This window comes from Phalangium opilio, unplaced genomic scaffold, assembly GCF_054372755.1.
Source record: "Phalangium opilio isolate 3A_F unplaced genomic scaffold, DU_Popi_V2 ptg000086l_1, whole genome shotgun sequence".
Lineage (NCBI taxonomy): Eukaryota > Metazoa > Arthropoda > Arachnida > Opiliones > Phalangiidae > Phalangium > Phalangium opilio.
Genome location: NW_028324191.1, coordinates 825,696 through 895,006, shown reverse-complemented (window position 1 = coordinate 895,006; position 69,311 = coordinate 825,696). Strand labels below are relative to the sequence as shown.

Sequence of the window (69,311 nt, the reverse complement as noted above, 5' to 3'; positions counted from 1 at the left end):
GTTTGGAATGCTAATGGCCAAGTCAGAAAAACATTCTTGAGAAGTTTTAAGTCGAATAAAATGTTGGTTCACCTGGAGATAATAACTTGGCCGTATTTTAGATCTCACTTCTTTTTACGGCCAAACAACTTGGCATATTTTTACAGAGATGTTTTTGGTGAGATTTCACTCCTTTTTGTACGTGCATGTTCTTGTAGATTTATAGAAGTAGGATTATGAAGTGAAATAAACATTTGTACTTTTAGATTTTTATTTGTTCTTTCCAAGAGTTTTACTTGGCTTTGCCTTTTTCAACTTTTTGCATTCAACTTTCTTTTTTTTTCTCAGGCTGTGATAATTGTTAACCGTATTTCTATTCGAAGAACACAATATTGTGGCAAGTAACACTTTTAATCAACAGAATAGATTTAAGAAAAACTAAATGAGTCAAAACACGCTTAGAACCATTTCAGACGAAATGAAAAGGAAATGAGTAAAAAATTTAATTACTAAAACATTATGTAAAAAACATAAATTTTGCATTAATACGAAAGAATCATATTAGTAAAAAATATTAATATTAAAAGACGAAAAAATTAAATTATAATGTCCTATTACGAGGGGATATAAATTATATATTTCAGGGGCTAACAGGGGAAAATTCCCGCTTTTGGGACTTTTTCCTTTCTTTGTATGCTAAGTCCTACTTGTATGCCAAATTTTATCATTCCCGCAACACCGGAAGTGCCCTAGAGGTTTAGATGATGACTCTAACTCTAAACCCCCATTTCAGGGGCTAAAAGGGGAAAATTCCCGCTTTTGGGACTTTTTCCTTTCTTTGTATGCTATTTCCTACTTGTATGCCAAATTTTATCATTCCCGCAACACCGGAAATGCCCTAGAGGTTTAGATGATAACTCTAAACCCCCATTTCAGGGGCTAAAAGGGGAAAACTCCCGCTTTTGGGACTTTTCCCTTTCTTTGTAGCTAAGTCCTACTTGTATGCCAAATTTTATCATTCCCGCAACACCGGAAGTGCCCTAGAGGTTTAGATGATGACTCTAATTTTAAACCCCCATTTCAGGGGCTAAAAGGGGGAAACTCCCGCTTTTGGGACTTTTCGCTTTGCTTGTATGCTTAGTGGTACAAGTATGCCAAATTTCATCATTCTAGCACCACCGGAAATGCCCTAGAGGTTTAGATGATGACTCTAATTTTAAACCCCCATTTCTGGGGCTAAAAGGGGGAAACTTCCGCTTTTGGGACTTTTCCCTTTGCTTGTATGCTAAGTCCTACTTGTATGCCAAATTTCATCATTCTAGCACCACCGGAAATGCCCTAGAGGTTTGGATGATGACTCTAATTTTAAACCCCCATTTCAGGGGCTAAATGGGGGAAACTCCCGCTTTTGGGACTTTTCCCTTTGCTTGTATGCTAAGTCCTACTTGTATGCCAAATTTTATCATTCCCGCAACACCGGAAGTGCCCTAGAGGTTTAGATGATGACTCTAATTTTAAACCCCCATTTCAGGGGCTAAAAGGGGGAAACTCCCGCTTTTGGGACTTTTCGCTTTGCTTGTATGCTTAGTGGTACAAGTATGCCAAATTTCATCATTCTAGCACTACCGGAAATGCCCTAGAGGTTTAGATGATGACTCTAATTTTAAACCCCCATTTCAGGGGCTAAATGGGGGAAACTCCCGCTTTTGGGACTTTTCCCTTTGCTTGTATGCTTAGTGGTACAAGTATGCCAAATTTCATCATTCTAGCACCACCGGAAATGCCCTAGAGGTTTAGATGATGACTCTAATTTTAAACCCCCATTTCAGGGGCTAAATGGGGGAAACTCCCGCTTTTGGGACTTTTCCCTTTGCTTGTATGCTTAGTGGTACAAGTATGCCAAATTTCATCATTCTAGCACCACCGGAAATGCCCTAGAGGTTTAGATGATGACTCTAATTTTAAACCCCCATTTCAGGGGCTAAATGGGGGAAACTCCCGCTTTTGGGACTTTTCCCTTTGCTTGTATGCTAAGTCCTACTTGTATGCCAAATTTTATCATTCCCGCAACACCGGAAGTGCCCTAGAGGTTTAGATGATGACTCTAATTTTAAACCCCCATTTCAGGGGCTAAAAGGGGGAAACTCCCGCTTTTGGGACTTTTTGCTTTGCTTGTATGCTTAGTGGTACAAGTATGCCAAATTTCATCATTCTAGCACCACCGGAAATGCCCTAGAGGTTTAGATGATGACTCTAATTTTAAACCCCCATTTCAGGGGCTAAATGGGGGAAACTCCCGCTTTTGGGACTTTTCCCTTTGCTTGTATGCTTAGTGGTACAAGTATGCCAAATTTCATCATTCTAGCACCACCGGAAATGCCCTAGAGGTTTAGATGATGACTCTAATTTTAAACCCCCATTTCAGGGGCTAAATGGGGGAAACTCCCGCTTTTGGGACTTTTCCCTTTGCTTGTATGCTTAGTGGTACAAGTATGCCAAATTTCATCATTCTAGCACCACCGGAAATGCCCTAGAGGTTTAGATGATGACTCTAATTTTAAACCCCCATTTCAGGGGCTAAATGGGGGAAACTCCCGCTTTTGGGACTTTTCCCTTTGCTTGTATGCTTAGTGGTACAAGTATGCCAAATTTCATCATTCTAGCACCACCGGAAATGCCCTAGAGGTTTAGATGATGACTCTAATTTTAAACCCCCATTTCAGGGGCTAAATGGGGGAAACTCCCGCTTTTGGGACTTTTCCCTTTGCTTGTATGCTAAGTCCTACTTGTATGCCAAATTTTATCATTCCCAAAACACCGGAAGTGCCCTAGAGGTTTAGATGATGACTCTAATTTTAAACCCCCATTTCAGGGGCTAAAAGGGGGAAACTCCCGCTTTTGGGACTTTTCGCTTTGCTTGTATGCTTAGTGGTACAAGTATGCCAAATTTCATCATTCTAGCACCACCGGAAATGCCCTAGAGGTTTAGATGATGACTCTAATTTTAAACCCCCATTTCAGGGGCTAAATGGGGGAAACTCCCGCTTTTGGGACTTTTCCCTTTGCTTGTATGCTTAGTGGTACAAGTATGCCAAATTTCATCATTCTAGCACCACCGGAAATGCCCTAGAGGTTTAGATGATGACTCTAATTTTAAACCCCCATTTCAGGGGCTAAATGGGGGAAACTCCCGCTTTTGGGACTTTTCCCTTTGCTTGTATGCTTAGTGGTACAAGTATGCCAAATTTCATCATTCTAGCACCACCGGAAATGGCCTAGAGGTTTAGATGATGACTCTAATTTTAAACCCCCATTTCAGGGGCTAAATGGGGGAAACTCCCGCTTTTGGGACTTTTCCCTTTGCTTGTATGCTTAGTGGTACAAGTATGCCAAATTTCATCATTCTAGCACCACCGGAAATGCCCTAGAGGTTTAGATGATGACTCTAATTTTAAACCCCCATTTCAGGGGCTAAATGGGGGAAACTCCCGCTTTTGGGACTTTTCCCTTTGCTTGTATGCTTAGTGGTACAAGTATGCCAAATTTCATCATTCTAGCACCATCGGAAATGGCCTAGAGGTTTAGATGATGACTCTAATTTTAAACCCCCATTTCAGGGGCTAAAAGGGGGAAACTCCCGCTTTTGGGACTTTTACCTTTGCTTGTATGCTTAGTGGTACAAGTATGCCAAATTTCATCATTCTAGCACCACCGGAAATGCCCTAGAGGTTTAGATGATGACTCTAATTTTAAACCCCCATTTCAGGGGCTAAATGGGGGAAACTCCCGCTTTTGGGACTTTTCCCTTTGCTTGTATGCTTAGTGGTACAAGTATGCCAAATTTCATCATTCTAGCACCACCGGAAATGCCCTAGAGGTTTAGATGATGACTCTAATTTTAAACCCCCATTTCAGGGGCTAAATGGGGGAAACTCCCGCTTTTGGGACTTTTCCCTTTGCTTGTATGCTTAGTGGTACAAGTATGCCAAATTTCATCATTCTAGCACCACCGGAAATGCCCTAGAGGTTTAGATGATGACTCTAATTTTAAACCCCCATTTCAGGGGCTAAATGGGGGAAACTCCCGCTTTTGGGACTTTTCCCTTTGCTTGTATGCTAAGTCCTACTTGTATGCCAAATTTTATCATTCCCGCAACACCGGAAGTGCCCTAGAGGTTTAGATGATGACTCTAATTTTAAACCCCCATTTCAGGGGCTAAAAGGGGGAAACTCCCGCTTTTGGGACTTTTCGCTTTGCTTGTATGCTTAGTGGTACAAGTATGCCAAATTTCATCATTCTAGCACCACCGGAAATGCCCTAGAGGTTTAGATGATGACTCTAATTTTAAACCCCCATTTCAGGGGCTAAATGGGGGAAACTCCCGCTTTTGGGACTTTTCCCTTTGCTTGTATGCTTAGTGGTACAAGTATGCCAAATTTCATCATTCTAGCACCACCGGAAATGCCCTAGAGGTTTAGATGATGACTCTAATTTTAAACCCCCATTTCAGGGGCTAAATGGGGGAAACTCCCGCTTTTGGGACTTTTCCCTTTGCTTGTATGCTTAGTGGTACAAGTATGCCAAATTTCATCATTCTAGCACCACCGGAAATGGCCTAGAGGTTTAGATGATGACTCTAATTTTAAACCCCCATTTCAGGGGCTAAAAGGGGGAAACTCCCGCTTTTGGGACTTTTCCCTTTGCTTGTATGCTTAGTGGTACAAGTATGCCAAATTTCATCATTCTAGCACCACCGGAAATGCCCTAGAGGTTTAGATGATGACTCTAATTTTAAACCCCCATTTCAGGGGCTAAAAGGGGGAAACTCCCGTTTTTGGGACTTTTCCCTTTGCTTGTATGCTTAGTGGTACAAGTATGCCAAATTTCATCATTCTAGCACCACCGGAAATGCCCTAGAGATTTTGATGATGTGTCAGTCAGTCAGTCAGTAAGTCAGTCAGTCAGTCTCATAATGTGTCATTTTCACATAGGATTATCACAGAAACCAAATGAGTTAGAAAGCTGGAAGTTGGAGGACTTCTTAGGATTAACACTGTGCCCTTGAGGTGCAAATATGAGTGGTGTACTATTCCCCAGTACCGAGTTAAGAGGGGGTCAAAATGAGGCTGAAATGCTTCGGGTAAAGGATTGCTGGTAGTGCACGACAACTTGGCGGGTGCACTGCCGTGCACCCAGATCGGATTATTAGGACGCAACTATACGTAAAAAAGGCCAATATTGGTCGCGCTGATATTTACCAATAAAACAGCGTATCCATGCTAAAATATCGCAGATTGGGGTAGTTTTTAAAATTTAAAATTAAACATACTTAAAATTAAGGGACTTGTCAGCATGCCTACCCTACAGGAACTGACTACCCCGTGTCCGCGGGTGGTGAAATACCCCAAATCCCCCCTCCTTCACCACCCTATTAAACCTCAAGTACTTCACTCGTAACTCTAAAAAACCCAACTGTGATTAACCTTGGAGTTCAATTTAAATTTCCATCGAAACGCCTTATGAACGTTATTTTACGGACGTTTGCCAAACAAAACAAGCTCGATGGAATTAGTAAAATAAAGCTGCCAATTAATGGCGTTAAGCAGTAATGCTATCTGAGTTCAAAAGTAAAAAATATATAAAAAAAATAAAATGGACTGGAGATGTCGCTAACAAAACAAAATCACGCGCGATGGAGCTAGTAAAAAGCTACCGATTAATGACATTAACCACTAACGCCATCTGAGTTCAATAGTGAAACACACGACTCCTCATTAACTCTGAAATAAACTGCTGACTCCACATCAATAAAACAAAACCAAGCGCGATGGAACCAGTAAAAAAGCTACCAATTAATGACATTAACCACTAACGCCATCTTAGTTCAATAGTATTAAATGTAGAAAAAAAAATAATTCAACTGAATTGGAGATATCACTAACGAAATACAAGGCGCTTCATTAACTCTCTGAGCTAAACTGCAGATTCTACACCAACAAATCACTACCCTTTTTAAAAAGCATCTTTAAGTATATTAGCAGTATTTTAACAAACTCCCCCTTCCCTTTTTATACCTCAAATAATTTAACATTAAAACCCATGCTTACTATTTTTCTGGCTATTATATATTCTCAATTTTACAGTCCTAGGATTAAATGTGTATAAATATTTTTTCATCATTGAATTATTCACTTGAGAGATTAACAAAATGATTATTGGTGCTCTAACATTAATGTTGAACTTTTCACACTTTTTTAATTCCAACCTTCACGTATGACTGTCTTTGAACATTTTTTTAATCCCTCTCATGTATTCATAGTGAAACTTACATTTTAGATTCAGTTAAAATTAATTATAGTTATTCATAGCTTTTCCTTGTTAAGGTCTATTTTTTGCCAGCCAGGACGCAATCACTAATTATTCTCAAAATCCTTTCTGGTGTCAAAAATTATTTTCCTTGTAAAGTTATGAATGAAACCCTTTAAAAAGTACGCAACTATTAGCTTTGAACGTGACAAAGAAACTTTTTATTTACTGGAAAATAATTATAATGAATACCATAAATAAATAACAACCATGGAAATTTAATTAAAAATTGTGTGCTATATTTAAACGTAGCAATTATCAAACCAAATGTGTTTTTAAAATAAATCTTTAGCACATTCCAATAAAAAAATCATGCGTGTTTAAATTTTGAAAATAAAGTTTAACCAAAATATTCTTAAAGGAATTTGTTGTTTTAATGATTTGAAAGTAATTATTGAACAGCCATAACTTTTAAAAATTACAATTTATATTTTAACTATTATATAAAATAAATAATATTATTAACCCTAACTTTGGTCATCAATAAACTACTGTAACTCTCATTTGAGTTTATTTATCAAAGGTAAAATAGTTGCCATTAGTTTCATAAATACTAGTAAATAATTTGTTGATCCTGTTGTTTCCTATATTCAATGATAAATCTAAGCACAGTTCCATTGCCAGACTCCCCTAGTATGCTGGCTAATCATTTATCATGGCTAAATCCAATTAAGATTGTACTTAAGGTCAGAGCTAAAAATAAAATATGCCAAACTACCACACAAGAGAAAATATTTTTAAGACGCGCCAAAGGAGGGGCCCTTTGCATTAAAAGTGAATGGCTAAATGTATTCCTGTTATTGTATATCAAATTAATATGAAATTGCCATCTTTTCCAAAATACTACAAAATTGTATTTCTTTTCCCCCGAAATATTGCCAAATTAATGCTAGTTGTCTTATTTAATGTCATTTTTAACAAAAACAATTAATATTTTAGTTTCTTAAATTAGGTTAAAGTTAGAGCACCACAAAATATGGTATTCTAAATGTTGAATCTCGTGTAAAGGTTAAGAGAAATATGCGTTCTGAATAAGATGTTGTTGACACAATGACATTGGAAATGGGGTTCAAAATTAGCCTGAAAGCAACTGGTATATTCTGGTCTGGGTTCATCAGAAATAGTCAAACTAAAATCTTTGTCATGACATCACACCCTAGTACAATATCTTATTTCATCAGCTCAAATTAAGACTAAAAATATTGATGTGACGTCCCCTTAGCTACTAACTCTCAGTCTGTTGAATGACATACTATTTCCTTTTCTGCAGCATGCGGGAATGAGCACTGAAATAAATTAGTCACCACCGCATGTACGCAAAATTAATAAAAATTAAGACCGAAGTAACAGATATTAATCAAAACGCGTCTTGGATTTAACCAAGACCTAAAAAGTATCGATAAGAACATGGTTAATCACTTGACTGAATGCGCAGATATTGAAACTTTTTTTTAATTAAAACTTACATGCTTAAGAAAGTATGTTCCATCACCCTATTCCATTGAATAAACTTACTTTACTGGTAGTAAATTTTTTCCCTCTCAATAATTTGAAAAATTTACTTATCTCGGGTTTTCGAGCACAATTCCATTCCCCGAAAACATTTTATAACTACATTTATTATCACTTTTAAGAGTTTTCGTGTGGAAAAATACCATATAACTAGTAACTACACGTAACGGTAACAATGACAAATTTGACAAAATGATTTAGGGTAGTCTGCTTAGCCTCTGCTGCGCCCGATACGACCAAGGAGGATGCATAGTTGTATACCCCCTTGATATAAGTACGCCTTGTGCCACTCTCATGCCTTGTCTTTCGCTGACCTCGTCACCAAGGCAATAGCCCACTCAATTACGCGTTAAGCTGCTCGAGAATTCTGTGTGAATTACTTTTTAAGGTCAGCAAATAGTAATTGTTTTTGAGAGCATTCCTCGCCTTGAAATAGGACAACTACGAAATAATTCGACCAAATTGAAGTTTAAATATTCGAACAAATCCTATTTTATAAATATTTTCTACCATTTCAATTTCTATAAAACTGTCCTACCAAATGCATACAGAGGGTTACCAGAAGTCTCTGGGGCTACTAGAAATACTACATTTACTATAGTGTGTTACCACGAACTTTGTAGTGACGTCACATGCTCTTATCTCTTACCTTATTTTCAGGCGACCATATTGGAAGTCGCGAGACGTCGTCAGCTTGGGCAATACAAATTCGGGACCCAATATTGACGTCATAGTTTCCTCCCCCCCAGCTTCGCGGTAGCACACTATAGGAAGATTCGCAGCGACAAGTTTAAAAATCCCATATTCCTTTAAAAACCGTTAATACATTATTCTTGTTCCTGGAGATATACAGACTAAGTACTAAGTAGCAGAGTCGAGCCACAGCGTCGTAGATCACGCGACTCGGTGAACGCAGGCTATTTTGCAAAATAACCAAGTCATAATTTTCAGGCTACGACCACGCTTATGTTAACAATTACAACAAAGAAAATCAAAAAATTACGAATATCATGCACGCCCCTACTGCTTGCGAACTATAGAAACGCCATGGCAGAACCGTTTGACCATTGTCTGTCGTACCGCTGCTATAGACCCTTTCTAGGTAAAAAAAAGAGATGTCAATCCTCGGTATCGGGACATACGGGGGGGGGGGGTTGACCCCTCGCCGTCTCTGCTCTATTTATGATTTTTCCATCGACTCGAGCGAGATGGAAGGCAAAGTTTTACCCCCGTGTCTTTCCATGTCGAAGTGGTCTATTACATAATTCAGTTTAACCAAGAGTAAAAATCATAACGTCCCTATTGAATGTGCTGCCATTGTTGAAATTTGCACTAAAATTAACAAAAGGTTTCATTATGGAGCGTACCGGGCATGAACGGGGGATATGTTAGCAACCTATTAATGACGCAATGTCATACACGTACTCTCTTAAAAGTGATAATAAATGTAGTTATAAAATGTTTTCGGGGAATGGAATTGTGCTCGAAAACCCGAGATAAGTAAATTTTTCAAATTATTGAGAGGGAAAAAATTTACTACCAGTAAAGTAAGTTTATTCAATGGAATAGGGTGATGGAACATACTTTCTTAAGCATGTAAGTTTTAATTAAAAAAAAGTTTCAATATCTGCGCATTCAGTCAAGTGATTAACCTTGTTCTTATCGATACTTTTTAGGTCTTGGTTAAATCCAAGACGCGTTTTGATTAATTAGCTAAGGGCATTTAAAATTATAAAATTAACCTAAAAATTTAAGTGTTCGGCACAAAACAAATATAAGGTTCGAGATAGATGACCAATAGACCATTCCTGTAATGCCATAGGAAAGTAAACAGCACATAGGCAAGCCCGCCATATTAGGCTAGTTTCCCTCCCGATAAGAAGCACCACAAGCGCCCCTGTGAGTTGGTTTCCCGGCAAATATTTAATAGAATGGTCTACAAGGAAATTTTACCAAAAACTTATTTCATCAATACTTTTTCTGCTGTGTCTGATTTTAAAAGACGAAAGCTTTCCATTAGTAGACAAAACATTGATCTTACATCTTTAAAAGGGAGAATACAATGGTCAGACAACCAAAAATAACTTCGAAATCATTGATAAGACTTATACCAATTAATTGATTGCCATTATAAAAATTTCAAAAGTGTGCTCTCTAAGCATAATTCTAATTTTGGAGAAACGCTAACTGTACTTTTATGAAAAGCAATTAGTAATCAAAAAAGGGTGCTTAGAGTTTTCCTTTGCTTAGCAACAGCGTGCACTTTTATCGTGGGAAAATAGGTTTTCAAAACAATACAGTAATGTTTTCTCTAAAACAAGAGTTTAGATTAGAGATATTCAAATTTTGTTAACAAAATTACAATTATATTATGCAATTTATTTAGACCATTTTTAGGCTTAGAGAATCGACTTTTGATACCTTGAAAAATAATTAAAAAGTAAATTGACAGTAGAATTTGCTGTAAATTTTATGAATGATTTTCATGTTATTTTAAAATTATAAATTTGATAAAAAATTGTTCTATGGCCAGTTCATACTCCCTTTAACAATCTTTTAACAGCCAGTCTTCTTAATTTTGAAACTTGCGCATAATTGTTTGATAATTTTCCTCTAGACTATGCCAATTTTTATAATATATATTAATTTTACTGCAGGGTGGGAATCAATAAATAATTTTTTTAATGATAACTTTTTTTAAATTTTGATAATATTTTTTTTTAAAGAAAACAAACCTTTTCTCATTATTACTTTTTTTCCATATTATAATTTTTTTGTAACAAAAACTTTTTTTTTCTGTAAAAAATATTTTATAATTTATTTCTTTTCATTTTAACTATTATAAGTATTATTATTATTTTTTTACCAATAAAAGAACTATTGAAAAACAAAGAAATAATTTATTTATTTATTGAAGTCAAAATCTGAACCTAATTTGAATTTTAAAATCATTCGGAAGTATTTCCTGAATGTTTCACTATGCAGACTGGTCTTATAATTAGTAGAAGAATCGATAAAAAAATCACTTGATTTTCCTCTTCACCCTCCCTTTAATGCAATTCGAAATTTGGTTTCGTTCTCAAATCTCAATCCAAGATAATTACTCCATAGAAAAAACCATTGTAAATGGCATACAAAATGTTCCCTAGACCTGCCATAGAGTATAAATACTAGCTTGGAGAAGTTTCAGCTGAAACTTTCTATCGAGCAATGATGATGGGCTTACACTTACAGGAGCAGGCTCTGCAGGTTTCGTCGTTGAGCGCGTGATCGAGTTGGCCAAATAGGCCCAGTGGGACAATGACTGCAAGAAATAAATTTTTTGATCTACATGTGAACTAAACTGAACTGAATATTAAGTTCGTTCGTCCGATCACGTTCTGCTGGTTGAAGCGGTTCAGACAAAGACATTCACTTTACTCGTGAAAGGTTATAGGTAAGCCTAATTACATTTTCAAGAGTTTAAGTTTTAATTTTTTCAGTTGTGGAATTTGCTAAGCAGCGTTTCAGTTCACTTGGGTTTGACGCTTTTCTAAAAGCGGACTAAGCTGTACATTGCTGTTTCTTAGCGTCTTTTTAAAGGTAAGGAAAATTTTCTTACTTCATTGTCTGTGTATTGTTTCAATTTGTGTTTTATATGAGACCTTTTTTCGTGGCTCAACAGAGAGACCTTTTTTCGTGGCTCAACAAAGAGACCTTTTTTCGTGGCTCAACAAAGAGACCTTTTTTCGTGGCTCAACAAAGAGACCTTTTTTGTGGCTCAACAGAGAGACCTTTTTTCGTGGCTCAACAGAGAGGGGGTCCTTTCTTGCTCTAAAAGAAGCTTTTCTGGCTTTGAAAGAGAACTAAAATGGTTTCTCAACGTGCTAAGAAACAAAAAGAACGCCTAAAACATATAAAGCGAATGGCGTTGAAAGACCAAGCTCAGGCTAGGAAATGTTACAAGGATCTTGCGCGCTTGAGGGAAATTGATCCTGAAAGCAAAGACATTTGCCAAAAAGGGTTTGTGGACGACAAGTATCCCAACAGACCCGATAGCTTGGAAGATTTAAGCTTGCGAGAGTTCGGACGGTTTTACGATTACGTAAAGTACTCGGAGGGAGCGAAAAAATCTGAAAATGTAATCGAGTTGAAAAATAATCTCGGTATGATGAGAAAGAGGATTAAGCCCTACATAATAGAACATTACGTTCACGACCCAATAGAGGAACCAGAAAAGTACTGCCACGCTCTACTAATTCTGTTCAAACCATGGCGAAACAAGACTGAGTTATTGGGCGAGTTTGCAACCTTCGCTGAAGCTTTCGAAAGCTCATTATCAACGCTAAAACCCATGAGAGAATACCACGAGAAATTCTCGGTATCCAAAGAAGTTCTAAAGAAGCGCAAAGCCTCCGAAAAAGCTAAAGAGATTGCCGCGATTTCGGATGCAGAAAGCTATGACGATGAAAATGCCCTTCAAGGGAAAGAAATCGTCGTTGAAACAGAAAATGCGATGCATGATGTCGAAGCCGCTATGGAAATTGATTTCGAGGGCACGGCACTAGACCAAGTTGCGTTACTCAACAATGATCAAAAAAGGGTTTATGACAAAGTCATGGATCACTTCACTCAAGAGGGAGGGAAAGTTGAGAATTTCTGCCACTTTGTATCTGGTCCGGGCGGCACTGGAAAGTCCTTTCTTATTGCTACTATCGCCAACGCCGTTAGACGTCACTTTAAAAATGCCGGTAGCGTCGCGATAGCCGCTCCCACGGGCTTGGCAGCATTAAATGTCAACGGCGTAACGTCGCACAGATTACTTATGTTGCCAGTAGAACATGGGCGTACCACGGAATACCATTCCCCCAATTCCGAAAACATTTCCATTATGAAACAAACTCTGGGAAATTTGAAACTCTTGATTCTCGATGAGATTTCTATGGTGTCTTCGGTACAACTAACTTACGTTCATTTGAGGCTAAATGAATTTTGGGAAATGAACAAGCCTTTCGGCGGTGTGGTTTGCGTTCTTGTTTTTGGAGATTTCTTCCAATTGCCGCCTGTACAGGGTAATCCTGCGTTTTTAAAAGTCACTTCCCAGGAAGCTAGACTAAGATTTAATAGCATTGGAGGCACTGATCTTTGGAAGTATTTCGGATACGATGAACTAACGCAAAACGTTCGTCAGGCGGACGACCGAGTTTATGGCGACCTTCTTAAGCGAATTAGAGTCGGAACTGTTACGAAAGATGACGTTTCAACCTTAGAAAGTAGACTAGTTCCGGGAGGGAACAAAATTGAGGTGGCTATGAATCTTTACCTTAAGCTGGTTAAAGAAGGATTTCATCCCATCTGTTTGATGCCGAAATTGGCCATGTGCGATAAATTCAACATAAAAATGCTAGAGGAAAGCCGACAGAAAGTTGAATGCGTTCAATGCGAAGACAAACTCGTTGATTACGACAAAAAATTACCAAAAACATTGTCAGGAGACTGAAAATGTTAGACAATGAGCCGTCAAAAACTGGAGGTCTAGAGAGCAAGCTGTATCTCTGCGTTGGATCTCGAATAATGGTTAGGAGAAACATCAATTTTGAAGAAGGTGTTATTAACGGCACCAGGGCCATTATAACGGGATTCCATAAGAACGACTGTGGGAACATCACTGGTATCCGTATCAGAGTAGATCGGGAACCAAGCGACGAGAACAATAAGCCCGACTTTTTAGTCGAGAAAATGAGCGTCAAGTTCTTGCTAATGACCAATTTATACGTCAAACGAACGCAATTTCCGGTAATCTTGGCATATGCCATTACTATACACAAAAGCCAGGGAATGAGTTTAAAATGCGCAATTATGGATTTGGGATCAAATTTATTTGGAACTGGCATGGCATACGTCGCTTTATCGCGAGTGACTTCCTTGGCCGGTCTCCATCTCTTGCTATTAGACCCGAATAAAATTACGGCAGATGGACGAGCCATTGCGGAGTATAACAGGCTGCGTCAAAAACACAGACCTGATCTTCCACTTATAGAAATAGTCGGGTTGGAAGGAAAGAGAGGTACAAAAAGGCCGACGTCGAGGTGTATTTTAGAAGTTGAAGGAGAGAGATCTGATGAAACGTTAAAAGAAAGACCAAATAAAAAGATCAGACTAGGTCTTCAGAGTATAGACATTTTTCCCTTGAAGGGATTTCAAAATGGAGATGGAGTAACGTGCTACGCAAATAGTGTTTTGCAATTGTTGTTACTGATTCCGGAATTAAGGAACATTATTAAAGAGCACAAAGGATCATAGAGCGATAAGCCCATTTTGACTTGCCTTCGTAACACTATTGAGCATGTTGAAAATTCCAATGAGAGTTTCAGCGACGATGGTTTCAATTTGCGAACGGCTGTTGGGTTGCCTTTTACCCACAACGAACAGCAAGATGCTAGTGAATTCTTATGGGTTCTCTTGCCAAGACTTTGCGAAGAAATGGAAACTCCTGACTCTAACGCTCTGCGGGAACTATTATGGACAAAGTCGCAAAACGTTACCAAATGCCCCAGCTGTCACCTGGAAAAAGTTCTGGAAACATTATCCAAAGCTGCATCTTCACTCTTCCTTTGCCAAACCTCTGTAAAATTGATTGGAAACTATTAGTCGAAAGGATGAGACCAACAATGATGCCATGCGAAACTTGTAAACGCAGAGAAATTGATGAGCGTGATGTATTGATTTCAGCCGGTAAGTACGTATTTCTGTGGTTTCCAAGAGATACTGTAGTAAATGGTCACCCAATTTAGATTTTAACCAAAATATCTGGATTCGAAAATCAGAAAGTGGTTTTAAACCACAGCGTTTACAAAACTAGGGGCGTGATCATTCATAAAGGTTCTTCTATAAACCAAGGTCACTATCTAAACTTTATTCGAAAAGATAACAGCTGGTACGAGGTTAGTGACACAACAATCACCAAGCGAGACAGATTCGTCAGTAACTTGACTGACGTCTCAATCATCCTTCTAGAGAAAGTCTCTCTTTTTAAAAGAGAACCCAGCAAAACTGGCGTTGTTCAGAGTGATCAAAAAAAAGTGGTAAATTAAGGAAACATAGGAAATTTGCCCTTGAAATATACGCAGATAATGGTGTAAAATGTTACCGAGAAAATAATGAAATTGCAGGGGAAAAACTTGGGAGAAATTGTGGGGAAAAAACTAGGGAGAAATTGTGGGGAAAAAACTAGGGAGAAATTGTGGGGAAAAAACTAGGGAGAAATTGTGGGGAAAAAACTAGGAAGAAATTGTACGGAAAAAACTAGAAAGCAATTGTTGAAAAATAACGGAGATATAAAGGAAAATATAAATTATCTAGCAAATACTCCATTCAAATATTAAGTTGGAACTTTATTATAATTTCATGGTTTCTGAGTTCAGCAAAACTAATCAAAATCAAATGTTATAACTTCTCTATTGCGAGTTAAATTCCAGCAATTTTGAAATTCATCCAAGATATAGGAAATAGTTATAGTTATTTAGAAGTTATATACAAACCCCCAAGAAACTAATTCCCTGGCGTCTATTGCTATTGCTAACTATTCCCCGCAAACGAAGAACGCTTAGGAATATTCCAAAATGTAACTTTTCCGTTTTAATTTCAATATATCATTAACATAGTTCGCAAAATCACCAGCGCCAATTAAATCTAGGAACGTTAAATTATATAATGCTGCCAAACAAAACAAGGGGATCTAGCTCATAATTAAGCCATATCACTTGTGATCTCTCGCCATCCCTGATTCAATCAATTTTCTCTTACTGAAATATCCTCTAGTATACGGGTGAATGGGGGGGGGGGCGGGTATTTTTCCTTTGCCAGTGATGCAACGTGGATCACACTTGTCTAAGGCCATACTTACTTCCGTTAAAAAGATACTGCGGCCATAATCTTCCAAGCACGCGCCTAGACAATCCTCTTTAGGCTCTTTCCCTCTGACCGCTTCAATCTCCTTTTCCTCTCTCTTGAGGCTGATTTAGCACCGTTAAAAGTATTATAGACATCGTCTTCAAGCTCTTCTACTCATGATGCATTCCTCAAAAATTCTCATTGATATATGTATTGAGTGTACACAACAAATAAATTTTATTCTACATTTAAAATACTGTCATTTTTAAACTAACTTCATATAAAGTACAACATTATATACTTATCGAAAACTATGTTATTGGATATGAGTTCATATAATTAACGATACTTAAGTACTTCTTTAAGCTATTAGATATAGATCAACCCCAAATGTATGACATTACAAAAAATATGAAATTATTCAAATTTTAATTACATTAAGACTGAAGGGACAGATATTATAAAAAAACGTCTTGGTTTGGACCAAGGCCGAAAAAACAAACGATATGTGTGAGGTTTATCAATTGACTGAAGTTTCAGATATTGCAATTTCTTTTTAAATTATTTTTATTCCTTTAATCCTTAATCAATATTTGATTCAATCAACTGATTTTTACTGTTAATCGATCTATTCCCTCTAAATTAATTTAAAAAATTACATATCTACGCTTTTTCAAGAATAATTCCATTTTCCGAAAACATTTTATCATGAAATTAATTATTTTGAAGGGATTTCGTGGCGATGCTCACTAACTTGTAAGCACCTTGACGGACACAGTTTTAATTCTTGCTGGCTTGACAATTTTTCAAGTTTGCACCAAAAAAGTTTAAATCTGTTGTAAGTTGCTGAGAAGACTGATGTTCAAGAAATTATGATAAAGAATTTATTTTGCTCAAACTAATTTATAAACTAATGTCGTCTACTTAAGACAAAGCAACAACCTTGGTCCTGTGTGTTTTCTTTTAATAGGTAGCTCTCTTTTTATCAAGGCTTTTATGCACTGGAAAAATATGATATCGGTATAAATATAGCCAAAGGAAAGGGTAAAGATTACATAAAAAGAAATACTTCTCAGCGGAAATAAAATGCTTGAACACATCATTCCTTACCACTTGTGCCAAGGACCGATCATACAGAAATTACATAAGGAGAAACTAAAACACAGGGGGCGATGCCGCCATTGGGGTCTTCTCCCTCTCGCCTAGAAGCACCGCTATAGGCATTGCGAGTTGACTAGTCTCCCGCCTGTTGTGAATTTTGGCACCTTCTGGCGATGGCCCTTGGTGCAAGGAAGAATACCCCAATGGTCGCCTCGCCCCTGTGTGTTTTCCGAAATGGTCTCTACGCCTGATAAAATGATTACGCGTAATACGTAACCGGTGTACAAGTAGCGCCAACAATGTAGTTAGGCGTGATGACGTTCCAAATCTAGATTGAGTTATGGCCAAGAAGCTTTGAACTTCGGAGAGGGAAACTACAGTGCAACCTGTCCTTCATAGTCGCGACAAAAAATGTAACATTTCGATATTCGAAGTTTAATGTATAAATTCGTGTCCCCAATATATGCATCCACTATTAAATATTTACATTTTTCTTTCGAGTTATATCAAATATCGCTTGCTCTTTTTAGACACTTGTATTCAATATTGCTCCCCCAACACGTACTCCCTTCAAAATAATTAATTTTATGATAAAATGTTTTCGGAAAATAAAATTATTCTTGAAAAAGCGTAGATATGTAATTTTTTAAATTAATTTAGAGGGAATAGATCGATTAACAGTAAAAATCAGTTGATTGAATCAAATATTGATTAAGGATTAAAGGAATAAAAATAATTTAAAAAGAAATTGCAATATCTGAAACTTCAGTCAATTGATAAACCTCAGACATATCGTTTGTTTTTTCGGCCTTGGTCCAAACCAAGACGTTTTTTATAATTAAAGATAGAGCCAATTTAAATTTAGACCAAGGATCAATAAATATACAGGGTGTAACTGAAATGGACGTAGGAGCGGAAGTATTTGGGTTCCTGGGGCCAATATAAGGCGAAACTGTTCTATGACATTTTGTCGTACGCCAACCCATTTAGAAGTTACTTGAACCTAACATTTGCTAATTTGCATAAATCACAGCATGTTGACTTCGTCTAAAACAGTAGGAATTAGGTTCAAGATAGGATGATTATGGCAAATTAGTGGTTGCCAGCTACAACAAAAAAACCTCATAGCCATAGAGTCAATTTTTAAGGAGTTGAAAGTTGTACAGTTGGTGACTCATAACGAACAACTGACCGATACTAACGGGAAACTAATAAGGAACACCGACATTTTGCTTCATTCTTCAAACAATCGAAAGGTTGTAAAAGCGTTCATTTTGGTTTGTGTACAAGACTACACATCCGGCGACGTCTTGTTTCCATTAAATTAGCAAATTATTTTTTTCATGCTTTAAAACACTTTGAACCTTTAAAAGAAGTACCTTTTTTACCGTTTTTAATGGCAATTTTCATAGAATAATTCTGAGGAGTAAGAATGTACATTTTCTTATGGGTACATTACATTGCATCTCGCATTGCACTATGTATCCTGTCGTTCTCAACGCTGGCAGATTGCTACCAGTTAGTAAAGGTCATTAGTCTAAAGTTTGAGGGTGGTCTGCAAATTTACTAAGGTTTAATCGTTTATTAATTTATTTGCGAAGTTTTTTCTTAGTTTTAAGTTAAACCTCCACTTTGGTTTTTTTCTCAAATTTTCTTTAGTTTTATTTGCTATTACTTTTGGTGGTACCTCGTAATCAGTGTAGGCCAATCACGAGCCTTTCAACCCTTTCTTGAACAAGTTAGTAGTGTGTGACCTTGAGAAGGAATGCTAGGTTTCATGAAGCCCACTCCTAAGTACGCTATTCAACATAGCGTACCTAATTTTTTACGGGTGAAGTTTCGGGTGAGGCCCCAAGAAAAACTCCATTACTCCCTCACTGTAATTTTTTGGAGAAAGGAATGTTCCCTTTTTTGGACACTTTGAACCATAAAAAAATTTAATTCATTTTCAACATTTAGGTTTCATCATTATTTCTTGATTTTTATAAGGATTAAATTTTACAAATTATGCATTTTACTGCTCAGTTTTAACAGGCGTTGCCCAACATCCCATCCCAAACATTCGCCCACTAACATTTATTCACGAATACCGATTTCGATAAGTTGCAACATTAACCTAATCTTTAAACTAAATGCAACCTTTCGATTGTTTGAAGAATGAAGCAAAATTTCGGTGTTCCTAATTAGTTTGTGCTACTTATCGCTGTCAGTTTCCCGTTAGTATGGGTCAGTTGTTTCAACACACTAAATCCTAACATGTTGTTTTACATTGATGTTCTTTTATGAGTCACCAACTGTAAAACTTTCTACTCCTAAAAAATTTACTATAAACTCTATGGCTATGAGGCTTTTTTCTTTTAGCTGGCAACCACTAATTTGCAATAATCATCCTATCTTGAACTTAATTCCTACTGTTTTAGACGAAGTCAACATGCTGTGACTTATGCAAACTAGCAAGTGTTAGGTTCAAGTAACTTCCAAATGGGTTGGCGTACGACAAAATGTCATAGAACAGTTTCGCCTTATATTGGCCCCAGGAACCCAAATACTTCCGCTCCTACGTCCATTTCAGATACACCCTGTAAATGGGTGGGGAGGTTTTCACTTAAAAAAAGAATATACAAAAAAAATTAAGAGTAAGACGATATGGGGTAGTATTGCATAAAAAAACATATGTAAAAAAAACTGTAAAAAACTGTTAAAAATTAGTTATCATTCGTATTATTTTATCTCATTATTGTCAAAGTTGCAGCTGAAGAGGGACCGCGGTCCGAAAGCTCCTGCTTATATTTAAATTAATAAATAATTTTAGAAATCTCCATGAAGTATCAGACTCATTTTATTTAAATTTAAAAAATTAATAAAACCATGGATCGGAGGTTTAACATTTATGAAAAATTACCCATATTGATAGTTGTATCGTAAGTTATGCACTGTTCAATATTTGTGCCATTTCTTAAAGTTTGGCTCAAAAGTCGCTTTCCTAAAGTCACCAAAGACTATTGTTAAACTGTCGTTGTCCAAGTTTATTTCTTTAATAATGTCCTTAAATTCGGTCTCCTTCAAGGTTATTATCGAGTAAACTGATTCAAGGTTATTATCGAGTAAACTGATTCAGGACAAATCTTATTTGCTCTTCGTGCCAAATATTTTAAGTTCGCTGCCTGTTTAGTATTCCTCGGCAGTGCCATTGGTTCGATCTCGCTAACGTTCAGTTGCTGGACCTCATTTTCCTGATTTTTTAGGTCAACTTTCACCTCAGCGGTTATTTTCCTATGAGTTTATTTTGGGTCATTCTTTTGACCTTTCACTTTAGATTTCACGTTATGTAACGTGGATCGATTAATAGGATACCAGGGAACTTTTTTGTTTTGAATTTCCATGTGGTCTTTCAAACCATACTGTTTCATCACCTTTCTAGTGAATTCGAACGATTTTTAAGAGTGTAAACATGCCTTTGAAACTCCCTACTACCTGCTTCTTCAAATCCAGGTCTAATATCGCAGTACAATTTGATGATGTCTTGGTACGTTTTGGTAGTTTGAGAATTTCTCCATCGCATTCCGTCATTATATAGATCTCTTTCCTTCATTATGTCATCGGTACAAAGTAAAAAAATATCGCCCCCTTTAATTTCATTTTTTGGGCAAAATCTCAAAACGTTTTTTTTATAACCCCATTTTTTACATCCATTAAAATATTTAGCGCTTCTTCTGGTTTGAGGCTTCTTGAAATACCACTTTTATATGCAAGGGTTTTTGAAGTTCCCAAAATATCACGCGTGAAATTTCCAATTTCGCCCTCAGATTCTGCTGGACAATTTGGATTTTCATCTCCATCAAGGAATTGGGCCACAATGTGCCTTTCTTCTAATAAATTACTGTCATGCAATTCATTTCCAGAGGGGTTCCATTCTCTTCCCAAGGACGTGGTTTTAGTGCAATTGGTCTCAATAGGTAATTCCTCAACCCCTCGAGCTCAATTCTTTGCAGTTAACCTTGTTTCAGAACAGTCATCACCATCAGCAAATCTTTCAGATTGATCATTACGTTTATGCAAAGAAATGATGTCACAATCGACAGTATCATTGTTCAACGACTCTAAAAGTTCGTTTACTGACGCTGAAAAATCCATAAGGAATTCTTTCTGATCAAAATTTTCAGAACTCATTTTTAACGTAGCTCTTATTTTCGCCGATAAAAAGTACTAAATTTGTACTCGGCAGGATTTTTGTACATCAATTTGATGTTTTTATTTCAATCCGTGAAAGCTGGCTCTTTAATGAAAGGTTCAGTTTAGAGGCACTTTGGCTCTCTTTATATAATTTTGCCAAGAAAAACGTACAAAATTTGTACTTCGCTCTATTTTTCTACGAATCTTTCTGATTCGATTAGAAAATTAATTGAAAATACTGTTGAAAACAGCTAACGGTTTTATCGCTTGTAATTAAAGCGTTTTGGACCGCCTATTAAGAATCGTCTTTGGCTGAATCATTCTAAAAAGGCTTTTAAAATACGAAAGCAACGTGCGGAGGTCCCAGACGCCAATCAGATTCTGACCGGAATAATTTTGCCGCTCTTCGGCGAGTGGTAGAGCAGAGAAAATTAATGGAGTGGACGCTTCGCGCCATCTAGGTTTTCATCCGATAGAACACTTACACTTTTTATTTCTGTAAACCCTTTTCAAGTATTCCCCCCCCTAATAAACACAAGTGACTCAATGGTGAGAACAGAGATTAAAGTCTATTTCATTAATTACTTTAATGACCATTAGAGTCGGGATTACTATAGTGTTTGGAAACGTTTCATAATTATTCTAGAAAATTAATAATTCGTTTTAATCCTGATTAGTTATTTAAATTTTATTAACCTAATTTCTTAGAATAGGCCAAAAAAATTCGCCCCTCGCCAGGTAAAAGGTAGATTTTTTCGAATCGCCCGCCGGAAAGATCCCATTTTATTATTGGTTGAAAAAATTATCTCACACTCAGCGGGTGTCTAAGGGTGATTATAATAATTGTAATTTAAGAGAAAAACTTGGTTTTATACCCTTCGACAACCTAAAAGAAACTAAAGTCAAAATTTTAAAAAAATCTTAAACTCCTATCGCTTTAATATTTATTATAGGAAAGTCTCAAAAACTATACTAATTTTAATCAAAACCAATCATTACGTTTATCCTAACAATTGTGCTACGATAAACGCTCTACAGTCGCCGACAATATATAGGAAAACAATAATAATAATAATAATAAAATAAACAATTCTGTACTTAGTTCAGCTTTGGCCAGTTTTAATTTTTTTTAATTATCGACCAAATTAATTCAAATATTGGATTACAAACCACTAATCATGATAAAAAAGCCAATTTGAATCTCTTGAATGCCTTTCTAAAACATTCGCCCCCTTTGGCTAATTTAGATCAAAGTAATTTTTAAACGATATTTAAAAGTATTTTAAAACATTGGCAAAATAAAAAATTGCTATTTTGAACTTTAATAGCTATAATTTTAATTAATAATGCCTTCATCGCACCTAGATCTCCTTAAGTAACACGGCATAGGAATTGGTTGTTAAAATACGAAGAAAAAACTAATGCCGTTTCCCATGGACTAATTTTGTTGGGTAGAGAGTGAAAGTTTCCTTATTAGTGAATTAAAATACAGCTACGTCTCCTTAAATAGTGCTCCTTGGAAAACGGCATCAGCTTCCTTTTAGGTGCGCTTGAGGGCACCCTAGAGCGTGGGAACGTTTTTTGTCGTTTTCTACAAATTTCGAGGGATTCGCGCTCTGCCGCCACAAACTCAGTCAAACTGTTTAGCTTTGGCCGTGACAAGAACTACAAAATGAACGCGTTAAAAATCGACAATTTGGTCGCGATGCTACTTAACCCGGAAGGTTTAATTACGGAGCGGGCTTTGTTCAAAGCGGAAGAAATGGGAATTCGAAGCATAAATTTATTGAAAAATGAGGTAAGTTAAGGCTTAACTTTACTTTAGCTCGCGCATTCAAAATACAGTTTTTTAAATAAATATCATTTATTCAAGGTTAATTTGTTAAAATTAAGGTGCGGAAATTAATTAAAATATATATTTTCCATGTTTTTCTATATTATACCCTTCATATTAAAGGTTAGGTTTGGTTTGGTTTGGTTAGGTCAGGTTAGGGTATGTTATATTTTTAGATAGTTTATGGTATTTGGTGGCTACAAAGAAGGAACTGGTCGGGTTTTTATGGTCGTGAAAATATTTATTAAAATAGTTTCCGCGACTTAAATGTAATTAATTATCATATAATGAACCTCCAGGAAATGATATTCATTAGAAAAACTGTTAATAACGAATATCGTATTATGAAAGAAGCCCAACTAGAGATGTGAAATGACCGTAATTTTTAAAAATGGTAATTTACCGGGTAAATTACCGAATAAAATTTCGGAATAACAAAAATTACCGTAATTTATGGTATTTTATACTTTCACAGGCTTAATACCGCGTTAATTAATGTAAGTAAATTACCGTTTTAAAATTACGGTAAGATAAAAATCGGTAATTTACGCGGTTTTTGGTAATTTACCGTCCGTAAATTACCGACTCACATATCTAAGCCCAACCCACTTATAATTCTATTTTCTTAACGTAGGCGTTCGAAAGGTTCGAAAACAAGGCTGAAGAAGAGCAAGAACTTGTAAAACTAGTAATTCAATTACAAAATTTGAGAAGGAGAAATGCGATTGAAAAAAATTAGGCCACGTTTTTTGGAAAAAACAATTATTGCGCTACAGTCTATTGAAAATTGGACCGATGAAGAATACCTTTTTGGAGCCCAGTTCCAAGAAACTCTAAATCATCTGGAAGAGGCGACGAAGCAATTCGTAAGTACTAGTTGTCTGACCAAAGTAATTTCATGGGCCTTGTGCCCCGTAAAGCTCATTGGAGAAGATTTAAGAAATTGATTGGGTATGGGAAAACAGAGGGATAAATTATTGAAAATAAGGCGAAGCGTTTATTTCTTAATCAAAAGTCAGTCGCCTTATAGTTTGTATCCACAACTTTGTGAACAACAGAAAGCTAATGGCATTGATATCGGTCTGGCCTATACATCACATTCTAAGTTAGTTCCGAGATTTGGTACATTCATTTCATCGGTTTTTGAAAATGAAACCATCAAAAAGCAGTGGCGCCGCCAGGGGGTAGGCTGGGTAGGCTACAGGCTACCCGTAGATTTCAGAGGGGCCCCGAAATTAGGTTCCCATAATATTAAAAATACCGTTATTACAATATTTTGATGTAGGCCTACAAGGCAATTCACTTTAGACAAAGTTTCACACGGATGATGAACCTTTTGGCATCTGATTTTTACAATACTCTACAAAATGGGAAGTGGGTTAACACTTTCGTGTTAAAAGTTTATAACTAGCCAGAAAAGTCATCAAGCTTTTTGATTTTTAGCCACATAGGATGATGTACATCAACGACGAGGCTCTTATAATTTGATCTGCCCTGTTGTCATTCTCGTAGTAGTTGTAGTAGTGTAAAATTTTTGGTTCGTCATTGAAGGGACAGTGAATGAAACAGGATTGTGGTGAGGTGATATTTTTCGTTCTTTTTTTTACATGGATGGGGATTGTAATAGTAAGTTTAAGCATTTCACTTAATTGTACAAGTGAGGTTAATGATTGTGAATTGTGTTTTACGTTTTCTTGATATATCTAAAGCGAATGAAACGATTATTAGATTGCCTTAATGTAATGGAAGGTGATAAACTCTTCCTTTAAAATTTTTCTCACCCGTCGACTATGATCTCACCCGTCGACTATGAGGATTTCACACATTCAATCCCGCTCCTCTATTTAAACATTCAAGGAAATCGAGGTTAACTTTTTTTGAATGGTCTTAAGGCGGGGTTTATCACGATCCCGGAATTTACGTGTATTTCTCTAGTAAGCGAAAATAATTTTAAAACCAAAAGGAAGTATATAGCATCTTTATATATTTAACTAGCTGTTACTCGCGGCGTCGCTCGCGTATAATAAGAACTTCATCAAAATGATATAAAGAATGGGCAGATTTTACTCATGACCAATTTTTTGTAGCACCCTAGGAGCGAGGGCACTCGGTGTTGCCCGTCAGCCTGTAGGGACATTTTTTATTTCTTTTCACTCGGACATTATTCCATACAGAATTGTTTTTAAGTTTTGGGCCGCCATTTAAAAAGATGGCAACAAATCGAACTCAAAAGACCATTCAGCCCGCCTATAGGTTAAAGGAAAGCAGTGTACTAAAGTTTTACAAGATCGGTTGAAAAGCGCGGAATTTTTTGCATAGAGATTTTTTTACATTTCTGGGTGCCATTTTTTAAGATGGTGGCGGATTGGAAAGATCTTTTTTAGTACGCGCCTACTACTTATGAGTAACGTTCCTGCACATTTTCAGCCTTCTAGGGAAGCGATTTGGGCTGGGCGTTGATTATCAGTCTGTCAGTCTGTCAGTCAGTCAGTCTGTCAGTCAGTCAGTCAATCAGTCAGTCAGGACTTTGATTTATGTAGACAGATATAGTGTATTACAATTTTATTATAAGTCAATTTATGAACGTAAGGATTACGGCCCAGGTAATTATTTTTAGGTCAGGGACACGAGGGGCTAAACACTTGGATTTTCTGTACTTCAATTAAGGTTTAGGTATGCGTTATTGTGGGGGTACTCACTCAAATTTTCTGTTTGTGTCACACCATTACATTTATGAAAGAAGGTAAATTATTGATGTACAGATTACGTGCAATCATTTTAGCACAGTTAAGGATAGCGCATCGATTGACCAATCAGTCTGATTTTCAGTATTTCAATTAAGGGTTAACTTGTGCGTTACGATTAATCATTTTTGCACCGTTAAAGGGTGCGCGAGTTTCCTATTTGTTTCGCACTATTATAATTATGTGTCGCACTATTATAATTATAACAGAAGAAAATGATTTGAAGTTAGGATTACTAGTAATCATTATATCACACTTAAAGGTAGTGCATCGAGGGGCTATTCACTGAAATTTTTTATTCGTGACGATGTGGCTAAAATTATGAGCCCAGCCCTTGGGTCATCTTGTTTTTTTCGCGCTCTTTACCTAATCGTCTTCTCTCCCGTTCATTCTGGTGGCATAAAACTTCGAGGTCAGACTACTTTTGGTAAACCGATTTCTGTTTTCCTCACCACAACGCCAGTGCACAGTGACCTCATAGGGGCTTAACTGAAAATCCCCCTCTCCGACTCCGCGTTTTTATTATTTTTGCAAACTATAGTTTATATAATAATATATCTATTTTCCGTAATACTGAACTTTAATATATTAAACTTCTCTATATGAATAATATGATAAAATAGTTGTTAATTTATTATTATCGACGCTGTGCAACTAAATGTTTCTCTTGAAATTTTATAAGGGGCCCCCAAATCTTCCTTAGCCTATCTGTAAAAAAATCCTGGCGGCGCCACTGTCAAAAAGTTGAAAGAAGCCACGATGATTTCACTAATTATGGATGGGAGCATAAGTGGATAAAGAGATAAGTGTGTCAGTTCCCATTCTTCTAATGCAAAAATACTCAATGAAAGTCTGTTTCAACACAGACCATTTAAAACAAACCTTGTGTAAGGACTAAGAGGTCTCAGTGACTTTCTCTAGTGGTCTATGGAATTTTTAGATCAGTCTGTTCGAACTTAATTTGTTAATACACTGATGTTAGGGGAATGAGAAAACTTTTTAAGCTGCTTCCATAGTATTCTACATGTTCATATTTAGAAGTCAAACAGTATTGCGACCAATGACGATGGTTCTTATAAAAATAGTACACCAATAGAAAACACCAATTTAGATCGCCTTCCTACGACGATTATTGCAATGGCGGCTGAGAATCGGCTATCGCCGTCGGTGTGAGAGAGCTGGATCGTTAAATTGGTTATAAATAAATTAATTTGAGTTATATTAAAATGATCAGTATACTGAAAACGTTTAGACCCGGTAGAGTTTCAAATTCTATTGATTCCGTAGCGAAAGATCAAGGTGTAAATCCTGCGCAATCTACTCCAATAATAGTAAGCGGGCCAAGGCTTAGTAATGTCAACAGTGAAAGTAGCGTTGAAAATACTGTAAACAGTATTGTTTCAGCGGGAACTTCTTTTAATACTAATAATTTTAGTGAATCTCATAGAGCTCAGGTATGTGATTATAACCCTTTTTGTTTTGTCATATATGATGACGAGTAAATGATTCTGAAATAATGTGTTAAGGAAACGGAAAACCTAGAGCGCTTCAAAAATAACATCGCTGTTCCATTACGAGCGTTAGTTTATGAGTTTAGTAACCTAAGAATTACAGAAAAGGAAACAGCTAATAAAGGGGGTATGTTGGTTTATAGTATCCGCCTATTTTCAATTTAATTCTAAGTATTTAAATAAACATATAGATTATTTATGAGATCACGAGAAATGGGTCATACGAAGAAATGTATTGCAGTGAACCCTTCAAATATATCATCTCTAACCAAGGTGTTATGAAACTGTTTCTCGCGTCTCACGGTATAAAGGAAGAATTTCCCATCTTAAAGAATGGTGTGTTTTTGACTAACATTGTCAAAGAGACTTTATCAAAATTGGCAAACTCAAATCATGTCTTTTGTGTTGGTCTTGGAAACGATTCAAGAGAAATAATAAAGAGTTTAGTGACTACACCAAAACAATTAAGGACAATTGAATACCCCTACCCTCATCTTGCATCTAGCGCTTGTGAAGGGTGGTTTGTTAAACCAGAAAACCAGCCGATTGAAGAAGTCCGAAACTTGTGTGCGAATTGTAAATATCTTCGAAGATATCTTAGGGTGTGTGGAAAGCGACGGCAAGAAGCTATAAAATCTCCAGCTCGACTGAAACGAATGCAACCATCTCACACATGCCCAACAAAGTTCCTTTCACCTTCAACTCTAATGAAAAAGAGTAAGTTATCAAGCTTCAGACACCAAAATATGAAAATTAAGGCGGCGAAACTTGCAACTAACTTAAAGGATTTAAAAAAGCCGCTTCATCATGAACAGCATAAAGAAATGACTGAAGTTGTGTCGAAGATAACCAGAGACTTTACACCAGAGTTGAATGATGTCTTGAGTCATGAAGAAGGGGCTGATGAATCTGTCAAAGAATGCTACCAACGTCTTAGAGATTCTTGGAACGAAGATTGTGAAACATACTTAAAAAAGGAAAGGGAAGATTTCCTGAACGATCAATCCAGAAATGGTAATAAATATAAATATTGTAATAGGCTAAAAACATCCATCTTAACGACTGTTTTATTTCAAACTTTTAGCTTTTGGATCCAAGGGAAATCAATGGAGCCTGAACACTTATCGCATAGGTGAGTTTTTTTTTCATTGATAAAATCTCAACTCTTCATGATTAAGAAAGATATATCGTTTTTAAAGCATTGGCAGTGGCGTGCAGGAGTAGAGCAGCGTATGAATCTCTTCTCAGCTTTAAAATCTTGAATTTACCATCATGGAGGTCTATACAACGAAAAACCTCAAAAAATCTCGATGAGCCTGGAATAAACCATGCCTATTTGCGCGAACAAAAAGAAACTTACGACATATTTGTGAAGGAACAAATTTTGCTTGGACATGCTGAACCTAAATGTGACGGTGTCTTAGTTTTTGACGAAGTAAAGGTTTGCGGGAAACTCATCTGGAATAGTAAAAATAACCGCCTAATTGGTTTGTCAATGCCACCGGATGAATACGCGTTTCTGGATGATTAATACCAAGAGCTAACGGATGAGAAGGAGATTTCAAAAGCTAATTACATGATGCAATTCCTTTGGCGAGACCTTACGTCAAATTATGATATTATTGGACCCTATTTTTCTTTATCTTCAACTGCTGATGCCCACACAACCTTTGGTTGTCTTTTTCAAGCGCTGAAAGCGATCCAAATTCACGGTTTCAATGTTTCTGGAGTCGTATGTGATGGAGCGTCAGCCAATCTCGCAGTCATAAAACAATGTGTTGGGTTGCAAGGAACTTTTAGCTACAAAAACACTGAAGAATTCAACATAAACGTCAACGCTAGTTTCCCGAACCCCTTCAAACTTGGACGAAGCATTCATTTCATCATTTGCCCATCTCACCAAGTAATTTTGTTATAACTAAACCATGGATAAGGAATGCGCGTGAGGAAATTTGTTTTCACGCTATAGGATCGGCAACTCTCTCTCGAATGACAGCTTATTCTGTATATACTCTGTTACAACATCGGTTGTCAGCACGCGCAAAGTTAGGTCTCTATGTTACCTAGCTTTGTTCGTGCTGTCAAGAGACGAAAAACTTCAGGATTTTCAGGATTTAAAATTTCCACGAGTGTTTTTCGCTCGAGTGCACGGACTTCTAGGCCTTAGTTTCAAATACGTGTGAAATTGCCTACATCCTACTACACGTATTTGAAACTAAGGCCTAGAAGTCCGTGCACTCGAGCGAAAAACACTCGTGGAAATTTTAAATCCTGAAAATCCTGAAGTTTTTCGTCTCTTGACAGCACGAACAAAGCTAAGTTGCATAGAGACCTAGCTTTGGGCGTGCTGACAGCCGATGCTGTAACAGAGTATATACAGAATAAGCTGTCGTTCGAGATAGGGAGTTGCCTATCCTGTAGAGTGAAAACAAATTTCCTCGGGCGCATTCTTTATCCATCACTAAACGCTAAAACAATTGAACTAATCATGGATATTTATTTTATATTTTCAGCTTAAAAATTTGGTCAACGCATTGTTTGCATCTCATTCTTATCGTGCAAAATAATTTATCATTGATGGCACAGAGTTTGGTTGGCAACAAATTATTGATTTAAAAAAACGAGACGATCAGCGTAGTGCCAAAAGCATCCCAAGATTTGTTCCAAAATTGCTTCAAAGCTATATCGACCGAGATGCTTGGACATAACTTAATGTCAAACCAGCCCGAATTTTACAGGTGAGGATTTCGAAGTCTAGCATGTAGCTCTTGGTTATCATCTCCATTTCCTTACTATATATTCTGAAAAACTTGCTTTATTCCAGCAAAATGATGTTCTATCAGAGCTATATGAATATGCCAATCCGAAGGAAGGGAAACCTGATGACGCTCCCCAAGTTATGTGCACCTACGCATATTTGAAAGCTTGCCAATATTTATTTGAAGATGGAATGCTATCCAGAATGAAAGTTAAAAATATTACTAGCCCTACTCTCGAAAATCTAGACAAAGGATTGAATTACTTTACTGAATGGCTCAAACAGATTCTCAGTAAGATTGGGGGGTGCGATTGAACTTAATTATCGTAATGTTCGGTTTTTGTTTTGGTAGATGATGATCCAGAGTATAATCCGAGTAACCCTCGTCAAAAGAAATTTCTTTCTTGGCAGGTGTGTGATAGTTTGGTTAGTTGTTTTAGGGAAGGAAGATTTATTTTTTCAATTACTTTTCTTAGTTTTGGGCTTCATTTCGACATAAACATTTTACAATATTATGTTTTTAGACTTGGGCTCTCTTAAGAATAATGGTTTTTGGGATGAAAAGCTTGGCTGAAGAGTTTTTCAAAACATATACACTCTTAGAAAAAAGGGTTCACAATAGCCGGAAAAGGAGTTCTTAGCTCTTGTCCCTTATTTTAAACCCCAATTTGTTTTTCGTGGAACCCTTCGTGGACGGTTTTCTGTGGCACCATAAGGGAGTAGTTCTGTAACCCTTCTTTGTTCTTTGTAGCATCGTCAAGAGTTCATTACAGAGCCCTGCATGGTTTGATATCAAACACAATACGGTATAATTAGCACCCTCACGGGTGTGTTAGCATACCCTTCACGGTTCCGCTTAGTGCCCCAACAGGTTCGTTAGCAAACCCTTCAGGGTTCTGCTCAGTTCCCTAACGGGTTCGTTAGCAAACCCATCAGGGTTCTGCTCAGTTCCCTAACGGGTTCGTTAGCAAACCCTTCTGGGTTCTGCTCAGTTCCCCATCGGGTTCGTTAGCATACCCTTCACGGTTCCGCTTAGTGCCCCAACAGGTTCGTTAGCAAACCCTTCAGGGTTCTGCACAGTTCCCTAACGGGTTCGATAGCAAACCCCTCTGGATTCTGCTCAGTTCCCTAACGGGTTCGTTAGCAAACCCTTCAGGGTTCTGCACAGTTCCCTAACGGGTTCGATAGCAAACCCCTCTGGGTTCTGCTCAGTTCCCTAACGGGTTCGTTATCAAACCCTTCTGGGTTCTACTCAGTTCCCTAACGGGTTCGTTAGCAAACCCATCTGGGTTCTGCTCAGTTCCCCATCGGGTTCGTTAGCATACCCTTCACGGTTCCGCTTAGTGCCCCAACAGGTTCGTTAGCAAACCCTTCTGGGTTCTGCTCAGTTCCCTAACGGGTTCGTTAGCAAACCCTTCAGGGTTCTGCACAGTTCCCTAACGGGTTCGTTAGCAAACCCCTCTGGGTTCTGCACAGTTCCCTAACGGGTTCGTTAGCAAACCCCTCTGGGTTCTGCACAGTTCCCTAACGGGTTCGTTAGCAAACCCTTCAGGGTTCTGCACAGTTCCCTAACGGGTTCGTTAGCAAACCCTTCAGGGTTCTGCACAGTTCCCTAACGGGTTCGTTAGCAAACGCCTCTGGGTTCTGCACAGTTCCCTAACGGGTTCGTTAGCAAACCCTTCTGGGTTCTGCTCAGTTCCCTAACGGGTTCGTTAGCAAACCCATCAGGGTTCTGCTCAGTTCCCCATCGGGTTCGTTAGCAAACCCATCTGGGTTCTGCTCAGTTCCCCATCGGGTTCGTTAGCAAACCCTTCTGGGTTCTGCTCAGTTCCCTAACGGGTTCGTTAGCAAACCCATCAGGGTTCTGCTCAGTTCCCCATCGGGTTCGTTAGCAAACCCATCTGGGTTCTGCTCAGTTCCCCATCGGGTTCGTTAGCATACCCTTCACGGTTCCGCTTAGTGCCCCAACAGGTTCGTTAGCATACCCTTCACGGTTCCGCTTAGTGCCCCAACAGGTTCGTTAGCAAACCCTTCAGGGTTCTGCACAGTTCCCTAACGGGTTCGTTAGCAAACCCCTCTGGGTTCTGCACAGTTCCCTAACGGGTTCGTTAGCAAACCCCTCTGGGTTCTGCACAGTTCCCTAACGGGTTCGTTAGCAAACCCTTCAGGGTTCTGCACAGTTCCCTAACGGGTTCGTTAGCAAACCCTTCTGGGTTCTGCTCAGTTCCCTAACGGGTTCGTTAGCAAACCCTTCTGGGTTCTGCTCAGTTCCCTAACGGGTTCGTTAGCAAACCCATCAGGGTTCTGCTCAGTTCCCCATCGGGTTCGTTAGCAAACCCATCTGGGTTCTGCTCAGTTCCCCATCGGGTTCGTTAGCATACCCTTCACGGTTCCGCTTAGTGCCCCAACAGGTTCGTTAGCAAACCCTTCAGGGTTCTGCACAGTTCCCTAACGGGTTCGTTAGCAAACCCCTCTGGGTTCTGCACAGTTCCCTAACGGGTTCGTTAGCAAACCCCTCTGGGTTCTGCACAGTTCCCTAACGGGTTCGTTAGCAAACCCTTCAGGGTTCTGCACAGTTCCCTAACGGGTTCGTTAGCAAACCCTTCAGGGTTCTGCACAGTTCCCTAACGGGTTCGTTAGCAAACGCCTCTGGGTTCTGCACAGTTCCCTAACGGGTTCGTTAGCAAACCCTTCTGGGTTCTGCTCAGTTCCCTAACGGGTTCGTTAGCAAACCCTTCTGGGTTCTGCTCAGTTCCCTAACGGGTTCGTTAGCAAACCCTTCTGGGTTCTGCTCAGTTCCCTAACGGGTTCGTTAGCAAACCCATCAGGGTTCTGCTCAGTTCCCCATCGGGTTCGTTAGCAAACCCATCAGGGTTCTGCTCAGTTCCCCATCGGGTTCGTTAGCATACCCTTCACGGTTCTGCTCAGTTCCCTAACGGGTTCGTTAGCAAACCCTTCACGGTGCAGCTTAGTGCCTTAACGGGTTCGTTATCAACCCTTCACGGTTCTGCTTAGTTTTTACTTTTCGCGCTCTTCAGAGCTGAAAAGTATTGTTCCGACCTCTGTTGGCTGGACGGCTGGCTGGATTTGGTGTAACCGCATTTATTCGTCATAAATAAACTTTTTGAATTTCAAATTTCCCGCGAATTTTCGACTCGAGATTCACCCGTAGTTCACCTCACACCTCATAGGTGGCGTAACGTATTTAATTTCAATTGAAATTATTTTTCTGTCGGCGCCGGGCTTCGAACCCGCAATGTCCTGATCCATACGAGACGCCAGTGAAGTCGCCCGACCGCGCGCTCTACCACGAAGCCACGCTTGGTTGTATTACAGAGCGAGTTAAATTATACTGAAGAGAAGAAAGAGAGAGTTAGGATATGGACCCCCCCCACCTCCCCGACGCCCGCACTTACTGCGTGGGTTTAGCGGGAGACGAGAGAGAGAGAACTGTGCAACTGTCTGGCTTTAGATATGGACCCCCCACCTCCCCGACGCCCGCCACTGGATGCTGTCGAATATATATTGTATCGCGCTAGAGGAGGAGAGACAGTTGCTTGCAATTTTTTTTTGCAATTTATAATTATTATATATCTTTTTAATCCTAGGCAAGATTAGATTTCTACTTGGGAACTTAAACATTACAATTAATATTATCATATTAATCAAAAAAGAAATTAAGGTTCTCCCCGACAGAAGGCGCGCTAAGCAGAGAGAGTTTTCTAATTTCACCAATGATATCGTTTTTTAAGACTCGTCTGCTTAAAAGTTAGGCAGGTTGATTTACTAATAAAATTAAATGTATTAACAAAATGAAACTCGAGTCAGCGTTTTAAAACTATAACTAGTTTGGGACGGAGGTACCATTGCTCACTATTTGTTTGGCATATTTAAAATTAAATGATCACTTAACGGAACTGACATAAAATAATAGGTAGATTTTTGCAGAATTAAATTGCAGATTCTTTGCAAAATTAACTAATCATTTTGGCAGTTTCCGCTCTCGCTGGGTTCATCTACTAATAACAGTTACGTAAGTGATAATTATAAAAATAAAATCAACAATCTCATAAAATCAACAACTCAAAATATAAAATGAAATTTATGATCAAAATGAATCTAATTTCAATCAACGACAAACGGAATCAACGTGTTCATCTCTCCATCCACGGAAATATGAAATTTCTACATGAAACATGAAAGTGCTATCAACCTAACAATTTTTAGAAATGTAATTTTAATCAGTGAAACATACTCATTTAAAGTTAACTAATTATAAGTCGCTAATTTGATTATTATATTTAAAAAAAATTATATTATTTAAGTAATAAATTTAACGATGGTGTTGATAGTACCAATAGAGTTTTCAAGGATTGATTACGTTAATATCAACATATCAAACAAAAAGTATTTAATTATAATTTGGAATTTCAATTTAAATTTATACAGTTTTTTAAATGCCCATTGAGATTCAGAGTCTGTCACTGAATGTTGAAGATATCCAGTCTCTGCCAAGTGATTTAAATTTTCAGACCCTCTCTGTGGGAAAGGGGGAATTAAATTAACGAGACTTACAAACTGACATCATCCTTAAATTAAATAAGGATTATAAATGAAAAGTTAAATCAAGGTATTGAAGGTTTAATTCTAATGTTAGGAAAGGATTTTAAAATATCCATGCGGTGGCATAACTAGTTAAATATCAGCAACAGTTGAAAAACCTTGGCCTAACTTTTAGGGTGGTCTGCTACAGCAGCGCTTCTCAAACTGTGGTCCGTGGACCGGCACCGGTCCGCGGACATGCGGCTGCCGGTCCGTAGGCAAGCGCCGGCAGACTCTGCCTTTCCCTGCTATAAACGGCCGTTTCTCTGTTTCTAGTCCCTCCTTATATCAGTAAAGATAAAAAAGACCAAAGTCGTATTTACCTTCTTGAATTTTCATCTTAACGGATCACATGCGCCGATTTAGGTGCGCGAGAGTTAGAGATCGAGCTGTTCCATTATAGTTACCCTTTTTGACCTAACCCCTTTAGTTAAAGTAGAATTGGCCTCGGTTTATTTTACGAACCCCGCTAGGTGTCACCAAGTTCTGACTAATGAGAGGCGTGCCCGAGAAATATCTTTTTCATAAGATCTCTGCGACTCAACGTCTATTATTTTAGCATATTAAGCTTATTCACTATTTGAAATTTAAGCGTTTTCCGTTATATCTGTACTAATTTTTATACCGTTAGTACCCATTCTGTTAAAAAATATGGTTTCTAAAAAAATTGAACATCTATTTTGTTGTTGGAGAATAGTTCACATTTTTTGGTAAGGGATGGTGAAAAGAGGCCCAGTGGCTCATCCTTGCCATTAAAGGAATACCGAACTGATTTAAAAATTATCTCAAATCTAAAGAAAACCGTACTTTTTTGAGAGTTTAAATTCTTCTGATTCCAAAAATATGCTTAATAAATATTTAAATAGGAGGGAAAACACAGAAAAAACACTTCGAAAACTTGAAATTTGGGGGCAAAAGAAAATTTGGGGAGAAGTTTTTGGCGGGTATTTCTCCTCGCTACGTCACTCACGGCATCTCGCGGAAAAGCCAAGCGCGCGCCCGAGACTCCCGAGTCTACTAATGCCGTGCGAATCTGAATAAAATAGGCTTAACGCGGCGCTGAGACACTAACAGGGGTCACGTGAGCGACATCAAGAGAGAAAATTTCTCCTTACTACGTCATCAAACGAAACAAAATTTAGCTAGGCCTTTTCCAAACACAAAACTTTGATTGCAATGTACAAATTTCTACGAAACCAAATACAAAAGTAAACATATCATAATAAACTAGATTTTTCAAGGATTTTTTTCGTATTTTAAGTTTTTGGATGACGAAAATTATAGCACTCGTCATCCACAAACTCTTTAAGTTGTAATCTCATAATAATGGTTTACACACGTATATAAATAAACTACTAATGTGTTTACCATTTTCTCATTCATTAAACTTGGAAAATTGCACTTTATACCAAACAAAAAATATATCTGGTCCGTCATACATAGTTGAAAGAAAAAACCGGTCCGCAAGATTAAAAAGTTTGAGAAGCGCTGTGCTACAGTATAAGGTACAATTCGTTCAGTAATATAAATCGGTTACATAATAATAAAAATATAAATTTAAATAAGATTTGCAAACGCTTCAGAAACTCCCGTTACTCGGACCCCCGAGTCCCCGATGATACCCGACTCCCCGTCTCCCCGATACACTAAAGACCGTGGCTTAAACCTCCTGAGCGTCCGTGTAGCTCGCGGCCATCTTTATTGTTTACATGAGCTCGTCACTACAGGGTAGGAAATAAGACAGGTCCCAAACCAGTTTATTAATTCGGAGCCTACGTTAATCATTAACGTAGGCTCCGATTAGTTGCTCGGACCAGTTTATTTATTCCAAAAGTTGGGGTCAGTGGTATCAGGGAGCACTTTATTAATTATGGTTTTTGGAAAAAATAGACGGTGGGACCAGTTTATAAATTCGGGGTTCCTTATTAGAATTTTTCTAGCTCAACACATTTTCTACCTATTCTACTCCTAGGTAGTTAGTACTCCTTGGCTACAACTTCCCTACAAAAGTTTTGTATTCTATTGACTATTGATCTTGTCTAGCGTCTATACTCTAGAATGAGTCTCTTGTAGTCGACATTCTAGACCATAGCCAGTACTAGTTGTCAGTAGTATTAGGCAGTAGCAGAAGTAAATATTTACTTCTGGCAGTAGTGTATGGTCACATTACTTATTTATTTATTTATGGAACACTGTTCGTGAAGCCAGCAGAGTGGCTTGTGTACGAACATCGGATACAAAGAGAGATGTAAAAACAGAGTAATTATTGAATATAGGGCTAAGAAACAGTGTAGTATAATGAATGAGATTAAGTTGACTAACAACGTAGCCTACGTTAATCACGCTAACAATATAAAAATTATAGGAACATAAGGGAGTATATTAAACAGTATTTGATCTGGCTTACTGATAGCGAGAGAAGATATTGCCACCGAATTTATGTAAAATGCAATAAGGAATAAGGATAGTTCAGACAAGTTGGGAAAACCAAAATATTACCTCTCCGTGTCAAGAAGATTATATAAACTTAAGTATCCAATGAAAACGTTATGTTTCTGAGTTGGGGTTTCCCATTTTTGTTGTTGTTTTGAAAAATATATCGCAATGCACGGGCCTTGATAGATATAGGAGGCAATGAATGAAATATATCACAATGCACGGGCCTTGATAGATATAGGAGGCAATGAATGAAATATATCACAATGCACGGGCCTTGATAGATAAAGGAGGCAATGAAGGAAATATATCGCATGCACGGGCCTTGGTAGATATAGGAGGCAATGATAATCTCTCTCTTTGCACGAGAGGTTTATCTTTAATATTTAAATAAATATAATTATTTTTAATTATTTTAATCTTCAATAATTAACATTAATAATAGTTAAATCGTTTAAAATAGAGTTATACCTATTATCTTCTCAAACTTTGCTAATATTGACGTTTAAAGTGAAGGGTACCCCTCTTGCCCGCTTTTTTCAAATTTGGGGTATATATACGATTCGTTTCCATTATAATAGTAAGGAAAAAGCGCAATTGCGAAAACCTTTGGTGGCGATCCCACCTTAGGGAGGCTAGACGTTTCTCGTAACCCTAGCTGATCGCCGCGTATATCCTAAAACCAAACGATGATAATGGAGTAGAAGCCAATGATACAGATTGGTGTCTATGTGGAATAGACGGAAGACCAGTGGATGGTGGTGTTAGAAGCCAGTGTAAGTGCAGACTGGTGTAAATGTGGGATTGACAAAGAACAGAAGATGGTGGTGATTAGAAGCCAGTAAGAACAGACTGGTGTCCGTGTGGGATGGACAAAGACCAGAAGATGGTGGTGATTAGAAGCCAGTAAGAACAGACTGGTGTCCGTGTGGGATGGACAAAGACCAGAAGATGGTGGTGTGAGAACTCAAGTAGAGGAGCCATTTCCGTGACTGTGAAAGCAGTTCGGAAATGGCCAACACGTTTGCTCCGATACGCAAACTGCGAACGCGGTCACGTGGGTGTAACAACGGACAGACAGACACACACACACACACACAGACAGACAGACAGACAGACACACAGACAGACACGGCCGTTACAGAACCTCTCCTGGACTACGTCACACGGAGAGGTAAAAAGTGTTAGCTCTATATATCTATCTATCTATCTAAACGCATATTTGAATGAGGCGCTAAAACATTCGAAACATAGATGGCGATAGCTATGCTATCGCCGATCAATAACGAAACACGAGGTTAGCCAGTAAACGGCGAGAGAGAGGCATTCGGGTTTTTCGCGTGAACATGTAAAGAACGATTAATAAACGTAACTCTTTTTATCTTTTTCTATAACCGCAAGTCTTAATAATAATCATTAATTACACGCCTGAATCAACGACAATTAACAATTAACAAAAGGATTAAGAACCTCAAATATCATTAGACATGTTGATTGATATAATGATATTTAGTGGCAACTAGTTGAAAAATTGTGATAAGAAATAAAAGTCCCTAGTAGGGACTTGGCAATTCGGGCTTAACTCCGCCCCCAGCGCCATTATGGTATGTTTTTTAACAGAATGAAAGCTATATAAGTCCCTCCTCCTGGTATGTTTTTTAGCACTAGTGGAAGGTAGCCTGACGTTGCATGACGTAGTATTGCCAAGTCCCTGTTATGGATGGTTATATGCTACTTTTTCCTACAGTAAAAAATTCAAATTCAATTAGAATTTTCAGCTTCTTTACTTTTGTGTCTTTACGTGCTTTTTATTCTCACCATTTTAGAAATTTAATTTATAGTGGGACCGGTAAAATAATAATTAATGCGAGGGTCACTGGTCCCAAGGACCACCACCACATCCGCGACACCAATTCGCCGCCGCCCACTCCGAAACAGACGAGCGCCTGAAAGGCTCAACCTATGAGACAGCAGCTAAACCAAGTTTTCACCATAATAACAATAACCTCATGAAGGACAGTATAAATAATGAGTTTAAACAAACTTTTCACCATAATAACAATAACCTCATAAAGGACAGTATAAATAATGACTTTAAACAAACTTTTCACCATAATAACAATAACCTCATAAAGGACAGTATAAATAATGACTTTAAACAAACTTTTCACCACAATAACAATAACCTCATAAAGGACAGTATAAAATAGTGACTTAAACGAAGTTAAATCTGAATTACAATCTACCTCATTAAGCTCAACCAAACTGTTACAAATGCATAGCGCAATATTACAAGTTGCCAATGATCTTCGAATTTTATTGTTAAACCCTCACATTATCTTAAGACTCATACAGTCACTGGGTTTTAATCTCACGGGAGAGTATTGCTATATTCGTAATTCCCGCTTATTCCAAACACAACCTAGATGGCGCCCCATCCTCAGATATCGATTGATTGTAACCCCCATTTTCTAAGCATGAGATCATGAACGCTGGATCTCTAAAGGGACCGGAAAACGCCCGCCTTCCACTGTACAAACCGAGTCCTCTCTAGCATAGCGTCGGGGGAAGGTATGGGGGTTGTGAATTTGGGAACACTTAAGGCCATTCGGTCTTTTGTGATTCTGAATAAACCTATTGAAAAGAAATTTAAACGACCTTAGCCGTACCCGTTTTTTTTTATTTATTTTTTTACAAAGCAAACGTGCTATAGAGAAAAATCTATTCCGTTTACCAGTCCCTTTAGAGATCCAGCGTTCATGATGAGATATAGGAGAGAACATTCCTCACTTCTTTATCCGCACTCAAGCGGCATCCTTGCCACCCAATGTAACGAATGACCATAATCATATGGTAGAATAAATCTTGGATATTGATTAGTATATCTCGCCTAATTAATCCACCAAGACTTGAACACTACAGTTAATTACTTATTTAATTAAACTGTAAACCAAATTCTTACTAGATTGGTTTTATTCATAATCGGAATGCTATTTTATAAACAATGGAAAAAAACCTGAAAATTTTAAATTTGTCGGGGTCAATGAATATAGTAATACTAATTCTAGTCACTAGAGGGCGCGAAAAGTGTAATCTGGCCGGGGCCATCTTGTTTTTAACGAGTTCGTCATCAAAACCATCCTGGTTCTTATTAACGCCCTATTGAGTTCGTCATCAAACCCATCACGGTTCTGAGTAGGGTCCCAACGGGTTCATTATCAAACCAATAATAGTGCTATGTAGCGCCCTTAACTGTTCATAATGATAACCTGCACGGTTCTGTTTAGGACCCTAACGGGTTCGCTTTATCACCCTACACGTCTCTGATTAGCGCCCTAACAGGTTCGTTATCATACACATAACGATTTTTATTAGCACCCTGAAGGATTCGTAAACCATCTCATAACGGTTCTAGTTAGAACCGTAAAGGGTACATTTGCAGGCTAATGACGATTCTAGTTAGAATAAAATACTAGGATAGAACTAAATCAAGACATATTAATGACAGTTTGAAACAGGTTTTTATTATTCAAATTGAGAGCTTGCTCACGACGTTACAAACAGAAATAGACATTTTTTGTGCCTCCAAACCAAAAATGACTTTTTGAAAATACTCGAGAGTTTTTCTCAACTTTTTTGGATACTCCAAATGGAAAACATAATATGACGCAAAAACACAAAGCGTGCCTTTTCTAATATTTTTCATGTAGAAAGAGTTATTCTCAATGTTTAAAGTCACATCCGAGGAGAATGTGTCCTCTTGCGAAAAATAAAGCTGCGGTGTTGCATATCGTTGATCAGTCTTAATAATAAAAAAAACAGACTATTTGTAGATGTATATAGTCTACATAATCGAATAGTTTACAACACTCAAAATCAAGAATATCACCAACCCCATTGAATTTTTCAAGAATAAAGCTATTTAAAATACATTATTTACCAAATGTGTATAAAGCAAACTTGAATCTTCTGAGAACAGAGTACAAAAAAGCAATATTGCGGCATCCACTTGAAGTGCTGTAAAATAAAACAACTGTGCAGTAACCATCACAAAAGTTTAGCACATATACTTCAATTTAGTGTAAGTGCCCAACCCTCAAATTCTGCTTCCGTAACTATTTCTTTTTTCTTGTCTAAGAGTTCGATAAGTTTCTTGGAAGATCGTTGTTTCCGCGCTAAAGATATAATTTTGTTTTTCTTCTGAGCCATATAATTTACAAAGGTATGCTGGATTTCAGAGCCGCATGGCTTCCCGCAAATTCGAGTCAATTCCTCAATTAACTGTAAAGAACATTACTTGTATATGCAAATTATTTAAAGTGAGGGTGAAGAACAAAATAGTTTTTTTTCGATCTTCAACTAATTATAACGCTTGCGTGCAAAGTGAAACAGCAGGAATTATATCCGACTGATTTAAATTTCAATATAGATTCAGATTCCATGGACTAATTAAATGCCATAACTGCGAGGGAACCTTCAGCGTAAAATATAATACAAAATTCACGCGACGTGATAACCGTGGCACGCGAGAATAATTTGTTAACTGCAAGGCATGGGAGTCACACGCTTTGTTGGAGGTGCGGAGTTTAAATATATCGATGAAGCCTGAATCTTTTTTTATTTTTAAAATCGTTTGGTTATATCTCAGTGATGTTTCACTATGCAGATAGATCTAATAGTTATGCCTATAGTAGAAGAATCAATAAAATAGCACTGATAGTCCACTTCAACTTCCATTGAAGAAACAACAAATAATCTCACTTCGTTTTCTTTTTGCAAAGCTGGAAATGTTTTCAGGATAGTGGCGATATCTTTTTGAAAAGACATTTTTCGACGGAAGTTGAAGGTTTTCATCATTTTCTCATTAATTATATTCTGGTCACATTTGCCGCGTTTCAGCTCAGTGTTTAATACTTCTATGTGGGCTTGAATGCTGGTATCATCTTCAGCTTCTGAAGGGTCTTGTAACTAAACGAAAGGATAAAAATTTCAATCATTTTATATTCACCCGTACCCATCATACTGACAAACTTAATATACCTGCGTTCCTCTTGGTTTACTAGTTTTTCCATCTGCAGTCTTCTCACTCCAATTTTGTAAAGCTTTTCGGGATGAGCGGAATTTATTTTTCATCTCTAATACTTTCTTGTGGGTTGTGAGTGGCAAACGCTCGTGTCTAAATTTTTGTCTTAGAGACAATACCCAATTAGCCTTAATATTAAAAAAAAGGTCATATAAGTTCAAAAAAAGGTTTTGTTCTGTACCTAAATTTAGGATTCTTATACAGTAACTTACGTGTTTTGGACGAATTTTTCTATCCGCGAGGAAAGGATGTTTCGCCACTAATAACATCGCTACCTTTTGGTATTCGTCTTTAGTGGGATACCTTTAACAATTGCTTACTTATTATAGTCCGTAATTAAGAAAATAAAACTCGGTTACTTACAATACATGAGTCCTCATATCCTCGTAAATGGTTGAAAGAATTTTGCCCCGATACTTCCTTCCAAAAAGTCTGCTGTCTCTGTTTTTAATCACGCTTTCTACTTCGTTAGAAAACTTTGGAATGTTATATTTAAGGGGTAATTTTCCTTCTTCTCGGTCTCTTAAACTGAATTCCTCGTCTTCTTCGTTTTCTTCGGTATTTCTTTGTTGTGATGTTTCCGCTTCCATATCAATCGGAGTTTCCATGGGTGCTAGTTTCTCACCTTCTAACCTTTGAATTTGAATATCTTATTCATTAACAGGCCAGAGGAAAAATTGAAAAGGCTGCGCTTACTGTGCTTTGCTTTGTAACACATTTTCCATTGCTACGAGAACTCTTATCTTAGATTTATTTGCTGGTAGACTATCCGTTAGTTCCAAATCGATCCAGTCTCCCCAAGCTTCTTCATTAACTTGCAACAACCTTATTTCTTTTTGAAACAAAGTTCCTATATCGTCCATCACATTTTTTACCGAGGCCGCACTATTAACATTCACAATTTTATTTCTTTCTTCGCAAGTTACATGATAGGTTACAGTGCTATCAGCTTCAGCCATGCTGTACAAAATGAAAAGTCAATTGCGCAAATCTTGAACACATCATTTGCAAAGCCAATGCTGCAGTTTAACATATTCCTCCCCACAAGACTTAAAAGAATGCAAAGGGGGGTGATAAAGTTTAGCTGAATTAGGTGTCAAAAGCTCCCACATATTTATGTCTTTCACCGAATATGCTGCCATATGCCGATTGTACCTCAAAGTTTGATATACTCTTGCACATAATACCCACTCTGTTTTTACTTTTGAAACGAATAAAACTTGGTAGAATACCGGAATTTCCTCAGCTTGGATGAGATCAAGAATAAAAAAGACGGCCCAAGGGCTCGTAATAGTAGCCATATCGTACGAGTGAATAGCCCCTCTATACCCTACCCTAATGAGTGGATAACCCCTCTATACCTTACCCTAATGAGTGAATAGCGCTATCTTTTTCAATGCTTAAATGATTTACCGTGCATAAAATTAGAGTGAATAGCCCCTCGATTCCCTACTCTCTAAACAGTGATTAAATTATAACCGTATAAATTTACTTATGGTTTAATTCTAATATTCCGGCGAATCGAAGAACAGATAGTTTTTAGTGATAATCCCCTCGATGAGCTTACAACATAGACTTATGCCGAATTTGCCGATGCACACTTATCGCATCTTATAAATTTCTAACAAGGACTTATGCCCAGAAACTTTTGAAAGAGAAAGTTTAGTTATAGTGATTACGCATTTTAGTGATTATCCCCTCGAATTACCTTTAGTAATGCTAAATGATCAAACGCATAACGCTCATTTAGCACTATGTTAGCTCTATCTAAACCCACATTTGAATTAACCGCCAAAACGTTCCAGTCAAACATAACATAGATGACGATAGCTACCGAACGAGAACGAAACACATGAGCGCGGTAGGAAACGGGGAAAATCGTTATCTATTTAATTAGCACATACATAAAAATAAAATAAATATAAAAACCCCAAACATACAAATTCATAAGTATCCGACCCCACAGATAAAAATTCAAAAGTATCCGACCCCACAGATTAAGAGGTACCCCACCCCACATCACCCCGACATTTTAGAGATAAAAATAAATGATAAAAAAACTCTAGGTTTCTATCAAGGTTCTGTGGTTTAGTGGTTAGAATGTTTGTCTACTGTGCCAATCGACCCGGGTTCGACTCCCGGGTCTGACCTGAAAAAATTTTAATTAAAATTAAATCTCTAACCGAACCCACTAACCCCTATGGGTGGGTTGTGATAATATAAAGTTCCTTTTAAGCCAAAATCGGACGATAACGAAGCGACAACCCCGGCCACTACTACTACTACTACAACGGACGGCTCGGGTCAAACTAAGAGCCTATCGTATACTACGATATGGCTAAAAAGAAAGTTTTCGCGTACTTGACACTATTTCTAGTTAAGAATTTGGTTTCCACTATTAAGTCTGTTTCCACTAAATTGAAACGAATCGCTAAGCAGTGTCGTAAACCACCAGGTAACACCTTCAGATTTATATCCTTACATTTTCCCTCTTCGTTATCATTTTCAAAACCATTGCTACCGCTTTGTAACCAACAAAGTAAATTTTGGTGTCTACTGGAAATTGTTCTAGCTATGTTTTTAAAATTCCTTGATTTGGAAGCCATAGATTTAAAATATTGGTGTTTGGCTTCGTAGCGCATGCACCAGTGGTGAATTAGGGGGCCGTATTCTTCTATCAATCGCGGATAATGGATGAGATAGTGAACCTTCGTTATAAATGATGCGGGAGATAGTTCTTTAAGAACTTCACAGAAATCTGATATTTGATATGTCAAAAAAGTAAGCCATTGTTTTGATATAACAGGCGCGGTTACGATTTGAACTATTTCAGTCAATATCATTAAAAGCTCCCAATGCTTATCTTTTAAATCAATAACGTGACCTAAAATTAATGGCAAAATATAAAAGAGACATTTCTTTTGAGATGCACTTCCACATATTTTGCCTGAACCTGTTAGAACCCTTTGTTGTATTAAAATGGGTTTATTTCGCCTCTCAAGTTCTCCATAAGGGAAAGTCTCTAATTTATTATTAAGATAATCCAAAGAAAAGCTTCCATCCTTGACAAGCTTGGTAATAACTAATTTAAGTATCATCGGAATTACACCCTCATATAGATCAGGGGGAAACGACTCCGTTATTCTAAAGTTTTGTAATGAACTAAATGGACATTCGTTATCCACACCATATATTTTCGCGTTTCCTGCGTTTCTTTGAACTTCCGTTATATGGTATTTGTGAACTGCTTCGCTTCTTAAAATAAAACTCTCCTCGCTAAATTCGGTAGAAATTTGTTCCTTAGTAGCCATACACACCCGGCATATTCGACCTTGAGAAAAGTTCTGCGAGAATCCGCCTAATGCGTGAGCTGAAAGGTTATCAGCACATATAGTTGCTACGGAACCCCGCACAAGTATTTTATGTTTCTCCATGAAAATTCCCTCAACTTGCATCCTTTTCAGCTCACTTATAACTGGTTCTAATACATGGCTGTAGCCGTACTTTGATACGTGTGTGTATTTAAATGCACTAAGAAGAAAGATTTGGCTTAATTTACTTCGACGATGGGCTTTGATGTTTCCAATTGTAAAATAAAGTTGTGTAATCTTGTTTAGACCTCTTTTCCCTCCTAAAGGATTACATATTTCTACTTCGTCCAAATACAATTCAATCCTTAAAATAACATCTTTCGTTTGGTTATTAAAAAATTGGTTGCGCTTGTAAACTTCCCCATCACTAAAATCAAGCAGGACTTCATTATATGAATTGTGAAGTTGTTTTAGATCTTGCTTCGCTTTATCCTCCATGATTTCTTCCCAAATATCATCATGGTTTAATACCATTATTAGAACCTTATCAATTGGTACTACTACCATTTTATCTTTTATTTCTCTATTTTTAACCTGTCTTACCCCTAGAACAAACTCTTCAGGCTCAACGAGATTCAGTGATTTCTTACAAAAAGCGTTAAGTGTGTGTTCACTTTTAACTAATTTAGTAACTGAAGCTGCAAGGTCAGCATTTTCCATAATGGCTTCCCTGGGTAGCTCTAAACAACTTTCTAAAATGCCGCTTATGTCGTTGGCTATATTTTGGGCAACAGATAATGGAAGCTGATGCTGTTCCCTAAGTTTCTTTTAAGATTTTCAACTTTGACTGAGTCTTCATCTTCTTGCTTTATCTCGTCATTTAGTAAACTACCATTGTCAATGTCATCAGGTATATCATTTAGCTCATGGGCTGGAACTGTCTCCTTATTAACGCATTTGATTCTGCTATTATTACGCAAGAGTAATTTATGTTTTCTATAAATATGCTTTTTGAAGGACTCGATATTTTTTAACGTGCTAGCACATTGTTGAACTGCACAGGTGACATGAAATCCTGGATGTGGCCAATGTAAAATATTTAGATGAGAGAGAAGTTTGAGCAAACTAGTTCTAGTCGTTCCACACAGAGAACAAGTGTATTGTATGGGTGGCATGTCCATTTCCTTGACCTGTTATCGAATACTGCGTTTTAATAAACAGCTATAGCTCTATTTTTAACCCTCCCTTTAATGATTATTTCAGAATCATATCGAATACGAAAGCTAAAACCCATTGAAAAGGCCCTCTAGGGGAAAGGTTTAATAAAACTAACGTATTTAGAAGGTTCCAATAATCTTTCTAGCTTAATAACTGAAACCTCTAAAGTAACGTAATTAGCGAGAAACATGCTGTAGGTGTAAAACTATTAACTATATAAGCTTCTTCCTTATTCTAAATCCTTCCAGGGTGTCTCAAGAGTGGTCATTTTCTAAAGCTGACCCTACACAATTGTTATTTCGCTAAAAGAACGCGTTGCTAGTACGGGAAACTACGACATGTAGGGCACATGCTGTACCAAGTTTAGACCAATAGACTATTCCATTTATGTCATAAGAGAAGCAAACCCCTTCGGAGCGGGATGGCCTTCTTAGGTTATTTACCACGCGCCAAGAAGCACAGAGGGAAATCACATCCAATGGCAACTCAGCCCCTTTGTAAGTATTTAATGGAAAGATCTATTTAAATACATATAGTGAAAAAAGTACTCTGGGGGACGCCCCCATACTGGACAATTCCCGTTCCGCCAGGAGACACCGTTAGAGGCAGCCCAACACTACATATGCGAGACTAGCCAACTCATAATTTTATTTAGAGTTTAATGTTTCAATTTGATTAACACTTAACCTAATGACGATTATTACTATTAATTAATTATACATTAGCGAACAAAAACGATACTAGATTGAAATAATTTAAATTCAGTTACATCTTATAACCATAATTTACCGATGTGTTTAAGACAAGTCCGAATAGTACGCTAGAATTATGATCCATTTCATTTGTAATATTTTAAATAAAACTTGACGTTGAGGCTTACCTTATCTTAGGTAAGAGGAAATAAATCTCAGCTTAATCGGTGTGCACGATGAGCCTTTGACTTGGGTAAAAGGATTACGCTAAATCGTTAAATTGCCTACCCTTATGAGTAATCAGTGTACAGGAATTTTAAGAGTAACAAGTCCCCTCCCCCCGTTTAAATATTTAAGCTGAACAATACAATAAAATTTTCATTACTTACGTTTCCAAAAGGATGTGATTCACTCTATCACTTGCAGTAGCACCAAATCCGAATCAAAAATGTCTTAGCTACCCGAAACGTATTTATTTCTCAAAAATGGCCCTAACCACGTTGCTTCCAAGATTGAATTGACACAGATTCTCTCAAAAGAAGAAAAAATGCTTCGTTTTCACTTTTTAGCATTAAAATATTGGCCTTGATCCCTTGAACGTAACTGACTGAAGCGTAGAATGACCTTTTTAAGCAACAAAGCCCCTCCCGTTCAGCTATTTTTACAAACGTTTCAAAGATTATGTCTAATTAAATTTTCCATTTTTTTTTTGGACAACGAGATTACGTTAAAAAACATCAACGTTTTTATGTAATTCGAAAGATTGTGGTATAAGACTGGTTGGTTTTTTGAATTTGGCGACGTGCCTTTTCATTGTTTTTTTAGATATCACGAAGTTTTTATACTCTTAAAGATAATAGTAATAATATCAAAAGTGAATAGGCTACTACGTAGTAGCCTAATATAAGTTTGTAAAATGTACAATATTTAGGGAAACAAATTAAGATACCGAGTTTAATTTATTCCTCACAATGGTAGTCAAATTAGGTTGAAGTAATGGCTAACGCAATATAATTGCATACATTAAGTGTCATTCAATCAATATAATGATATAGCCGTGCGTTTTTGTGATAAAAGCATGACAATTTGTGAAATTGTAGGTTTTTTGGGTGTAGAAACTGCATACGTAAATTTATTGTGTGCAATTAATTATAAGTAACTAAACACGCCTCGCAACACTTTTCTCTAAACGTTTTCATGTTGTTTTATATCAATATAAATCGATTGAACATATTTGCTTGACCATTTCATTCACTTCTTACTGCTTATCACTTCAGAAGTTGATATTTATTAAGTTAGATCACGTATCTCTTAGATACGATTTAAGTCTCGTTAGTTAAAAATAGACGCTCCCCATTTAAATATTTATCTTCAGTGTAATGTCTGTGATACTTTTTTAATTTTGTGTGATGAATTTTGAACTGAACTGGCCTTTTATACACATCATTGCTGTTCTAAAAAAAACCCAACGATTCTATTACGTTCTCTTCGACGTTCTATACTACACCCATGGGAGCCACGAAATTCACTAGTGTTCATTCCAAACCCCCAAGTTTCTAGGACGAACTCTTCGACGTTCCACTCTAAACCCAGGGGTTCCATGAAAATCACTGGCGTTCATTCCAAACACCCAAGGTTCTGGGTTGAAGTGTTCGACGTTTCACTCTAAACCCAGGGGTTCCATGAAAATCACTGGCGTTCATTCCAAACACCCAAGGTTCTGGGACGAACTCTTCGACGTTCCACTCTAAACCGAGAGAGTCCATGAAAATCACTGGCGTTCATTCCAAACACCCAAGGTTCTGGGACGAACTCTTCGACGTTCCACTCTAAACCGAGAGAGTCCATGAAAATCACTGGCGTTCATTCCAAACACCCAAGGTTCTGGGTCGACCTCTTCGACGTTCCTTTCTAAACCCAGGGGTTCCATGAAAATCACTGATGTTCATTCCAAACACCCAAGGTTCTGGGTCGAACTGTTCGACGTTTCACTCTAAACCCAGAGGTTCTATGAAAATCACTGGTGTTCATTCAAAACACCCAAGGTTCTAGGACGAACTCTTCGACGTTCCACTCTAAACCCAGGGGTTCCATGAAAATCACTGGCGTTCATTCCAAACACCGAAGGTTCTGGGTTGAAGTGTTCGACGTTTCACTCTAAACCCAGGGGTTCCATCAACATCACTGGCGTTCATTCCAAACACCCATGGTTCTAGGACGAACTCTTCGACGTTCCACTCTAAACCCAGAGAGTCCATGAAAATCACTGGCGTTCATTCCAAACACCCAAGGTTCTGGGTCGAACTGTTCGACGTTTCACTCTAAACCCAGAGGTTCCATGAAAATCACCGGTGTTCATTCAAAACACCCAAGGTTCTAGGACGAACTCTAAACCCAGAGGTTCCATGAAAATCACTGGTGTTCATTCAAAACACCCAAGGTTCTGGGACGAACTCTAAACCCAGAGGTTCCATGAAAATCACTGTCGTTCATTGTAATAACCATGGGTTCTACAACGATCTTAGATGTTTTATACTGGACCCTTATATTCTAAGTAGAACCCTTCCATGTCACAAGAACCACATTTGTTCTATTTTGAACGGTAGCGTTTAAGCAAAAACCCCAGACGAACCCTTATTTCTAAGAGTGTACGGATGGAAACTATTATTTGTGCCCACTAAGAATCAATGGAAGTGCGGTAGAGACGTTATTTTCTCAATATAAACATAGCGCAGGAGGTAAATTAACAAGCGTTAACTTTAATACATCCCGAAAAAATGTTTTAACAACTCGAGATGTCAAAGGACATCACAGTGGAAAGGGTTATCGCGATGTTCCTTTATATGTACGAGAGGCTTTTGACCAAAAATTTAAGACAAACAAATAAATGAGGTGGATTTATTTCACTGTATCATTAAAATGAATTATCACATTTTTTGGAATATCACATTTTTTGAAATATCACATTCTTTGAAATATCACATTCTTTGAAATATCACATTCTTTGAAATATCACATTCTTTGAAATATCACATTCTTTGAAATATCACATTCTTTGAAATATCACTTTTAAATGATCCCTTGTTTAAATGAATACAGATTTTAGACATCATTACTTTAAAATTGTACATAATTAGATAAGTGAGCTGGAGCTCTTTTCTTCCTTTTTCCTAGTGTACTTCCAGACTTTTGTACTGGACTAGTTTGGTGGGTGACTAAGCTATTGGTACCCGTTGGGTTTTTCTCGGGAGAATTTCTAGTTGAGGAATTTTTAGAAACTGCTTTCTTACAGCTTTGTTTAGGAACATGTTTTTCAGGTACATATGTGGTTGAGGAGTTTTCAGGAAGTTTCTTTGGATTATTTTTAGAAACTACTTGCTTACAGCTTTTTTAGGAACACGTTTTGTGGTTGAGGAGTTTTTAGGAACTTTCTTTTCATTATTTTTCATCCCATTTTTAGCAATGACAAAAAGCTCGTCTCTTAATCCGTTTGCACCTTTGAAATTGTAATCCCTTGCTGTTAAAAATTCATTGCAAAGCGCGTGTGTAAATTTTCTTTGCAGTTCTTTCTTAATCAAAAGAGCTTCTTCTCCAGAAACCAGATTCTCAGCGCAACCCAAAAATGTTTCCGTTAAAATTCCATCATTGCTTGACACAAAATCTTTAACAGCCTATTCATTAACAAGAACACTGGTTTAACCCTAACCTTAGAAAATTTGTCTACTTACAAATAGTAAGTGCATCCACTATTATGACATTACTTGTACAATTTTGTGTCCGTGGCGTTTAACACCAGCTTCACACAACTCGGTCCTTACTACTCTGTTCAATAATATGAAATATGGATTCAGTTGAGCTTTTGGAATGAAGAGGCCTCCTCTATCTCTAATTTTTATCCCCTCGAAAGTTATTTCGCTTTTTTCCGCGGACGTTTGCCGTATATTTAGTGCGGCTTGGTATAATTTGTTCGATTCCTCCACTTGGTCATCAGATAGGTTTTGAACCTTTCCGGACATGACTCGCCTCTTGCTGGTTCGCCATACTTCACCAATACACCCTCCACCAAGTGTCAAAAGTGATCTCGCATAATCTTTTTCTTCCTGCAACTAAACATAAACCGTGTCAAACCGTGAACCTAGATATTAATTAACAAACTTACGGTGGTTTCTTTTAGTTCCGTAACAGGAAGTTCTTTACGATTATTCTTTTTTAAACACCAAAATTTAAACACTTCCTCTGTGTAGGTGTGAATTAGCGCAAAATAATCATCCTCGTTATACGTCAAGTCCTTAAATATTTCTTGAAAATTTGCGAAATTCTCTCGAACACTTTGATACCATTCGAACGTTGTTTGCGTGCTTTGAAATTTGGAATCTTTGGTGTTACAGTCTCTCCTTGGTTGGTTTTTCTTTATTATTTCCTCAAACTTTGAACTTAAATCACCTACTATAGTATCTAAAAGGCCTGCTGATACTATTTTACTATGGAGATTAGTTTTTTTAGTTCCCTCTCCAAAAGTATTTATCACAATTGAATTAAAATTATCACTTTTTGAATCCATAATAAATTCATTAATTCTGCTACTCCCGTATATCGCCGTTGCCGAAACTTTTTAAGCCTTGTTTAGGATCAAAACATATGCCTGAACCCTGAACTATCAATCTAGTAGGCGGGGCTATAAGCGGATAGCGTGGAAGGATACTATTATTTCCGTTTTCTTGACTGACGTGTTTCCGATTCCGAGTTTAGCGATTACGCAATTGCTCTGCGACAAACTATCATTAACAAATGGCTTGGTCTGACACACTTATCTCTTTATCCACTTATGATGGGAGTACTGACAGATCAACCAAGTCACATGAAATTTTATATTACACAAGTGTTGTAAATGGAATTGCTAAAACACAATTTTTGAAATTACTGAAACCAGAAGACGTTAGTAGCGAAGGAATTTTCAAATGCCTTAACACATACTTCCAGAGTATAGACTATTCAAATTGGTTGGACAATTTGGTCAGTATTACCACTGATGGTTCGTCAGTAGTCCCTTTATATAAAAAAGGTGACCCAATGGAACCTAATAACTATAGGGGCGTTTCAGTTCTGCCAATTCTTTCAAAGATCCTTGAAAAGATCGTATACGACCAATTGCTGGCACATGTTATCGATAATAATTTATTATATGAAATGCAGGCTGGCTTCGTGCCAGGTCACTCGACGACCACGTGTGTCATGAACCTTTTTGAGACCATAATACAAAGTATAGAAAAAGAGTGGTATGTTGGAATTGTCTTTGTTGACTTGTCTAAGGCCTTTGATTGCCTAAATCATGAAATATTGCTTAATGAACTTAGATCATGCGGGGCAGATACAGGCACCCTTAAATGGTTCACGTCTTATCTTAGTCAAAGAACACAATCCGTAATAATTGGTAATACAAAATCTCAATCAATGACTGTATCTACAGGTGTTCCTCAAGGTAGTATCTTGGGGCCACTATTATTTAACATATATACGAGACATAATCACAAATGCTTAAAATTTTCAAAGTCTTTTGAATCAGCGGATGACGATGCCCATCTCTCTGTATCAGATGACGCTTCTAAATTGATCACTGAATTAGAATCGGACGTAATAACTCTAAAGAAAATGTTAGCCTCACGAGGCCTTATTTTTAATGAATCTAAAACTGTTTTTATGATTATTGAACCTAAAAAATTAAGAGGTACAACGCAAGACATAATCAAACTTGGGTCCCTAGATATATCACGGGTAAAATCATATAAATATATCGGAACCATCATAGATGAAAAGTTAGATTTTATTGTTCACATTGAATATGTACTAAATAAGGTAAATAAGAGACTCTGGCTCGTCCATCCACTTTATAAATGTTTGAACATTCAAAGTAAAATTACGCTACATAAATCTATGATCCAACCCATCTTTAATTACGGAAATTTATTTTAGAATATTGGCCCCAAAAAATACTTATATAGACTTCAAATTATACATAATAAATGTGCCAAATTAATATTACTCCGAAATAAGAGATCATCTGCCACAGAGGCTCTTAAAAACCTAAATTGGATGACCCTAGCTCAAGAATATGAATATCAGTTATTAGTACTAATGTATAAAATCTATAATAATCAAATGCCAAAGTATATCCTTGATATGTTTCATTTAGTCGATCATAACTATAATACCCGCATAAATCTTAAAACCTTTGTTCTGCCATCAAAATTAACGACAACCAACCTGAAAAGTCTAAAAAACAGGGGAATCCAATCTTGGAATAACTTACCATGTGATATAAAAAATAAAGCTAACATTAAGGAGTTTAAGAGAGAAGTAAAACAGTACATTTTTAACATTTAACATTTAATTTAACTAATGGACTCCTTTGTAAACCAGTTTCGACTGAACAGGAATATCCAATAAAGCTTTAATTATTATTATTATTATTATTATTATTATACCATGGGACTCATTCGGGTCTGTTTACAAAAATAAGAGCGAAAAAGGCTGACGGGTTTTTAATAGGAAACCACTGTATGTCACACAAGCTGGAACTGTGTTCTAAGGACGCTTTCAAAAATGAAGAAAAGGTAAAAAGTAATCCAAAGCGTGTTTAAATACTTCAACAAATCAAGCTGCTGCTATAGACCGAAACTGGAAGCCACTAGTTGCACATCTACAGCACGAATGTGCAAATGCAAAAGAAAAACAAGCAAGGAAAAAGCCCAAAAATTGCTTGATGAGGTCGCCAAGTCTTCGTTCGTCGTTTGGATGGCAGTTTGTTATGACATTTATTCATTGTAAGGGAAACTGTCAGAAAAGCTACAATCCAATAGTTTCTTAATAACAGAACCTATAGATGAAGTTATAGCAACCGCTAAAGCTATTGAAAAAATGGGAGAAACTGGAGGTGAAAAAGTACAAACGTTTGCAGCAGAGCTGGCGAAATTCCCTAACGCCTTCCTTGGCATGGAAATAAAAATGGATCTTGATCCTCAAACATTCTTAGCTGACGCTAAACAGGGTTGGCCAGTTTTAAACAATTTGTTTTAAACTTGAAAAAGGTTTCTGTAACAGACTTTGACCCTTGCCTTAAATTTGTGGTTTGATGCTTGCAAAAGGCGACCCAATAAGGCCAATACTTCAAGCAACAGTTCAGCGAGTCCACTTTCTGACCCTTTACCTCGTAAGAGTTCTACCGATTCAGATGATCTCAATACTTCATTGGATGATTTGTTAAATGAAATGTGTTAAATAGTCAAAGTATCTTAAGATTTGTGATATAAGGTGCCAAGATAGGCCCTTTAGTCATTTACTCATACTGGTATTAATAAAATCCTACTTTTATTCAGACGTGTCAGGTTGCTGTTTTCTGTGCTTTAGTGGTAAAGCAAATATATGCATTACCTTACCATCTTGTTTTTATACACCCCCAATTTTCCCCCACTAGTCAGTGATTACTAAAAAAAATTGGGATAGGGGGGGCTCACTAGTCAGGCTGGCTACTAAAAAAAATATCCTTATGTAGAGCCCTGGTTCTAACTAAGAAATCCGTATTTACGTTCCGAGAGCGCATTAAGGCTCCTCAGAGAAGTCCGCACTTCTCTCGGAACTTCATACTTTTACTTGAATTTAATCAACTTAAAGTCACTTTTACTACAATGTAACCTAATTTTAACCCAGGTTAAGCCGCACGGGTACTATCAAGTACAACCCTGCCTTCGATCCTCCAAGCAACGCCGCCTATATATAAAAAGCCCACGCGCGCTCTGGAAAAAAATAATGAAACTTCCTCGTTTTAGTCTTTTAATCGTAACGCCCATTTTCAAGTCGATACTATTTATACGATTTTAAGAAATAGAATTTTCCATGCAAATGTATTTTTGCCTAAAAACGAAGATGGGACGATGGTTAGAACAGCGCCACATATATTATTACAAAATTGCTTTCTTAGCTTAGAAACTAGTCGAATTTCATGTTCATTTCGCGCAGTAATCGCGTATAGGGTTCGGGGTGGGGGTAATTACTTTCCTTTAATTTTACTTTGTCCGACTTTATATTATATCTCCGCTTGGTTTTTTTAGGCCAAAGCGAAAGAACCAGACAGTGACCCCTTTTTTATCTAATTTCTAAGAGGATGGAAGCGTCACTTTGCGAAAGTTTTAAAATGGTTTCCTTAATCGACGCCGTAATCGCCATCAGTTTATCGTTCTCCATTATGACACCCTTTAAAAATATCGAGATTTTCCGGATATACGAGTTTCATTAATAACCTTAGAAAAATAGTGTGGGACACTATGGAACGTTCGAAGATAATATCGATTCAGCCACGTTCTTCCGCAAAATTCAAAGCTAGTATTCCGATCGATACGGTAGAGGAGCCTAAATTGTGATATCGCTTTGCGATTTTGACCGTTTCGGTGATGTTTTTGCCGGAAATTTATCAATAAGAATAGCCGCCGATGATTTAAATCCCCATAACGTTTCTTTTTTATTCGCCTCAATAACTGCCGGGCAGTCGCAAAAAGAAATTACTTCTTGGAAAACAATTTGCCCATCAAGGAAGAGAAGTGCGTGGAATGCATATTTCATTTCGCGTTTGACTTTTCCAAAATCAGCGAATTTTTAGTATCGAGTTACAAGGGTCTCTTAGAGTCAATCGGCGGCTCCCCTACATCGTCTTACGCTACCGGCGCGTGAAGGGGATTCGGAAATTATTAGTACAATCTCGTCGTGACCCTCGCGGAGACTCCGGTGCCCGTTACGATGGCTAGAATGTACATGCACTTCGCTAAATTCGCGCATCTAAACCAGCTGAAATGTTTCGACGAACCTAGTATCGCAACTTTCCTTATAAACTTTGCCATGGAATTCGTCGGTATCGGAAATTTTAGAGACTCGACCCATTTTAGGAAAACTTTGGACGATATATTCGATCCAAATAACGTCTTGTGGAATATATTGGTAAAATTGGTTGAGAACTCGATTGGAGTTGGTACTTTCCAGTTCGGCTACTGTTAAACCAAAGACTCTTGTACGGACAACCAAAGAACTGCTTGGGGGGGGTTTTTCTAAAAACACCTGAACATCTTTAAACTAATGACAAAGTTTCTGATAATTTTGCCCGCGAAACTTTTTTCCGTTGTACGTGCTAAATACCTAGAAGTCACGTATTTGATCTTGAACACGCCTAGACCCTAGTAAAAAGTATAAAATGATGGGGTTGAGACCCCAAAAGGTACCACTTTCTCTCGAATTGCACCACAGATGGGCCACCGCAAACAAGAAGATCAAGCCATGGATCTCTCTTCAACAAGGTAAGAAATACTTTTTTAAAAAAACCTTTTTAGGGAAGACTTAGCTATAGAGAAAGATTTTCTATGTCCATGGGGTTGATACCCCTTATTCACCCTGCGAGTATTCGGACTCGCCGGGTACTTCCCGATAAGGGACCTACGACGCCCGCGCTACGTCGTTGGGCCTCGCCGACGACAGGCGCCCAGCCCACCACCCAACCCGTCCCCGCCGCTCAGCCCGCAGCCTAGCCCACCACCCTCACCAGCACCATATTAGCCTCTCCGGGCTATTTATAACCCATGGCTAGTAATGCCCTGTAAAGGAGAGGATGATCTGAATATCAAGGGGACTTTGCAGCCCCCAAGGACAGGCACGTTTCAAATCCCAGATATTTGCAGCCTCCAAGGGCAGGCACGTTTCAAATCCCAGATATTTGCAGCCTCCAAGGGCAGGCACGTTTCAAATCCCAGATATTTGCAGCCCCCAAGGACAGGCACGTTTCAAATCCCAGATATTTGCAGCCTCCAAGGGCAGGCACGTTTCAAATCCCGGATATTTGCAGCCCCCAAGGGCAGGCAAGTTTCATATCCCAGATATTTGCAGCCCCCAAGGGCAGGCACGTTTCATATCCCAGATATTTGCAGCCCCCAAGGGCAGGCACGTTTCAAATCCCAGATATTTGCAGCCCCCAAGGACAGGCACGTTTCAAATCCCAGATATTTGCAGCCTCCAAGGGCAGGCACGTTTCAAATCCCGGATATTTGCAGCCCCCAAGGGCAGGCAAGTTTCATATCCCAGATATTTGCAGCCCCCAAGGGCAGGCACGTTTCATATCCCAGATATTTGCAGCCCCCAAGGGCAGGCACGTTTCAAATCCCAGATATTTGCAGCCCCCAAGGACAGGCACGTTTCAAATCCCGGATATTTGCAGCCCCCAAGGGCAGGCAAGTTTCATATCCCAGATATTTGCAGCCCCCAAGGGCAGGCACGTTTCATATCCCAGATATTTGCAGCCCCCAAGGGCAGGCACGTTTCAAATCCCAGATATTTGCAGCCTCCAAGGGCAGGCACGTTTCAAATCCCAGATATTTGCAGCCCCCAAGGACAGGCACGTTTCAAATCCCAGATATTTGCAGCCTCCAAGGGCAGGCACGTTTCAAATCCCAGATATTAGCAGCCCCCAAGGACAGGCACGTTTCAAATCCCAGATATTTGCAGCCTCCAAGGGCAGGCACGTTTCAAATCCCGGATATTTGCAGCCCCCAAAGGCAGGCAAGTTTCATATCCCAGATATTTACTTTTTTCAAACCCAATTTCGAGTCAAAGATATTTCTATTATTTCCAATTCGAGATATATCTAAACTAGATTAAATTCCTATTTATTTACAATATCAAAATCTATTCCAATCCTTATATCTCAAACATGTCTACTCATAAAAACATTGCCATGAAACAAAGATATCAAACCGCTATTTATGTTTTTAAACCAAATTGGAAGGGAGACATCTGGCGTGGCTTACAAAGCCAAACCTTAACTAACTACTACGATATTGAAATATTTAAAATATATTGAGCATTAATAGAACAAGTTCTTACGAAAATACTTTCCTTGTTTCACAGCCTCCTATTTGTTCTACAGTAGTTAGTTTGTTTACACATAATTTTGAATTGTTTAAACTTCCATCGACATCTGCGAGAAACAAAGGCTTCTGTGTTCTAACTAAGAAAGCCGTATTTACGTTCCGAGAGCGCATTAAGGCTCCTCAGAGAAGTCCGCACTTCTCTCGGAACTTCATACTTTTACTTTAATTGAATTTAATCAACTTAACGTCAGTTTCATTACAATATAACCTAATTTCAATCCATGTTAAGCGGCACGGTGAGTATCGAGTACCACTCTGCCCTGCGATCCTATGGAAATGAAGAAATTGCTGAGTAACGTAGCGACTAGAGAGAGAGAGAGAGAGAGAGAGATTAGTCAGCGTTCTTGCCAAAGCAGGGGTTTTATAGAAGGGATAAGACACATTACCTACACTTCTCGTCTCTCGTGCCTTTTGGATTATGGTTTTAATTGCTACTGACATATTTTAGCGTTTTTCGATGCAGGTTTCAAAAAAATTATAGTTTCTATACAGTTCTCACTTCTTTGATTCTTTTACAATAAATTAATATGAAACCGCAAGTGAAGATAACGTATCCGACAACACACAAACAGTCTGGGAAATAGCACACTTCCTCTGGTCCAAAACCAGTTTATTAATTGCTTTGACTAGTTTTTTAATTCAAGAAGTGGAGGTTGCTGGTTCTCAGACCAGTTTATTAATTGCAAATCTATAAGAAAACAAAGGCTGGGACCAGTTTAATATTTCAAACCCTAGGGTGTCACTGGTCCCAAGGTCTAGTATAAATAATATCCTTATTTCCCAGACTGCGTGACACGAATAGTTTCCACATCACGGCCGGTGAGCAGGGCCGGAAATAAGCGCAGGACACTGAACATTGTCCAATAAAATTTAAAATGTCCCTTAATTTTTTTTAAAAAAATTTAAGGGGTTCACTGGACAGTTTGACCAATGAATTTTCCTAAGTTTTGATATCTTGGCCATGGAGAAGCGACACTATATTTGCACACTTCAGTGGACAAAATCCTATAAATTTTCCATTCAAACAGTCACTGGACACTTGTCTTATAAGAAATTTGTTCTTATTTCCGGGACTGCCCGTGAGTCAGTTATCGTTTATTTTCAAACGTTCTATTATCCCCTCTCTCTCTGACATAATTTATCCCGAAAAGCCGAAGCCGAAGCTCGAAGTCATTAAGAATATTTTAGCAGACGACATACAGGATGATTACTCCTATTTCTTAGATTTTGGAATAATTGGGGGTTTTGGGGAATGTATCTGGAGTTTTGGGGTAATATCAGTGTTTCCACTTTGCGGCGAAAAAATCCGTTTTCGGCGAAAATCTAGTCTCTGAGCACCAAAATATTGAAAAGAGGCGAAAAGGCGAAAATGCGGCGAAAACCATTTAAAACGGCGAAAAAAGCGGCGAAAACTTTATTTAGATTTTTTTTATGGTTCAGTTAGTTTCATCACACATTTTTGCTCAGTTTTTATAATATCTAGTAGGCTATGGGCTCAGGGTCTGATTAGGCTCACTTAGTCATGCTTAAGTGGTAGTGATTGGTGCCCTTGCTTGGTGGTCTTAAATTATAATGGGACACAACAAGCGTGATGGATTTGGCTCAACTTGGCTACGCTTTGTGTTTCTCTCAAGCACAGCCAACTCCATCGCGCTATAAACGCCCCTTCAAACAATTTTTCCTATGTAAGAGCGCGTATCAGGAATTTTCGGCTTTTTAGCTCGAAAAATAAAAGGAGCCAGCTTTTAACATGATCGTCTATGGGAGGAACACCATTTTTTGACCCTTATTTTAAAAATTTGGTTCATATTTCTTGAAATTTAAATGAGTTGTGAAAATTGAAAGCGAAAATTTCTGATCCGGGCTTTTACATAGCGTTTGCAGCCTAACCCCAAGGGGGGCCCATACGCGCTTTTCGCGCGCCGAGTTTTCGATTTTCCAGACAACCAACGGCACGGAGAGGCTTATAAAATATCTTACGTATGTCTGTCAGCCATCCAGTCTTTTCAGAAACAGCGTTATAGTGTAAATGTTGTACAAATAACTTTTGTTCGAGTATTTTTTAATTATGAATTTTAGTTGATCGGTTAATGTGTTTATAAGAGTAAAAATAATTATAAATATAGGCACAGTAAATTTCATAAAATCCATTTATTTCACAGACAAGTTTTATTTCAGGTGCCTGCACATGGTACAAAATAACAATAACTATTCTAGTATATTAATTAGTGCAAACTATTGATTATAATAATTATAATTGATTATTATTAATATTAAAATTATTCTATTTCGTGAAACATGACAAGCTGAATCGACCTGTGCCCAAGCAGAAGCCGAGGCTTACCGGATATTTTAATACGTGACAAATTATAGTCAAAACAAAATCGCTGGCCGTTAGCTTCAAAGCCAAAAATAATATTAATGGTAGTCTTAAATAACTATTATATTATTTACTTGAGATTCTCGTGTATATTTACCCGGAACTACTTTTACCGACCAGGGCCGTGACTCACTCACCCGACTCCCGAAGTATGTTGTCGGAGCCTCGGACTCTAGATCTCCCGGAGGATATTTGCCGTTTCACGCCCAAAAGTATCGGCCAGGAACCGTTAACCGTTTAGTGAAAGATTTCTCTCTCCCCACTTTCATCACAAGCGGTACGCGTCGCCTTGTTTCGTATGTTTGAGATATTTCTACCTCTCGCGCCTAGCTCCGAAAAACCGAGATTTTTGGGGTCTGTACGAGCCAACCTAATAGTGCGCATTTACAGACCTTGGTCAGAGATATAAAAGTAGGAACACTAAGAAACCAGGTTTAATGATTCCCTCTCATAAAATTCAACCCGGGGACTTAGTTGGGATTGATATTATGGGTTCTTTACCAGTAACGAAATCTCAGAATAGGTTCTTAGTGGTAATGGTGGATTATTTTACCAAGTATGTAGAGATATTCCCGGCTCGAAGCGTTACCGCCCCTATACTGTGTAAGATCTTACTACAGTATGTTTCACGTCATGGGACGATGACAGCCTTATTATCGGACAATGGGCCTCAGTTCATATCGGTGTTATGGAAGCGCTTATGCCATATGTTAAAAATTCAATTGAAATTCACGTCCCCTTATCATCCCCAGGCGAATATGACAGAAAGGGCAAATAGGGTCATAGGCGAACTCATGAGTATTTATACCGGGAATGTCCATACGAAGTGGGACGAAAGCTTGCCCCTTATTCAGTTGGCCATTAACAGTGCCATTCATACTTCCACTGGTTCATCCCCCTTTTATTTACATCATGGGTGTGAGCCTACGTTACCCTGGGATGAGCGTACCTTTGCCGGGATACCCGAGGACATCGAAGGAGAGATTAGGGGTTATGAGGATGGGCCGCTCAGGGAATGGCAGTTGCCCATTGACTTTGCGCAGGAAATGAATGAGCAAGCCAGTGTTAAACAAAAACGCTTCTATGACCGGAACTATTCCGATGGGGAGCTAGAAGTGGGGCAATTAGTGTGGAAAGCAGGACATAGCTTATCCAACGCTGCGGCTAAGTTCTCGGCTAAGTTAGCTCCAGCTTGGGAGGGTCCCTATAGGGTAGTCGAAAAGATATCACCAGTTTCCTATGTTTTCATGGATTTGGAGTCAGGGGCTTTGGCCGGTACTTGGCATATTAATCAGTTGAAACTACTGCTGAACTCTGTGGTCCTTGAAACCCAGGAAACCACGGAACTTGAAATCCCGCCGGTAATACAGGAACTGGAGAACGATGCAGACCCAGGAGATGAGCCAGAGCATGAGCTGGTTGCTACACAGAACGAAAGATCGTTTATCGAGGCAGATTCCCGGGACGGTCAGGAGAATGTCTGGGATACGGTGCCCGTTCGAGTGTATGACTTCCGGCCTCGTCAAAACCAGGCAGAAGGGGTTGTAGATAGGTCGTCAATCTCGATGGATGTAGAACCGGATGTACCCGTTCCGAATCCTAACATTCCAGTAGATAACGACGCGGTTCCCACCCCGATACCACGGCGGGAATATAATCTCCGACGCCGGGGGCGTGTTCATAGGCGTAGAGTTCTATAGGCCCGTGGGGCCCGAGCCCCCCCCAAAAATTTTAGAAGTGGCCACAGGCCCCTCCAAAAATGTTTCATCCGTAATACCGAAATCATGAAGATAGTGACCTCATAAAAATAATTTTTGCGTTTAACTGACTGTAAAAAACCATTAAAACCACTACAGAGCAGTGTTTTAAGAACAGAATAGTTTTATTTTGTTCTGTAAAATGTAAACAAAACGACCCAAGCGCTGGGCCATAATAGTAGCCACATCGTTATCTATTTAATTATTCTTACTTCAATAAATTTACTTCTGTTAAATTTGTAATAGTGCGACATAAACAGAAATCTTGAAATTTCTTTATGTTATAATTGTAATAACCCGGTTCCGAAAAGCTTTTGCTTGTAAAATTCCCCACGATTTCTTTGAATGTTGAAATAGGGGAGTGGCATTGAAAGCGTGAAATACTTGTCGACGGGTGAAAGAAATTTTAAAGGGAGTTTTAAACCTTCCATTTTAAGGCTATATCATAATCCCCCCCTCTCTCTCTCTCTCGCTTGAAACATAGAGCAAATGTGAAACAAACAATGCTTAACCTAATAATGCTTAGATGTACATCATACGATATTACTGAAAAGGAGTTTCTAAGAGATTTTTTCCTTTTCGTTGAAAAAGTGAGTTGACCGGTCAAGGCAGCAGCGGCTGGCAGCCCATCCTATTCAGATTGGCTGGTTATCATGGTTTTCACGTCAATTAAATTTAGATGCTACAACAATTTCGTTGACCGTTGACACAAATAATGGAAGGGATGAGGGATGGGATTGAAAAGTGCAACTGGTCTTCTGAAAATAACCCGTTTTTATCATGCTCTAGTCTTGTATAGTCAGAAGCCGATTAGGCTTTACACATGAAGTACGTAACATGTGTCATTGTACCTGGAGGAGCTACACGATATTCTCTAAGCTCCTGGGAAAGACCCCCCCTTATGTGGAGGAACATAATTCGGTAAGGCGGCTCCTTCGGATCCTTGCGATCGTTCCGCTTTAAGAACTGATTTACCAGGTACGTAAATTAGGGAACTACTTTAAAAACTGAAGATTCTTTAGTTAAAACTATATACACAATACCAAAGATTAATTGGGAGTAAGGCACGAAGGCTCTGTTTTTTACGAGGATTTTTTTCTGTTCTCGCGGCTACGGCGAGCCCAGCCGCTGGCGGCTCCGGAATCGGGATAAAGCCGATACCTAGCCGAGGCTTAGTGTAGTTTTCGAGTCTACTATTATTCGCAGAGCTATTTTTCTGATGAAATTAAAAAAATTCTTATAATATTTAGTTGAAGACTTATTAAATGACTCGAAAATTTTCGAAACTTGAGCTTTAAAACGTTTAATATAATATAACGACTAACGAACGATCGCAAATTTGCCTTTCGAGCTTCCCGGATATGCCGCCGGCGAGGTCCCATGCAAGAAAATAGTAATAGCCGTCGCTGATTGGTCAGGCGTTAAAGAGGCTATCTACGGTTAGGGGACTTATGATTGGTTAAAAGTTTTTTTGTTCGTCTGTTTAGTTTTTATGTCATGAAATCTATGGCCAAAGCTATGGAAAAGTGGGACTTAGTACTTTATGTGTAAAGCATAATCCGCTTTTGGAATAATGCGACAAATGTAAGGCCAGGGATACTAGATGCTTTAAGAGAGATTCGAAGGGAGACGGAAATTGCGACAGAGTTATCGGCGTGTCATGCGCAGTACAGTCTACCGGACTTCTAGATTTTAGTGCAATTCAAAGCCAAAATAGGGATGATGGCGGGAGGATGCGAAATCTGAGAGAAATAGGCGCGCTGTGGACGGCTTAGGTCCGGTGGGACGCAAAATATGGGAGAATACTCGGAATAGGAATTAAATTTGTCCTTTAATTGCATTAAGCATCTCTGATGAACTACGTAGCATCATCAGTGACGTTGCTACAAACCCAATAGCAATTTGGAAGAAGATTGAAGATACCTTTGAACCAAAAACACGTGCAAGGATTTCAACATTACTCAACGAGTTTTATGGGATGAGATATCAAGACGGAGAAAGTATGTACCTCTTTATCGGCAGAATTTCGGAGGTAAAGAAAAACTTGGAAGAGGCTGGGAAGATTTTAGAGGACCAAGACATCGCTTATAAGTTGATAGGAACTCTACCCGCGTCTTACGAAGCCCTTGTATCTCAAATTTATCAACTTAGCGACGCTCGATTTAAACCTGAACCCATTAAGAAGATGTTACTAGCAGAGTATGGCAGACAAACACTGAAGGAACAAGAAACAAGTGAAAAGGATACAGAGGCTTTAATAACGCGACCAAAAGAAGCCAAGACTACTGTTAACACATTTCACGGAAAATGTTATAATTGTGGAAAGTGTCGTGTTCGTTGTTTCTAACTAAACACAATAATTCATGGTCAACGTTACGTTTATTTACAAGTTATTAAAGAGTGGTTACATCGAGACGCACTGTTGTTACTGCCCCTTAACTAGGCTAAGAGGTTACTTATATAGAGTTCTGCAGGGGAGTTCTAATCAGTTCAAATCATGATACGTTGGTGCGTTCAGTGCATACTAACACATCCTTTCTCTTAAGTTAAAAAATACATTTGTACAATTAGATTTTAAAATATCCCTGCTTTACAAAGTTTATGTCAAATTCAATTTAAAATCTTTGCACGCTAACTAGCTATGTCTACAATTATATATTTTTTGATTTCTTATCAAAAAAACACTTAAGTTAAAAATACATTTATACAATTTATAAATCTAATTTCTGTCTCTTTTTAATATGTCTACCGCTTCTAGTTCTTAATACAATCTCTTGAGATTTACGTTTATTGCTTGGTTTGGATTCTGGTTCGCTCGTAGATGAAGCTTCGTTTTGGTTGTGAATCGTCACTTGTTCGTCAGCTATTTCAGGTTCCGCATTCATCAGCTGTTGTGAAGGGTTGATGTTGTTAGCAGGTGTTTGAAATAGGCCATAGCCATTTTAGGAGACTTCCCGAGTCACGCGGTTTTTTCCTGTATCACTCACTCTCGCGCATCCTTTTTTTGTATACTTAATAAACAGTTCTTTATCTCAACACGTTTTTTATTTCTGATTGGGTTTTTAATGCCTACTAACAGGTTATGGGCCCAGGTACCCTTCATTAATGCACGTTAAATACGACGAAAACGCGTAAAACAAACGTAAGACGACGTTTTGTACAGAAATTAGAAATGAAAACATAAGTCGTGTTTGGTAGCCAAGGCTTAGGACGGAAAAAAAAGAACAATCATCACAATAGACGCACCAGTTCGCGAAACTCGCGACGGAAGAATACATAAAAGACGTGCTAACATTTCTAACTGACGAGGATTGTTAATAGACGGCGCGATAGAAAATTCTAACTGACGAAGATTATTAACCTTAGCTGCAGAAAGAATATAACTGACGAAGATACCTGCAAAGATGGGAGACGAATATCGAATTGAGAAGCTTAACCAGAAAAACTATCGACATAGGTCTATGAGGGCCCAAGTCCTAATTGAATCAAAAGGTTGCTGGCCAGCCATAAACCCTGGTTATGCAAATCTAGAAGAAATGTCGACCGCACAACGCGCGTTGGATCATAAAGCGAAATCCGTCTTGTACCTGATTGTAAATGACGAAAGTTTAGATGACATTGCAGAATGCATAAGTGCAAAAGCGATTTGGAATACGTTGAAAAATATTCACACTACTTTCGACACGTGGCACGGACTTCTTATTTTAAAGGATTTCGTTAACACCGGAAAAGGTCAAAATGAAAGTATTGGAGAATACCTCACTAGAAGAAGTGCTCTGTACCATAAAGTAAGCCACTCTGGTTTTGAATTTGAGGACGTAGTCTTGGCTGGTTTTGCCGTTCTTGGACTACCGAAAGAGTATGAATTTCTTGTCAGAAGTTTACGAATTGATAAAAATGACCTTGCTTTATCAACATTGAAGTCGAAATTACTCGAGGAAGAGAGAAGGCTTGAATCTACCAACCAGTATAGAAGAAGTGTGAAAGACGAAGACGACAGTAACTCCGCTATGGCTGCACAAAGTAACTACAGACCAAGGGGGTCTCGATCCCTCTATGGTTTGAGAAAAGTTTTGGGATGGCTTGAAGCGTCGTCTGCTTTATAAAACGTGTGACGTCACAAGTTGAGATATTATTCAAAAGTTACAGCGGGAATCTTTTACCTTCGGAATTTAGATTGTTTTTAATTGGTTTTTTTTAATTACTAATATATATTTGATTTCAATATGGAAGCATATTAAATAGGAATTATTTAATACTTTTATTTTCAAAAAAATCAGGTATCATTTGAATTTATCACAACGAGATAAATTTATTTTCAAAAAAAATCAGGTATCATTTGAATTTATCACAACGAGATAAATTTATTTTCAAAAAAATCAGGTATCATTTGAATTTATCAGAACGAGAAAAATTTATTTTCAAAAAATCAGGTATCATTTGAATATATCACAACGAGAATAATTTATTTTCAAAAAATCAGGTATCTTTGTTTTTCTTAGGTAACAAATTTTAATGTTTTTTTAGCTGTTTTTTTATCTTGATTTGGCTCAATGACTAGCTGATTTAAAAATTTCATTCTTATGAAAGTGCGCATTTTTACAAATGTATGAACAAGATCCCTAGGGTATAATGTGAATACTAGACAAATCTTATCAGTAACTTTGCGGACGATTCCAACTTCATTTGACAGTGTAGGTTGTAGATTAGTATTATTATTATAATGATGGTTGAGAAAAATGGTTTCAAAACGTTTAACATCATTTACGAATTCAGTCGATGGTACAATTATTCCACCATACGACAGTTGAGAGACCCACGATGGAACTCCGTAATCATGCTCAAGTCTGCTTCTGCATTTTGACACTAAATTTAAGTTAGGGTATTTAGAAATAAATTTCTTTCCGACCCAACCCGCTAAATATTCAAGACCCCCTTCTTCATGTTGATTGAAATCATATAGCGATTTATCAACCTCCATTTCTTGGTTTTCTTGGTTGATTTTGGGTGGTGACTTTCTTAGTGAAAGCTGAGTCGTGCATGATTTTGGTGTACTGGTTGTTGGTGGAAAAAAACGTACCGGCGAATTCAAATTGGTGGTTATATTTAAATTGTGACGGGTAGTTGACTTTAATGGGCTTTCATATGTACTAATAGAGCTGGTTGGATGTTCAATTTCATCATTTAACATACAGCTAACCTCTTGGGCATCGTCGAATTTTAGGTCTGCTTGAGAAAATAGTTTTGTAACAAAATACTCATCGTTGGCCTTTGACTCTGTATTGCAGTTTTTTTGGAGAATTCCTGGGTTCTTACCCAAAATAATCATTTTAACCCGTGCTAAAGCGTTTAGTGGTGTCGGGTGGTCGTCAAGACCACCACGTGTCCGCAATTGAGAAAAGAAATTTTCTAAACAGTCCTGATTTAAGCGGTGCGTTAATATATAATTAATATTGTATTTACGTTTTACGTCATAAAAGAGAGACTGAAGCGATTTATTGCCTATGATTATGCCTTTTTGGAAAAGTTGTAAGCATTTTAAGGGCACACCTTTTTTGCCAAAACATCTTATTGACAGCATGAGCTTGGTCATTTTGTCCAAAGCGGCTGATTGCTCTTTCAAATCCACTCCATATCCACTTTTGGTGCCATCATTTTGGTTATAGCTATTCATAACATCAAACCAACTATCTACGGTTTCAATGAAATCCACTGTTGCCATTCGAGATTCTTCATCTTCCTCTAAAGATGGAGGCATGCGTTTAATGGCCACAGCTACAGTACGTGATAATAACTCCGCAGCGAGCCGCACGTTTTGCCGTTGTGTTTTAACACACTCAAGGTGCAGTTTCGTTAACTTGTGACACGTCTTCAATTCGGCCCTGTCATGCTTAAACATGGCTACAACAAGATCTTTTTTAATAGTGGTTCCGTCAAAATCAAACCCCGTATCCAAAAACCAATTTCTGACTAGTTTCAGAGCATGTGGAACATCTGCAAGACAGTAGATTATCTCATCTGGAAGAGCTGGATTGTGAAACCAGGTTTTATTTATGGTTATACCCAGTTCTCGCCAAAGTCCCATATTGCCTCCTCCCATATCATTAACGCAAGCCAGAACAGTAAATCCAGCTTTGTGTAACTCCACAATTGCGCTTGACAAAATATTCTTTGTCATTTTTTGGTCAAACTGCAAGTATATTGGTTGTTTCCAATTTGAAAATAAGCCTCTAGCCATTATCACTTGTAAATATTTGTGCTTCCCAACAATCTGATCATTTTTCACATCATATTCGTAAAAGGATTTCACATTGACTTCATCAAATGTTAGGACGGTTAATTTTTCTGTGTCGGAGAGAGTCTGACCTATTGATTTCATTAGCGACAATACATCGGTGATCAAACCTTTTCTAAGGTCTATTTGAGAAGCATAACGTTGGAGAGTTGAAATGCCAGGCAATGGAATTTTTCGCTTTTCTCTCAAATAAACATAAGCTCTTTTACTCAGGTACCGTAGCGTGAAAGCGTTCGCTATATCTTCACGGTCCCAGTTCACTTTCTTCTTACTTAGTAGCATTTTAATTTGGCATGGTGTGAAAATTTGCTTTAATGAACCCATGTACTTGTTTTTATACGCATCACTCTCTTTAAGTTTCTTCTTTAGACGTTTTACTTCATTGTTTAATCTTCGAATAGCACATCTTTGGGAAGCGATTTCGTAGGCTTGAAGCTGATTTTTCCTCTGCTTTTTTAAAATTCTATGTTTGGCTATGTTTAAATGTTTGGCTAACGTTTTCCTTTCTTTTTCAGAACGCGCAAAGTTTTTAAAAAATATATTACTTTTCCTTAAGTTTTCAACCGCATCACAATTGCAATCATTTCTTGAACAACGAGAACACGCAACTTCGTGATGCTTTTGAGTAGGAATGTTCTCCGACGGACAGATTATCTGACTCTCTTCTTCTCCGAAATTCAAAATTTCTTCAGCATTAGTAATATTTTCATCGTCATTCTTTACTG

General features: G+C 37.9%; 1 protein-coding gene and 2 long non-coding RNA genes across 3 annotated transcripts; 2 read left to right on the top strand and 1 right to left on the bottom strand.

Annotated features, from left to right (window-relative positions):
* Positions 1–33,112: 33,112 nt before the first annotated feature.
* On the top strand, positions 33,113–34,209 carry LOC149650530 (uncharacterized). The gene is made up of 2 exons (XR_016371558.1): positions 33,113–33,735; positions 33,800–34,209. It is a non-coding gene; the product is annotated as an uncharacterized LOC149650530 (long non-coding RNA).
* A 3,863-nt stretch (positions 34,210–38,072) lies between these two features.
* LOC149650529 (uncharacterized) lies at positions 38,073–39,771 on the top strand. Its single transcript, XR_016371557.1, has 2 exons — positions 38,073–38,257; positions 38,716–39,771. It is a non-coding gene; the product is annotated as an uncharacterized LOC149650529 (long non-coding RNA).
* A 1,189-nt stretch (positions 39,772–40,960) lies between these two features.
* LOC149650528 (sterile alpha motif domain-containing protein 3-like) lies at positions 40,961–42,931 on the bottom strand. Its single transcript, XM_089849132.1, has 6 exons — positions 42,669–42,931; positions 42,336–42,605; positions 42,185–42,275; positions 41,930–42,100; positions 41,651–41,857; positions 40,961–41,170 (listed from the first exon to the last, which is right to left on the bottom strand). The coding sequence occupies exons 1-6, from the start codon at positions 42,929–42,931 to the stop codon at positions 40,961–40,963; spliced, it is 1,212 nt and encodes a 403-aa protein (XP_089705258.1).
* Positions 42,932–69,311: the final 26,380 nt, after the last annotated feature.

Excerpts from the sequence above, each read along its gene's own strand:
- LOC149650528 (XM_089849132.1), bottom strand. The coding sequence starts at position 42,931 with ATGGCTGAAGCTGATAGCACTGTAACCTATCATGTAACTTGCGAAGAA. Across the intron at positions 42,606-42,668 it reads GTGTTACAAAGCAAAGCACA|GTTAGAAGGTGAGAAACTAG; the intron begins GTAAGCGCAGCC and ends TCAAATTCAAAG. Across the intron at positions 41,858-41,929 it reads GTAAACCAAGAGGAACGCAG|TTACAAGACCCTTCAGAAGC; the intron begins GTATATTAAGTT and ends CCTTTCGTTTAG.